This window comes from Entelurus aequoreus, linkage group LG01, assembly GCF_033978785.1.
Source record: "Entelurus aequoreus isolate RoL-2023_Sb linkage group LG01, RoL_Eaeq_v1.1, whole genome shotgun sequence".
NCBI classification, from domain to species: Eukaryota; Metazoa; Chordata; class Actinopteri; order Syngnathiformes; family Syngnathidae; genus Entelurus; species Entelurus aequoreus.
Window position 1 is genome coordinate 68,646,675 of NC_084731.1, and position 72,089 is coordinate 68,718,763.

General features: G+C 40.3%; 1 protein-coding gene across 2 annotated transcripts; it reads left to right on the forward strand.

Annotated features, from left to right (window-relative positions):
- The first annotated feature begins 32,059 nt into the window (after window positions 1–32,059).
- LOC133637984 (SUZ domain-containing protein 1-like) lies at window positions 32,060–58,964 on the forward strand. 2 transcript variants are annotated; one of them, XM_062030535.1, is made up of 4 exons: window positions 32,060–32,186; window positions 35,396–35,445; window positions 40,992–41,264; window positions 57,843–58,964. In XM_062030535.1, the coding sequence occupies exons 1-4, from the start codon at window positions 32,139–32,141 to the stop codon at window positions 57,994–57,996; spliced, it is 525 nt and encodes a 174-aa protein (XP_061886519.1). In that variant the 5' UTR covers window positions 32,060–32,138; the 3' UTR covers window positions 57,997–58,964. The 2 variants fall into 2 exon arrangements, with proteins under 2 accessions (XP_061886519.1, XP_061886530.1); XM_062030546.1 differs by having other exon boundaries at window positions 32,134–32,252.
- The last annotated feature ends 13,125 nt before the right edge of the window (window positions 58,965–72,089 follow it).

Here is a 72,089-nt window from a genome sequence, read left to right on the forward strand (position 1 = left end):
AAGCTCCATGGACTCCCTAACCTAACTACAAGCAATATAAGGAAGAAACAGCCCGGCGGTCCACCGAGAGGCGGGATGAAAGATGGACCAATCAGGACGGATAACACGGAAACGACTGGCACGACAATGACGAACGAACAGAGGATCCTCAGAGAATGTGGCTGTGGGTGGGCCAAGGAAACAACCTACCGGGGCCTGCGAATACACCAGGGAAAGGCAAAATGCGGCGGTGGCCGCAACCAGATGCAAGCTTGCACTGCAGAAGCAGATCAGACAAGGAGGAATCTTAGCCAGGTTGAGCACCACAGTGCTATTGATTCCACCATTGCAACTGGTCAGAGAGAGGAGGACCAGCCTTCCCAGCAGGACGTGCAGCAACAACAGCACAGCCCGCAGCACAGTGAAACACCAAGTAGAGAACCCACAAGAGGAACATCAGAGAAGCTTATCCGGAAAGCCAAAATGAAGTGGCCAAAAGCCAACGACAAAGACTCCTGGAGCAGCTTCGATTTTAACTTATGCACCACCCTCCAAAGTGCGCTAAGAGGCAGTGTAACTTCCAAACTAAACATTATGGGAGACATCATCTACGAAGAAGGGAAAGAGCGTTTTGGATTGATGCCACAGAGGAAGATCGTTCCCAAACAGAGCGGGAGACGGGAGAGGGAAATCCTCCAGCTCGTAAAGGAACGCCGCCTCTTACGCAAGCAGTGGAGGAAAGCCAATGACCAGGAGAAAGTCGGCCTGAAGAACCTGTGGGACCAGATCAAAGTAAGACTCACACAACTGAGGAGAGCTGAAAGGATCAGGAAATGCAGAAGCCGCAGGGAGAAAGCAAGGGCAAGCTTCTTCCGGGACCCCTTCAAGTATGCTTGAAGCCTGCTAGAGGAAAAGAAGAACGGGACACTCCAGACCAGTGAGCAGAAATTGGAGGAACACATCACAGTCCAGCTCAGTGATAGCCAAAAGGACCTCCCCCTTGGATCACCGGGGCACGTACCTCGCCCACCTGAGCCTTCCTCGCAGTTTGACACCAACCCCCCGAGATGGGCTGAGGTTAAGCAAGTGGTTGAGCGTGCAAGAACTGCTTCAGCACCCGGACCGAACGGGGTACCTTACAAGGTTTTCAAAAACTGTCCTGGACTACTGAAGCTGTTGTGGAAGCTGATGGGTGTTGCCTGGAAAACCCAGTCCATACCATCATCGTGGAGCAGAGCAATAACAACTTTTATCCCAAAAGAGAGTAACTCCTGTAACATCGACCAGTTCAGAGGCATTGCCCTACTGAATGTGGAAGGGAAGCTTTTCTTCACCGTGGTGGCGAAGCGGATGACGAACTACCTTCTGGCAAACAATTACATCGACACAAGTTGTCAGAAGGCGGGCGTTCCAGGCTTCCCTGGCTGCGTGGAGCACTCGGCCATGATCTGGGAGCAAATCCAGTCAGCCAAGCGCAACAAAGCGGACCTGCATGTGGTTTGGTTGGATCTGGCCAATGCCTATTGATCGGTTCCACATCAACTCATCAACTTTGCACTCAACTTCTTCCACATTCCATCATGCATCCAAAGCCTGGTGGTAAACTACTTTAACAACTTCAAAGTCTGCTACACGACTCAGGAGATCTCAACTGGTTGGCACCAGTTAGAGAAGGGAATAGTAATGGGTTGCTCTATCTCTCCAATACTGTTCATAACAGCCTTCGAGATCATCCTTATCGGTGGAAGACAGATGGTCCGAGGAGTGAGATCTGAGTTAGGCCAGCGACTCCCGGCGCTGCGGGGCTACATGGATGATGTTACCACCCTCCTCCAGACGGCTGCATGTACCTCCAGACTCCTGAAAAGACTCGGGGAACTCCTAGCATGGGCACGGATGAAAATAAAACCTGCCAAGTCCCGCAGCCTCTCCATCCGGAAAGGAGCCAGGAATGACAACATCTCATTCTCAGTGGATGGTGAATTAATCCCACGTGTGGTCGACCAACCTGTGCGGAGCCTCGGAAGGTGTTACACTGCTGACATGTCTGATAAGCACATGGCTGCCTCTGTCACTTCTCAGCTGAAGGATGGCCTGAACAAAATTGACCAAAGCTATCTTCCAGGGAAATTCAAGGTCTGGTGTTACCAGTTCACCTTATACCATCGCCTGATGTGGCCCTTGAAGTTGTGCGACATCACCTCCACAACAGTCCTCAAGATGGACTCAAAAGCCAACTACTACATTCGCAAGTGGCTGGGCCTTCCCAGATGTTTTTCCAACACGGCGCTGTTTGGAAGAACCATTCTGAAGCTGCCACTGAAATCCATCAGCTTGGGCTACAAACAGGAGAAGGTGAGGCTCGTGTTCGAGCTCAGAGACTCACCTGATCCGTCTGTCCGTAACACCAAGACCCAAGTCTGTACAGGGCGTAAGTGGAATGCGACGCAGACAGTAGACCAGGCCATCGTCCGACTGAAACACCAGGAGATGGTAGGACAGATACAGTCTGGCAGAGCCGGCTTCGGATGGGGAACAGCATCCAAGATGTGGTCGAAAGCCTCAAGGAAGGAAAGAAAAGATCTGGTGATCTCAGAAGTGGTCAAGATGGAAGAGGAGAGCTACATGATCAAGGCTGTGGGCCAACAGCAGCAAGGGAGATGGACCAATTGGGAGGCCGTTGTCAACACAGTTGTTACGTGGGCAGACATGTGGAAGTTTCCTCATCAGGGCCACGTACGATACCCTCCCCAGTCCCGGGAACTTGCATGTGTGGTACGGGGCAGAGGTGACCTGCCAGCTCTGTGACTTCCAGAACCCAAGCTTGCATCATATTCTTTCTGGCTGCAAGGTGGCTTTGTCGCAGGGCCGGTATAGATGGCGGCACAACCGCGTCCTGCGGAAGCTAGCTGAAATCCTGGAGGCACGCAGAGTGGAAGCAAATGGGGCCAGTCCGGTAACAGTTCAGCGGTTGATTAAGTTTGTCAAGCAAGGTGGCCAGCCTCAGAGCAGCAGCAAGAGCATCCAGTCCCTCCTGTCTGCTGGCGGAGAATGGAACATGAGGGCCGATCTAGATGGTCAGTTGAAGTTCCCTCAAGAGACCACAACAACCTTGTTACGCCCAGACATTGTCCTGTGGTCCACATCTACTAAAACTGTCATCATTGTAGAATTAACGGTACCATGGGAAGATGGAATGGAGGCTGCCTTTGAAAGAAAGAGGGACAAGTACTCAGAGCTGGCAAGCGAGTGTGCACAAGCAGGATGGAGGCCCTTCACCTATCCAGTAGAAGTTGGCTGTAGAGGCTACATTGGAGCGTCCACCCAGCGGCTCCTAAAGTCCCTCGGGATCAAAGGCTCCAATCTAAAGAAGGCCCTCAAATCCCTGGCAGAGGAGGCAGAACAAGGGAGCTTCTGGTTGTGGCTCAGAAGAAATGACAAGGCGTGGGGAAAGCAAGGCGCGTAGACAGGGGGCTGTAGGGAGGCTTCCCTGCTGCCATGTTATGGTATGCGGTCAGGCCCACGCTTGACTCAGGGAGATGGACGTCCCTGCCATGCATAGTCCCTTGGGACTCATTCCATATACACAACAGCAATAACACCGGGGTTAGAATGTGGGTACAGTATGGATCCTCTAGCTGGCTGCAGGGGGCGGCAGGGAGACGTCCCTGTCGCTGCTCCACCACCCAGAGATGTTCCGGGATTAAAGGAGCGAAACATCCGTGAAGGGTGGCTCCCGGCTGATGACCCTACAGCCAGCACCACATGGCACTGTCGGAAGTGCGTCAGGCAGTAATGCCCTGCAAGTGATAACTTGTGCTTACATCTATCTGATAAAATGTGTGAAATTACTAAAATATTATTTTTAAATTATGGCATAAAAACATGCACTTATTTATGAATAAAGTCGGAAAAATCTAATAAAAATTATAAAAAGCAATATACTTTAAAAAATATTAACTACAAATAATCAAATATAAAAAACAACTAAAAATAAATTATTTAAAAAAATAATAGTAATAACACAAAAGAAAAAAATAATTTATACTAACAAATACTAAAAAAAACCAAAAAAAATACAAATACAAATTATGAATAGTAATACAGAATATAATTAAAAATGTAATAATATAAATCAAAATAAAATATAATTTTTTTAAAATGTATTTACAAATAAATCATGTATAAAACATTTAAGAAAAACAATGATACAAAAATGTCCAACTAAAAATAATAATACAAACGAAGAAATTAAAATTAAAAAAAACAATTAAATTATATATTCTTTTAAATACCAAAAAATAATAAAAAACTAAACATTGTTTACAAATCATTTGTCGCTCACCGAACCAGGTGGCAGCTTCAGACGCGTTGAGGCTAAACTGTGCCTCCAAGAACTTGGGACCAAAGGTGGACATGCCGCTGATGAGGGTGGCCTCTGTGGCCCCCGCCAAGCACAGAAACAAGAAGGTGGGATTCTTCAGGAGGAGGAGCACAGACCTGCACGAGAAGGGCTCCATGAATCAACCCACACATTTCATGGCAGAACGGTAGACCCACCTGGGTATGTTTTTGATCGACTTGCCAAACTGAGGGTCAGAAGCTGTGGTGTGACTGCCGTCTTTGAGCTGGTGGGCCTCGGACACGCGCACCGTCTTGTGCCCTGCAGGACGCGATCTTGTCTCATCCAGAAAAAAAGCTGTTTTGCAGCATCAACATACCTGGCAGCTGTCTCTGGTAGCCCAGGATGGGAAACGCCACCAGCAGAGCGGCGGCCCTGTCCACCAGGAAGCCGATCCACCACGCACCGACCCACAGGGGGTTCTCTGGGGTCATCTCTGTCCTGTCGCCACCAAGCAGAGGGAGAAAATATATTCAATGACCACAATTGTTGCAAAATGTAGCTCATGTAATGTTCTATATGTTCAATAGATAGATAGATAGATAGATAAATAGTACTTTATTGATTCCTTCAGGAGAGTTCCCTCAGGAAAATTAAAATTCCAGCAGCAGTGTACAGAATTGAGATCGAATTTAAAAAAGTAAATAATGGGGGTATAAATGGAAACAAAATAGAAACATATTACAATAGAATAAAAACAAAAAGCATCAATGAGAATACAAATATAAGAGTAAAATAAGAATATAACAAGAGAAACTAGGCATTAGTGACCATGTTATGAAAAACGTATTACACTGTTATTGTTTTGCATCCCCCGTCATTCTAATACCCCCCCCCCCTCCCTCCCAGAGAGGAGTTGTACAGTCTAATGGCGTGTGGGACAAAGGAGTTTTTTAGTCTATTAGTCCTGCACTTGGGATGAAGCAGTCTAGCACTGAACAGGCTCCTCTGGCTACTGACAACGGTATGCAGAGGGTGACTGGCATCATCCAGGATGCTCACTAGTTTTTCCACAGTCCTCTTCTCTGCCACCGTCACCAGTGAGTCCAGTTTTAGTCCGATCGTAGAACCGGCCCGCCTGATCAGTTTCTCCAGTCTGGAGCTGTCCTTCTTAGATATACTGCCCCCCCCCCCCGCACACTACGATGTAGTACAGAACACTGGCAACCACAGACTGGTAGTACATCCACAATAGTTTTTTACAGACGTTGAAGGAGTGCAGCCTCCTCAGGAAGTACAGCCTGCTCTGTCCTTTCCTGTACAAGTGGTCCGTGTTAACAGTCCAGTCCAGCTTGTTGTCCACCCACACCCCGAGGTACTTGAATGAGTCCACGGTCTGTACCTCGACTCCCTCGATCACAATAGGTTGTGACCTTGGACTCGACCTCCCAAAGTCAATGACCAGCTCCTTGGTCTTTGAAGGGTTGAGCTGCAAGAGGTTCCTGTGGCACCAGACAACAAAGTCCCTCACCAGCCTCCGAAACTCCTCCTCTCTGCCGTCCCTGATGCACCCGACGATGGCTGTGTCATCCGCGTACTTCTGGATGTGACACAGCTCTGAGTTGTAGCAGAAGTCAGTGGTGTACAGGGTGAAGAGAAGAGGGAACAGCACCGTTCCCTAGGGTGCTCCGGTGCTGCTGATCACAGTGTCAGATGTGATGTCCTTCAGTCTGACGTACTGTGGGTAATGGGTGAGGTAGTCTGAAATCCAGGCAACCAGGCAGGGATCCACTCGCATTCCGTCCAGCTTGTCCTGGAGTAGGCGGGGCTGGATAGTATTAAAGGCACTCGAGAAGTTCAGGAACAGGATCCGCACAGCGCCATTTCCCTTATCCAGGTGTGAGTGGGCTCGGTGCAGCAGGTAAAGGATAGCATCCTCCACACCAACGCCTGCCTGGTACGCAAACTGCAGGCTGTCCTGGGCATGTTGCACCTGTGGTCTGAGGAGGCTGAGAAAGAGCCGCTCCATTGTCTTCATTATATGAGAGGTGAGCGCCACTGGTCTGTAGTCGTTCAACTCACTGGGGCAGTTCTTTTTGGGAACTGGAACGATGCACGACGTCTTCCAGAGGGTGGGCACTCTCCCCAGCTGCAGGCTGAGGTTGAAGATCCACTGGAGTGGTTCACCCAGTTCTGCAGCACAGGTCTTCAAGAGTCGGGGGCACACCTTGTCTGGGCCTGCTGCTTTCCTAGGCTGTAGCTTCCTCAGTTGACCTCTGACCTGGTCTGCAGAGATGACTAATGTCTGCGTAGAGGTGGTGGAGGGGGGTGTTGCCATGGCTGGGGGGGAGGTGCGTTGAGGGGAAAGCGGGTGGCTGCGATGGGGATTGAGGGGTGGAGAGGACACGGGCTGGTTGAACCGGTTGAAGAAGTTATTCATCTCATTGGCCCTCTCTATTGTCCCCCCAACAGCTCTGGTCTTTGCCTTGTGGCCTGTGATGGTTTTCACACCTTCCCAGACCTCCCTCATGTTGTTCTGCTGCAGCTTCTGCTCCAGCTTCTTCCTGTAGCTGTCCTTAGCTTCCCTCACGCGTTGTTTCACCTCCCGCTGTGCTGCTCTCATTGCCTCCCTGTCTCCACTCCTGAAGGCAGCTTTCTTCTTGTTGAGGACAGCTTTAACCTCTTGTGTTACCCAGGGTTTGTTATTAGGGTAGCACCGAACAGTCTTAGCAGGGCAGATCACGTCCACACAGAAGTTGAGGTAATCCGTGAGACAGTGAGTCAGCCCATCAATGTCCTCACCCTGTGGGAGCAGCACGTCCCAGTCTGTGGTGTTGTAGCAGTCCCTGAGGGCATCTTCCATTTCAGGGGACCATCTCCTCACAGAGCAAGTGTTAACAGGCTGCCTTTGGACCAGGGGGGTGTATTTTGGCTGCAAATGGACAAGATTGTGGTCAGACTTCCCTAGTGGGGGGAGGAGTGTGACCTTGTATGCATCCTTGACATTAGCATACAGTAGGTCAATTGTCCTGTTGTTTCTCGTGGGACAATCCACAGCCTGGTAAAAAGCAGCTAACGTTGAGTCCAAAGTAGCATGATTGAAGTCCCCAGAAATGATGAAAAAAGCCTCAGGATGTTTTGTCTGTAGCCTTGATGTGATGGCGTGGATCATCTCACATGCACTGGCTGCATCTGCCCTCGGGGGAATGTAAACACAGAGGGAGATCACGTGACTGAACTCCCTCGGCAGATAGTATGGCCGGAGGCTAACAGCTAGTAGCTCCAGGTCCGGGCAACACAAGACTTTCTTCACGGAGATGTGTCCCGGGTTACACCAGCGGTTGTTAACGTATATGATGAGCCCCCCACCTTTGCTTTTCCCACATGCTTTAGTGTCTCTGTCAGCTCTCACTGCGGTGAATCCCTGCAGGTCCACGTTAGCATCCGGTACCAGATGGTTTAGCCACGTTTCCGTGAAGATAAACAGGCTGCTCTCTCGATATGCACTCTGGCTTTTTAGTCCATGAAGCTCGTCGATCTTGTTTGGCAGCGAGTTCACATTCCTCATGATGACGGAAGGAATGGATGGTTTGTAGCGCCGTCGATTTTCCTCTCGCTTAGCCTTTAGCTTAGCCCCCGCTTTGCAGCCCCGAGGATTCTTCCTCAGCTCCACTGGAATGGAGTGTCGGATACCAGTACGCCCCGATGTTTTCAGAGAAACATATAAAGTGTTGGTTTTGTTTACTTGAGTCATATTGCAGTCTACACGTATCTCTTATGTTTGACTGCCATCTACTGGTCACACTTATCATTACACCATGTACGAAATAAAATAGCTTCGAGGTGAGTAAGCGCCACCAAACTTATTCCTTACATTAGGTGCACCGGGTTATAAGGCGCATTGTCAAGTTTTGAGGAAAAAAAAGAAAGGCTGACCCGGACAGCGGCGTGGTGAAGTGTGGCAAGGCGAAGACCAGTGAGCCCAGCCCCATGAGGAGCACGCCCCAGCCCAGCCAGCGGGGCTTGTGGCCCGTGCCGCCGAAGTAGCTGACGAAGGCGAGGCAGACGCAGGCGGCGATGTCGTATGAGCTGACGATGACGCCCGACTGGTGCAGGTCGAATTTGATTGATTGATTGATTGAAGCTTTTATTAGTAGATTGCACAGTACAGTACATATTCCGTACAATTGACCACCAAATGGTAACACCCGAATACGTTGTTCAACTTGTTTAAGTCGGGGTCCACGTTAATCAATTCATGGTAAGCGCCTCTCGATGGACGTCACCACCGTGTTGACGAAGCCGTGGATGATCATGCCCTGCAGGAAGGAGGCCACGCAGAGGAAGAACAGCCCCCAGAGCGGCGTGTTGAACACCTGGATGGCTTTGGGGGTCAGAGCCCCCCTTTCGTCCGTTCTGGGCCGGGGAGAACGCCCCTGTGAAAACGTACGCGTGACTCGCATCGTTATTGTCCGTGTCAGAATCCACTGGGCCGCTCGGGGGCAGTTGGTGGAAGTCCAGGAGCTCTTGGCCGGAGCTCATAAGGAGTTGTCGGCGTGTGGCATTGATGCGCCCGGGAAGACCAGCAGGTGGGCAGGAAGACCAGCAGGTGGGCAGGCAGGCCAACAGGTAGGCAGAAAGACCAGCAGGTGGGCAGGAAGACCAGCAGGTAGGCAGAAAGACCAGCAGGTGGGCAGGAAGACCAGCAAGTGGGTGCAAAGATAAGATCAGCTGTGGAGTGTGGAGCAGACCTTGGTGCACTTTTTATAGGGCCAGCATCACGGATTCCTGTAGGCACAAAAGGAGGTCTGGTCTGTGGTATTGCTGTTGGAAATTGGAAATTATTTTTTTTTAATATTATTAATTTGTAGAAACCAAAACTGTACAGACACATTTGGACCTTCATAGTAAAAATACAATTACTTTTTGGAATTTTAATAATTTGGAACACATAAAAATATATATTTTTTCTTATTGTGCATTCAATATTTATGCAATATTTACCAGATTTGATTTAGATTAAAAAATAATACAATTATATCATTATTTACATCATCATTATTATAATTATAATTATTTATTAATATTATTTATTTGTAGAAACCAAAACGGACGGTACAGACACATCTGGACCTCCATTGTAAAAATACAGTTACTTTTTGGAATTTTAATAATAATTTGGAATGCATGAAAATTCTATTTTTCTTATTGTGTATTCAATATTTACAAGATTTGATTTAGATTCAAAAAATAAATACTACCATTTCATTTTCTACATTGTTATTATTTATTTATTTATTAATTTATTTATTTATTTATTATTTATTACTATTATCAATTTTTTAAAAACAAAACTGTACAGACACATTTGGACCACCATAGTAAAAATACAATTACTTTTTGGAGTTGTAATAATTTTGAATACATAAATAAATGATAAATGGGTTATACTTGTATAGCGCTTTTCTACCTTCAAGGTACTCAAAGCGCTTTGACAGTATTTCCACATTTACCCATTCACACACACATTCACACATACATAAAAAATTAAAAATCTCACTGTGGATTCAATATTTATGCAATATTTACCAGATTTGATTTAGATTAAAAAATAAACAACAATTTAATTTCTTACATCATTATTACAGTAATTATTATTTATTAATTTTAATTTTTCCATCATTATTATTTTAACTTTTGTTCACAAAACAAAACAAAATAAAAAATAATTATTACAGTAATTATTATTTATTATTTTTAATGTTTCCATCATTATTAATTTTAACTTTTGTCAAAAAAATAAAAATAAAACATAATTATTACAGTAAATATTATTTATTATGTTTCCATCATTATTCATTTGAACTTTTGTCAAAAAACAAAACGAAACAAAACAAAACAAAAAACTGACAATGAAAACCCAAAACTGCATAGACGCATCTGGACCTCCATAGCAAAAGTACAATTATTTTATGAAAATGTTGAAATTATTTGGAGGGCATAACATGTTTTTTATTAAAAAAAATATTTACCAGATTTGATTTAGATTAAAAAAATACAACAATTATTATTTTTTGTACATCATTATGATTATAAGAAGTACTATTTTTTATTATTAGTATTCATTTCATCAGCATTATTCATTTTCAAATTTGTCACAAAAAAACAAACAAAAAAAAAAGTCATAAAGAACCCAAAACTGCACGGACACGTTTGGACCTCTACAATAAAAATATAATAACTTTTTGGAATTTTAATAATAATTTGTGCATTCAATATGTATGCAATATTTACCAGATTTAATTTAGATAAATAAATACAACTGTTTCATTTTTTACTTGATTATTATTATTATAATAATAATATTTTTGTATTATTTATTATTATTATTAATTTCTAGAAAACACAAAACTGTGTAGACGCATCTGGACCTCCATAGTAAAATACAATTATTTTAGAAAATGTTATTATTTGGACGGCATAAAAAGTTATTTATTTTACAAAAATATTTACCAGATTTGATTTGGATAAAAAAAAATACAACAATTTCATTTTTTACATCATTATGATTATAAAAAATTTATTTTTTTATTATTATTATTCATTTTTCGGCATTATTAATTTTCACACTTGTCAAAAAAAATTAAAATAAACACAAACAACCCTTCCTCAAAATGAATTATAATGAACCCAAAAATGTGTAATAATGATTTGGAAGGCATGTAAAGTTATTTCTTTTACTGTGCATTTAATATTTATGCAATATTCACCAGACTTGAATTGGGTAAAAATTGAAATAGAACTCTATTTTTACATTATTATTAAAACAATTATTATGTTTATTATTTATTATTATTATTAATATTCATAATTTTGTCATGTTCACTCTTGTGAAAAAACAAACGAACAAACAAAAAACAACTCAAATTATATAATAATCATAATGAAACCAAAACTGTGTAGACACATCTGGACCACCAAAGTAAAAATACAATTACTTTTTTAACATTTTTAATAAGGATTTAGAATGCATAAAAGTTATTTATTTCTACTGTGCATTTCATATTTATGCAATATTCACCATATTTGTTCATCATTATTCACTTGCACTTATGTAAAAAACCACGTCAATGACCACACTTCTGGAAAACCACAAGCGTCTCTCCTCACTAGAACTGTTTGCCGACACGACCAGCCAGGATATGCTGGCTATGAACACCAAGCTAACGTTCGTAACCGAGGAGAACGCGAGGCTAAAAGCTAAGCTAATAGACTTGGAGAGCAGAAGTCGTCGGAACAACATAAGAATTGTCGGCGTACCCGAAAACATCGAAGGTCCAAACCCAACAACGTTCTTCTCTCAACTGGTGGTCGAAGTCTTGGGTGAACAAACGCTGTCGTTGACCCCGGAGCTGGACCGTGACCACCGCTCGCTAACAGCAAAGCCAGGCCCCGGTGAGAGACCGCATGCTATCGTGATATGCCTCCACCGGTTCCAGACGAGGGAGCTGGTGGTGCGGGAAGCTCGGAAACGCAGGGGCAAACTAAAGTACAAGGACTCACCGATACACATCTTCGAAGACTACTGCCCTGAAATACTGGAACAGCGGGCCGTGTACCGGGGCGTCATGAGGGATCTCTACAATCTGGGCCTCAAACCAGCACTCCACTATCCGGCTAAGCTGATGGTTTCAACCGAGGATGGAAGGAGATGACGACTCGCATCTCTCAAAGATGCCCAAGATTTTGTCAAATCCCACAATCAACGCAGCCAAGAACATGCAAAAGAGTAATCTCAGTTGGTATGACTTTATTGAAACTTTGTTTGATACGATGTGACTACCCCACAGTGCATGGCAGGACGGCGCTAGCTTGGCTAACTGCAGCCATGTCCGGAGGCCACACTGCCGGCACCAACCTTAACAATCAATGCCTGCTTTATCACGGTTAACCATCCTAACATATCGCTAACTCCAGGCCTGACCGTGAATATTACATCTGTGTGGTCGCTCATTGGATCCACTTTCATTCACTCTTTGTTTAACCTTTCAGCTAATATATTATACTGACATTCTAGAGCTAACCTGGTTAATATACAATTATCATTATTGTTTAAACAACCCGCAATATTTGTAATTCTGTTTTATTTTGCTACATCGACACGCAAATTATTTTGTCTCCTTTTTACATTCATTTAACATGTTCTAATAGATATATATTCTTACACTGTGGTTTACTTTTTCTGTTGTTATTTGACCTAACTGCTGACCTACTTATCTCTTGGTTGGTTACTGTTATTCCTTACCCACACATCCATGATGGTATGCACGTTCATGCATGGGTGTGTGTGTATTTATGTATACATATATATATAGGTGTGTGTATGTATGTATATGTACATGGCACCACTTGTACTTTATGTTACTATATGCTTTTTGAGTTGTTTATACTTTATAACCTATTTTTCTCGCTTTCTGAAGTTATCTTAGTACTGGGTACTATGTTTCCTGAGGGAATATATTGCAGTTTTGATGCACTTTAAAATGTTCTGACTCAGTTGGAGCCAATCTGTTGTTCTCGGGAGGTGGAAAAAACCGGAAGCCGATATGGATACGTCTACGCAGGCGCAAGGACAGCGCACTGCTGTGAAAAGGACACTTAAGGTTCAGTTTCGACAATGGGGTTCTCAGGTCCTGGGACGATGGCCCTGTAGGTGGTTCCCAGGTTTAACCCACCTGGCATTGTTGTATGTTGTTGTGTCTGCGAGTATGTATGTGAGTCTGTTGTGTTTTCTATATGTATGTGTTTTTATTGGTTTGTTTATCTCCTCATTCCTTCCTCTCATGCTTCTGTTTCATCCCCTCCTCTTACCAGTACTCTCTGCAGTTCCCAGTTATCATGCATCAGCCCCCCTCCTGACCTGCTTGTATACATCAGCCCGTTCTGCTCTCCTAGTTGGACATGGTGAGGTATGACAAGCACCAGTAATACACTTAGATTTGTTTCATGGAACGTGAGGGGAGTGGGGAGCGCCACTAAAATAGGGAGGGTCTTGACCCATTTGCAACACCTCAAAGGAGATATATTTTTCATTCAGGAGACCCACCTTCGCAACAGAGAGATTTCACGACTTAAAAGAGGCTGGATCAGCCATATTTTCCATTCAAAATTCAACGAAAGGGCCAGGGGCACAGCTATCCTCATTCGTAAAAATATTTCATTCGAACTCAATCAAATTGTAGCAGACCCGGCTGGTCGTTATATTATTGTGTCCGGAAAGCTGCAAGGCACCCCAGTCATACTCGCTAGCGTTTATGGACCCAACTGGGATGACAATTCTTATGTGACTAAATTGTTTACATCATTTCCGAACATTGGAAACCATTTTATCATTATGGGCGGGGACTTTAACCTGGTGCAGGATCCTGTACTGGATCTATCATCTAACAAACTGGCTCCCTTATCTAATTCAGCTAAAACGCTGGATACTTTCGCTAAACAGTTAGGTCTTACAGACCCGTGGAGACATGCCTCCCCTACAATTAAACAATTTTCCTATTTCACACTTACACTCGGATAGACTTCTTTCTTCTCGACAATAGACTACTTTCCAAAACCAAAACATGTAATTACCATAGTATTGTAATCTCGGATCATGCCCCCACCTCAGTCGACATCAATATGGACACTCAACCTAGACCCCTTAAACAATGGCGATTCAACTCAACCTTATTAGCAGAAGACCGTTATGGGAATTTCCTACAAGATCAAATTAAGTGTTTTTTCGAACTGAACGACTCACCAGAAATCGGAAGAGGTATACTATGGGAGGCATCTAAAGCCTATATTAGAGGTCAACTTATATCTTTTGTTTCAAACCTAAATAAGACAGAGACCATTCAAATCACTGGGCTGCTCCGCAAGATTAAGGATCTTGACGATAAATACGCTTCAAACCCAGACCCGACACTATATAAAGAACGCCTTCGCCTACAAACTCACTTTGACCTTATGTCTGTCAATAGAGCGAAACTACAACTGCTCAAATCCAGACAACGATTTTTTGAATCTGGGTAAAAAGCTGGCAGGCTCTTAGCCCACCGGGTCAGGGAGGAAGCATCTTCGAGACTAATCACGTCTATTCGCTCTAACACAGGAGAACTACATACGGATCCAGCTAAGATTAATGAAACATTTGCTGCATTTTATACAACATTATATACCTCAGACTGCCCCCCTACCTCAGATGAACTGTTTAGCGATAAAACATTCCCCCAGACAGAATGTGGGGCTGCGAGGGGCCTGGGCCAGCCCATTAGTGTCATTGAGATTACAGAAGCCATCAAATCATTACAGAGCAATAAGTCACCCGGCCCGGATGACTTTAGTGCAGAATAGTACAAAACTTTCTCCAGTGTTCTTGCTCCGGCTCTAAGAGACATGTATAATGAAGCTTTTCTGCAGCATCGCCTTCCAGAAACCTTATCGAGGGCCACCATTTCTCTCATCCTAAAAAAAGAGAAAGACCCCCTGCTTTGAAGCAGCTATAGACCAATTTCGCTCTTAAATGTAGATCTAAAAATTCTATCCAAGGTTCTCGCTCTCCGGCTCCAAAGGGTGATGCCTTCCATCATCTCGTTGGATCAAACAGGTTTTATGCTAGGCCGACAATCCTCACACAACACTCGGCGCCTCCTAAACATTATCCATTCGCCAAACCCCTTGACGCTGGAGGTGGTAGTATCCCTCGATGCGGAGAAAGCCTTTGACAGGGTTGAATGGGAATATCTATTTGAAGTGATGGGTCGGTTTGGTTTTAATGAGGATTTCATTCTCTGGGTTAAACTTTTGTACTCGTCCCCAGTAGCTTCGGTACGTACAAATAATACACTATCCGCCCCAATTTTTCTTAAAAGAGGCACTAGACAAGGTTGCCCGTTGTCTCCATTACTGTTTGCTATTGCGATAGAACCCCTTGCTCTTTGGCTGCGCGCGGAGGCAGGCTTTAAAGGTATCACCCGGTCGGACACGGTGCACAAAGTCTCGCTTTATGCGGATGACCTGCTCTCGTACATCTCGGACCCTGCTAGCTCACTCCCGGTAATATTTGACATTCTGGAGCGGTTTGGCACACACTCGGGTTACAAACTTAACTACCAAAAAAGTGAGCTGTTTCCGATTAATTCCTTAGCTAAACAGTTACCACGATCTTTAGCGGCATTCAAATGGGCACATGACGGGATTCATTAGTTGGGAATCCTTATTACTCCGGCTATGTCTGATATGCTCCGGGCAAATTTTTTACCTCTAATTGAAAAGATGGAGAAGAACTTTGCCCGCTGGTCTGTTTTACCATTATCTCTCGCTGGCCGGATCAATCTGATCAAGATGATCACTCCGCCTAAATTCCTCTACCTTTTTCAACACATCCCCATATTTATTACTAAATCATTTTTCGATAAATTAGACAAATCAATATCCAAATTTTTATGGGGGGCCGGATCGGCCCGAACCCGCAAGTCGGTCCTACAATCCCCCAAAGCTGGAGGAGGGCTTGCACTCCCCAATTTTAGACAATACTATTGGGCGGCTAACGTACAGAAACTCCTATACTGGATGGATGGAGGCTCTCAGACCCTCCCGGCCTGGGTATCCCTTGAAACGGCGATCCCACACTCCTCATTGCATTCTTGCTTATGCTCATCACTCCCTTTCCCATTTAAACTTGAAGGCGCAAACACCATTGTATCGATCTCCATTAAAATATGGAACCAGCTACGTAAACACTTGGGTTTTCAGGGCCCATCTATATTGACTCCGCTACTTAAAAAACAATTATTTAAACCTTCCCGTACTGACCCCGCATTCATGACTTGGCACGATCATGGTATCACCACTGTGAAAGACCTCTATGCAGATGGAGTGTTCTCATCCTTCACTGAACTCTCTTCCAAATACGATTTGCCGAACTCCCACCTTTTTCGTTTTTTTCAGGCGAGGGACTTCGTAAAGAAACAGTTCCCACACTTTCCGAATCGTCCTCCGGAAACTCTTATAGATACGTTGTTGTCTTTGAGCCCTAATCATAAAAAATGTATCTCTGTGTTATATACCTCTTTAAGTTCAGTTGCTCCAAACTCTCTATCAGTGATAAGAGCCTCGTGGGAGAGCGATCTTAATACCAACATATCTGATCAACACTGGGACTCTGCCCTGAAACTGGTTCACTCCTCCTCAATATGTGCCCGCCATAGTCTCATCCAATGCAAAGTAATCCATAAAATTCATTACACTAACTCAAAACTATCCAAAATCTACCCCACTGTTAGCAATACCTGCAATAGATGCAAACAATCTCCGGCCGATCATGTCCATATTTTCTGGTCCTGCTCTAAACTATGTTCCTTTTGGGAGGATATTTTTGACACGATCGGAAAAGCATACGGTCAAAACTTTCCCCCCAACCCATTATCAGCCATTTTTGGCGTATGCCCCGATAACATGTGCCCGGTATCATTAAAACGCGCTGTTGCTTTTACGACCTTGCTGGTCAGGCGATTGATCTTGTTTAATTGGAAGCTGGCTCGCCCCCCATTACACGGCCGTTGGATTAGAGAGGTTCTCTACAATCTAAAACTGGAAAAACTTAGGTTTTCGCTAAAAGGCTCGGCTCAAGCGTTTGAAAGCTCATGGAGTCCTTTCTTGCTGTATGTCAACTCTCTTGATTTATCCCCAGATGCAGATGAGGAATAATCTCCCTTTTATTTATTATTATTATTTTATTTTAATTTAATTTAATTTTAATTTTATTTTTTCCCTTTCTCTCCTTTCAGCCTGTTTGTCTGTCTCCGGCCTCGTATGTGTGTGTGTGTGTGTGAGAATGCCTGTCTTTGTCGTCTTACTTGTTATATGATTGTGCCATATGTCCCTTGTTGGTGTGACCTGAGTGGGGTGGGAGGGTGGGTGGGGGATTTGGGTTTTAAGGGAAAGGGTGTGAAGAATTGTCTGACTTTAAAATTGTACTGTTTCGACTTGCACTTTTTTCTGTATTTGAAAATGCCAATAAAAAAAGTTGGATTAAAAACCACGTCAATTAAAACTGACACATCTGAACATCGATAGTAAATTTACATATTTATAATTATAATAATGATTTGGTGTGCATATTTATTATTTTTACTACGCATTTGAATAGTAACTCGCTGGAATATAAAGACAATATCAATCCAATCCAATCCACTTTATTTATATAGCACATTTACACAACAAGAATGTTTCCAAAGTGCTGCACAGCCATGTTAAAAACAATATTAAAAACAATATTAAAAACTATATTAAAAACAATATTATGCTACACCAATGACTGAATAAAAACAAAGAATAAATGAATAGAAAACCAATACAGAGACAATATAAAAAATAAATATGATTAAAAACGATTTTAAAGGGTGAAACCAATTAAAACAGTAAAATAGACATCAAAATTTATAACCCTAACCCTAACCACACAGGACAACAGAGGACAGAAGACCACACAACTCACGTAGTGTTAAAAGCCAAAGAATAAAAGTGGGTCTTTAGACGAGACTTAAAACACTCCACTGTGGGAGCAGTTTGAACATGAAGGGGCAGAGTGTTCCAGAGTTTAGGGCCGACCACAGAGAAGGCCCTGTCTCCCCTGGTTTTAAGTCTCGTCCTGGGCACCACGAGCTGGAGCTGGCTCTCGGACCTCAGAGCGCGCGCAAGAGTGTAAATTTGGATGAGGTCCGAGATATACTGAGGTGCCAGTCCATGTAAAGCTTTAAAAACAAACAGCAAGGATTTAAAATCAATTCTAAAATGAACAGGGAGCCAGTGCAAACTCCGAAGAATTGGGGTTATATGCTCACGTTTCCTGGCCCCTGTTAAAAGTCGTGCTGCCGCGTTCTGGACTAACTGCAACCGGGAGAGAGCTTTTTGGCTAATGCCAGCATAAAGTGCATTGCAGTAGTCTAGGCGACTTGAAATAAAAGCATGCACGACTTGTTCAAAAAGGTTAAAAGATAAAAATGGTTTTACCTTTGCTAAAAGACGAAGATGATAAAAACACGATTTTAAAACGCCATTGACTTGTTTGTCGAATTTAAAATCGCTGTCTATAGTGACGCCAAGGCTGGTGACTTTGGGACGCACATGATTTTGCAATGGTCCCAAGTCAGTGAGGGCCGGACCAAAAACTGAAATTTCCGTTTTTCCCTCATTCATTATTAAAAAATTCTGGGCTAACCAAGCCTTGACATCACATAGACAGTTGAGAAGGGGTGTCAGGGGGCCGTGGCCTTTTGAAATTGGCATATACATTTGGCAGTCATCTGCATAAAAGTGATAAGACACTCCATGTTTCTTAAAAATCTCTCCAAGAGGGAGAATGTACAAGGAAAACAGGATGGGGCCTAGAATGGATCCCTGGGGGACACCACAGTAAAGCGGAGCAGAAGAAGAGGTGGCGTCCCCCAGCCTGACAGAGAAGGACCTCTCTGACAGGTAGGATCTGAACCACTCTAATGCAGTCCCCCTGACACCCACACAGTCTCTCAGGCGGTCTAAAAGAATTGTGTGGTCGACTGTGTCAAAGGCAGCTGTAAGATCTAAAAGCACTAAAATGGCAGAGCTACCAGAATCAGACATTAAAAGCAAGTCATTAAAAACCTTTAAAAGTGCAGATTCAGTACTGTGCAAAGCCTTGTATCCAGACTGAAATGGATCTAAAGTGCTATTTTCATCTAAAAAAGGCTGCAGCTGCGCTAAAACACATTTCTCCAGAATTTTTGACACAAAAGGTAATTTGGAAATGGGCCGATAATTTGACAAACATGTCGGATCTAGACCTGTTTTTTTAATCAAAGGCTCGACAACAGCTCTTTTACAAAAAGAGGGGACCCAGCCAGAAATCAAGCTGCTGTTGATGATGTCCCTAACAGACAAGTCAATAGTGCCCCAGATTTCTTTAAAAAAGCGAGGGGGGACTGGGTCTGTGGGACAGGACGAGGGTTTCAGTTTGTGGACTATTCCTGTAAGCTCAGGCATGGACACAGGCTCAAAGTGACTAAACACAGCCAAGCACTGAGTGGCCACATTAAAACTCAATGGAGAGCGAGAAAGATTTGCCCGAATAAAAGCAACTTTATCGTTAAAAAAGGAGAGAAATTTTTCACAAGTTTCACTTGTCATCTCCAGTAAAGTGGCTGGATTCGGATTAAGAACATAACTAATAGTATTAAAAAGAACACGTGGCTTGCTGATACTATTTAAAATTAAGTCTGACAGATATTTTGTTTTCTCAGCTTTAACCACACTTTGATAGTTCTGACAGTTTTCTTTTAAAATTTGATAAGAAACCTCCAAGTGATCCCCTTTCCACTTGCGCTCCGCCCTTCGCCACTCACGCCGAGCTGTGCGTGTGGTTTCATTGAGCCAAGGCTCCTGTTTTGGCTTTGGACGTATAGCTTTGAGGGGCGCTATACTATCCAGAACCTCAGAACATGTAGAAAGAAAAGAGCACATCAATTGTTCAGTGTCTGCAGAGTGTGATATACTCTGCATGGAAACAGTGAATAAAGGGGAGAAGGTGGCTGCGGTGTCAGACCTAATAACACGCCCATGACGCACGGCAAGCGGTTTCACATCAGGGTCCAAACTTAAATTAAACATAACAGGACTGTGATCAGAAAACACAGCATCACCAACAACGACATTGTCAACATTAAAACCATGAGACAATACGAGATCTAGTGTATGCCCACGTTCATGTGTGGAACCAGATACAGACTGTATAAAATGAAAAGAGTCAATGACATCCAGGAAGCTCCTGGATAGAGGTTCGTCTGGGCAGCAGGTGTGAATATTAAAGTCACCAACAATAAGAACACGATCATATTTGGGCAGAATTTCGGCCAGAAATTCAGAAAAGTCATTTATGAAGTCTTTGTGGTACTTAGGTGGTCGATAAACTACAGCACACAGGACGACATCAGAAAGACCCAGCTCAAACATGCATAGTTCGAAGCTTGAAAAGGAGGATTGCAGGCGGATCTGACGGCATTTAAAGTCATTTTTAAAAACGACTGCTAATCCTCCTCCTTTTCGGCCAGACGGCCGCGGAGAATTAAAATACGAGCACTCCGGTGATAAAAGTTCATTTAGAGGAGCGAACTCACCAGTTCTCAGCCAAGTCTCCGTCACACAGAGGAAGTCCAGTCCGCGGGAGACGAATAAATCCTTCAGGATAAAAGTTTTGTTTGTCAAGGATCTTGCGTTAACAAGACCGAACTTAACGGGGGCCGGCGCGTCCAAGGCCGGTGCTGATCCGGGTGGGGCCCGACACAGAGCCCGCAGGTGGCGGGAATTCACTTCGCACCTCCGGGGGCGGGGACAGCAGGAGCGCGGCGGGCGAGCTTCCCCCTGCAGGCCGACGACAGGAACAATCCAGGACCCGGCGGGATCCAGCAAACGTGGGTGCAGGAAGAAACCAGGTACCGGTCCATACCTCCTTCGGGAAGTCACGGAAAGCCGGGCCAGGAGTGCCCTAACTTTCACCAGCTGGCCGCCACGTTTACCGCGGCGCCGATGACGCTTTCGAGGGCGAAAAAGGAAGGCAGGAATCCGGCCAGGTGAGAAAGCTGACTGGGACGTCGTAAAACTAACGTCGAAGTTGATCATATCCGTGTGAGAGGGACAAAGATCCAACAGCGTTTGGCGGTCATACACAAACAGTGAGTTGACAGGTACAACAAAAGACGCGAACAGCACAAAAACAAGCAAAGCTGACAGCGAGAGACGGCAAGCCTTAGCACATACTGGCGCCATCTTGGAAGAGTGAACCAGGCCTACTGATGAACCAGGCCTACTGATGTGAAGCTTGGAGGGATTCCCAGCCATTTTCTGAGGTACTTATTGATCTTTCTCTCCACTCCTTCTACACGTCATAGGGACTTCATACACCGTCAACAGCCACATGAGTCTTGGTAACAGTCCATGTTGGTAGAGCCATGTTTTAAATTTACCAGGGAGTCCTGATTTTTAAATCCTCCTCAGCCACTCCTCTGTCTGCTTCTCTGTACTGGTGATATTGTTCCTGTCAGTAAGTGAGCTGTCAAACAACTTTCCAAGGCACTTCATAGGGTTCTCCTCAATCGATGGAATCACTTCTCCTTGCACTTGCAGCTTGAACCTGTTCGTCAGTTTACCTTTCCGGATCACCATGCTCCTAGATTTTTTGGGCTTAAACTTCATTCTGGACCATGTTGCCATGTGGTCCAGAACTGTTAGCACCCATCTCGCCTCCACATGGGTTGTGGTCGTCACGGTGAGATTGTCCATGTAACCTCTTATTGGGGGTTGTCGAATGCGTGATTCCCTTGCTGGTCCTCTGGCTTCTTTCCCAGCAGCTGTTATGAAGAGGTTCATACCCATGATGAAGAGGATGGGGGAGATTGTGCATCCAGTTACGATTCCCTTTTCCAGGATTTGCCACTGAGTTGTGAAATTGGCTGTTTTGAACCGTATCTGGATGCCTCCAAAGTAGCTGTTTATCATTCCCTTGATGTGCAGAGGGATGTGGTAATGGTCTAGTGCAGTGTGAATGAGGACGTGAGGGATTGCTCCGTAGGCATTAGCCAGATCGAGCCAGACAACAGTCAGGTTGCCTTTGCTTGCTTTGGCCTACCGGATCATCTGACTGAGAACTCCGGTGTGTTCCAGGCATCCAGAGAAGCTTGAAATTCCACCTTTCTGGATAGAGGTGTCAACATATCCGTTGTCCGTCATGTATAAGGTCATCCTTTTTGCCAGTACAGAAAAGAGGATTTTGCCTTATACGTTTAGAAGTGATATTGTACGGAATTTATTTATGGTTGAGGAGTTATCTTCCTTTGGCACAAAACAGCCTTCTGCCTTCTTCCAGCATGATGGAATGGTGCCCTTTTTCTAGATCATCCGGAACAGCATCCACAGCCTCCGAAGGAGCATTGGGCATTTTTTATACACCTTATAGGGCAGGGTGGGCAATTAATTTTTTACCGGGGATCGCATGAGCAACCCGAGCACTGCTGGAGGGCCACATCAACAATATTTCAATTAAATTTTGCTCAATATTATTTTTGATATACCATAAGATTAAAAAAAAAATTATAATAATAATAATAATAATAATAATAATAATAATAATTTCATTTAACCTAACTTAACTTTATAGAAAAGCAGATTGCTTTGATGGTTTTATTTAAACTCTTAATCCTTAAATATTTATATTAGGATATGTAAAATTTAAATAAGAAAACAAAGACAATCATTGAATCACTGCAATTTATTTTTAACTTGTTCACACTTTAACTTTATTCTACAAACAAGGAAAAACAACAAACAACTTAACAAGTTTATAGAAATACTGCAATACAACGAACAAAAGTCCAACATTTTTCCCCATCAGATTTGGACAACCATCTGTTGTCTTATCTGCCAGCTTGTCCCATTTCAGTCCTAACATGTCCTAACATGCATTTACCTCTGCGAACAAGTCATTACCTGTGGTTGTCCCTTTAATTGACTGCATGGCTGCCAGCTCCTCCGTTATTTGAAAGTCTGCAGTTATCCCATGGAAAAAGATGAGCAGCTGGGCGGTGTCACGTACATTGCAGCTCTCATCCAAAGCCAGCTAAAAACAGTCAAAGTCGGCCGTTCTGTTCTTCAGCTGAAGCTCCAAGTTTCCAGCGATGGTGTCAACCCGCCTCGTTACAGTGCGTTGGGAGAGTGACACGTTGTCAAATGCGCCCCTCTTCTCCGGGCATATCAGCGCAACAGAGTCAAATAAGCACTCCTTAATAAACTGTCCGTCAGAAAACGCCTTACTTTTTCTGGCGATTTTGTGAGAAATTACGAAACTTGTCCTGACGGCTGCATCTCTGGGGGTGTGAAATTTGGCAAAAAGTCCTAGTTGGGTTTGCAGTTTTACCATCAACGCATCAGCCTCCCTTGCACGCTCCTCATCAGACAGATTCCGGTATTTTTCCTCGTGCTTCGTCGTGAAGTGGCGATTCAAATTATATTCTTTAAACACAGCAACCTGTGTACCACAAATTAAGCACACAGCTTTACCTTTAATTTCTGTAAAGAAATACTTGGCAGTCCATGTCTTGTTGTGCGCCATGTCATCAACTTTTCTTTTTTTAGCGTCTCGGGGGTAACCGGACATCACTTGTCGCTGTGCACCTTCACTCACAGGTTACACACGGACATACGTCCATAAATAACACTTTTCAAAATAAAAGCAGCACAGTTGTATTGCACGCACGACATAGATGTTTTTTAAAATTGATTTTGTAATTTGTGATTGCCACTGTTCACATTCACTCACAATCACGCACGGGCATACGTCCACACTGAAGTAATACAAATAACGCTTTTCAAAACAAAAGCACCACCGTTGTTTTGTACACTTGACATAGATACTTTTTAAAATTTATTTTGTAATTTATGATTGGCCTAACGGGGCCGGACCGCAAAATGCCCAGGTCTGTTATAGGGTATACCACTGGGGCCAGGGGCAGTTATTACTTTTTAATGCAAAATGGTGACATTTGTCATAAAATTCTGACTTTTGTCACCATATTGACAACGTTTTTGTTGTTCTTGTAAAATAGTGACATTTATGACTTTGGCCTTAATTTTGCCAAGTAAAATTCCGATTATTATTATAATATTGCCAAAATTTTAAAGTTTTCTTATAAAATTGGGAACAATTTCTCATATTCGTTCTGTTTCTGTAATACTGCAATATTTTCTCGCATAATTATTACTTTTTTATGTAAAATGATTACTTCTTAATGCAAAATGGTGACATTTGTCATATAAAATTTTGACTTTTATCCCAATATTGCCAACTGTTTTGTTGTTCTTGTAAAATAGTGACATTTTTTGATTGAAATTATGACTCTTGTCACTATTTTGCCAAGTAAAATTCCGATTATTATTATTACAATATTACCCAAAAAATTTTTACATTTTCTTATAAAATTGTGACTTTTGTCGGGTAAAATTAGGACTTTTTTAATAAAATTGCCAACATTTTAAGCTTTTCTTGTAAAATTGCGACTGTTATCGAGTACAATTCCAACTTGTATCATCATATGTTCAGTTTTTCTTGTAAAATTCTGACTGCCGTTGAGTAAAATTACGACTTTTATTATAGTACTGCCAAAATTCCAAGTTTTTCTTGTGAGATTGTGACCTTTTTCTTGTGAAATTCCAAATCTTTTTTCACAACAAGCTTTTTTTATATTTACATAGTATGTATATATCATTAAAGGCGTACTGAAACCCACTACTACCGACCACGGAGTCTGATAGTTTATATATCAATGATGAAATCTTAACATTGCAACACATGCCAATACGGCCGGGTTAACTTATAAAGTACAATTTTAAATTTCCCACTAAACTTCCGGTTGAAAACGTCTTTGGATGATGACGTATGCGCGTGACGTAACCAGTGAAACAGAAGTATCGGTACCCCATTGAATACAATACAAAATAGCTCTGTTTTCATCTCATAATTCCACAGTATTCTGGACATCTGTGTTGGTGAATCTTTTGCAATTTGTTTAATGAACAATGAAGACTGCAAAGAAGAAAGTTGTAGGTGGGATCGGTGTATTAGCGGCGGACTACAGCAACACAACCAGGAAGACTTTGACTCGGATAGCAGACGCGCTAGCCGACGCTAGCCGACGCTAGCCGACGCTAGCCGACGCTAGCCGACGCTAGCCGACGCTAGCCGACGCTAGCCACCGACCACACGGATGATCGTGGTGAAGTCCTTCGTCCTTCCATCAATCGCTGGAACGCAGGTGAGCACGGGTGTTGATGAGCAGATGAGGGCTGGCTGGCGTAGGTGGAGCGCTAATGTTTTCATCATAGCTCTGTGAGGTCCCGTTACTAAGTTAGCTTCAATGGCGTCGTTAGCAACAGCATTTTTAAGCTTTGCCAAGCTGGAAAGCATTAACCGTGTATTTACATGTCCCTGGTTTAATAGTATTGTTGATCTTCTGTCTATCCTTCCAGTCAGGGATTTATTTATTTAGTTTCTATATGCAGTTAAGCACGATGCTATCACGTTAGCTCCGTAGCTAAAGTGTTTCGTCGATGTATTGTCGTGGAGATAAAAGTGACTGTGAATGTCCATTTCCCGTTCTCGACTCTCATTTTCAAGAGGATATAGTATCGGAGGTGGTTTAAAATACAAATCCGTGATCCACAATAGAAAAAGGAGAGAGTGTGGAATCCAATGAGCCAGCTTGTACCTAAGTTACGGTCAGAGCGAAAAAAGATATGTCTTGCACTGCATTCTAGTCCTTCACTCTAACGTTCCTCATCCACGAATCTTTCATCCTCGCTCAAATTATTGGGGTAATCGTCGCTTTCTCGGTCAGAATCTCTCTCGCTGCTGGTGTAAACAATAGGAAAATATGAGCAGTCCTTCCTCCGGTGTCGTCACACTACTTCCGGTAGGGGCAAGGCTTTTTTTTATCAGAGACCAAAAGTTGCGAACTTTATCGTCGTTGTTCTATACTAAATCCTTTCAGCAAAAATATGGCAATATCGCGAAATGATCAAGTATGACACATAGAATGGATCTGCTTTCCCCGTTTAAATAAAACAAATTCATTTCAGTAGGCCTTTAATGTTGTAAATACAAAGTACCACGCTACGACGAAGCCCAGGGTCGAGAGAGACGGCTGATGGTGCAGGGAGAGATCCGTGCAGAGGTTGAGGAGGAACGCCGGAGCAAGACAGTGGTCATGCGCCAGCAAGGAGCCTGGACAAATTGGGACCACGCATCTACCCGGAAGATCACCTGGACAGAACTTTGGAAGTCAGAACCAGCAAGACTAAAGTTCCTGATCCAGTCAGTGTATGATGTCCTCCCAAGTCCATCTAATCTTCATTGCTGGGGGCTAGTAGAAACACCTGAATGTCCACTGTGCAAGGCACATCCTGAGCTGCTGCCCTAAAGCCCTGGGAGAGGGGAGGTACACATGGCGCCACGACCAGGTGCTGAAGTCAGTAGCAGACACCATTGGCACTGGAATCCAGCAGAGCAAACACCAGCTCCCAGTCAGGCATAACATCTCCTTCGTCAAGGCAGGGGACAAACCACAGGCTGGACGTAAGGCCCCAACCGGACTGCTAGCCACAGCCCGTGACTGGCAGTTCGGGTGGATCTCGGCAGACAGCTGAAGTTTCCAGAGCGCATAGCAAGGACATCGTTGAGGCCAGACCTTGTCTAACCTTCTGACTCAACGAGGCATGTTGTGCTGCTGGAACTTACAGTCCCCTGGGAAGACCGGATGGAGGAGGCCCATGAGCGAAAGAAGGCCATATACCTTGAACTGGTCAAGACATGCAGAGAGAGCGGCTGGAGGGCCCGCTGTGAGCCTATAGAAGTGGGCTGCAGGGGCTTTCTAGGGCAATCGGTGCATCAAGCATTCAGACTTCTTGGAATCAGAGGGTTGCTGGAGAGAAAAGCCACCAGAAATATCAGTGAGGCTGCTGAGAAATCCTCAAGGTGGTTGTGGATCCAGAGGGGAGACGGATGGAGTAGTTTGCTGCTTGGACACAAGCCGGGGTCTGATCAGCCCCGGTTGGGTCGCCCAGGCGAGGGTGTATAGCAGAGGTGTGGACTCGAGTCACATGACTTGGACTCGAGTCAGACTCGAGTCATGAATTTGATGACTTTAGACTCGACTTGACAAAATGTAAAGAGACTTGCAACTTGACTTAGACTTTAACATCAATGACTTGTGACTTCACTTGGACTTGAGCCTTTTGACTTGACATGACTTGCTACTTTCCCCAAAACCCAAAGCTTAAAAAGTTATTTGGGAGCGCTCCGTAGCTTTCATTTTGTACGTGTCTGTCTATCTATCAGCGTGTGTGCTGCCTGTCAGCGTGTGTGCTCTCAGTACAACAGCCAATCTGATTAGATCTACGTTGTTTTCATCACACAGCATTCATCCAATCAAATTGCAGGACAACCAATGAAGAAGAGTTGTCAAACAACGCAGCAGTGAGAAACAATTATGCCAAAGTTGGTTTTCCTTCGGGTATAAAAACTACGACTTGGTCAACAAAAAACGAATTGCCGTATGCAAATCACGCAGGTGGAATATTACAGACGGAGATGCAACAACTTCCAACTTCGTTCGACATTTGAAGTTGCACAAAGTAGGGTAAGTTTTGAATGTAAGATAACGTTTATTGGCTAAGTAACGTGACTTTTATTTGCTGTGTAGTTAAATCAGTGAGGCTGTAAACTCACTGCTAACGTTATAACCATAGACATCTTATAAGTAGACGCAGCATCGAGGGCTACTGCCTACGCGGGGCCGCCATCTTGGAGTGGTGATCCGCTCCACTCAGTGCAATTCATTTGGCAGGAGCAATGAACTGTCAGCGCATTTAATTCATTTTACCTCACTGAATACCACTGATTTTCACGCGGTTTTTTGTCATACGTGTAGCTATGATAACGGACACATGTTTTGGCGTGTTTTATTATTCATAGTTTGCTAAACATTCATAGAATATTCTTATATGCTATAAGTGACCAGACGTCCGAGATCAAAACTGGAAATATAATCCCAGAGAAGGTGAAAAAAACGGTCAGCTATTTTTAAGTTGAAGAAACAATATGATTAGGTTATATATACATGCTACATAAACAATGTATGAATACATTAGATATCTATATATCTTATAGACTGTATCTCTGTTGCTGCAGCAGCAGAGAGTTTATTCTGTCTTGACACTTTGTATTGATATTTTGTATTACATTCTTCCCTTAAATTATCATGTTTACAGTGATTGTTATATATGTATTTTTTATGTATGTCGCTTTGGATAAAAGCGTCTGCCAAATACTTAAACATAGACATACCGGTATATAAACACCTGAAAGTCTTTATATCAGCTAAAACCACCAATCTGTTTCATTGGATTCAGAATAAAACCAAATTCTGTTTTACCCAGCAATGTTAGTATTTGAATATTGTTACTTGAAGACTTATTCCTGGTTACAATTATACTGTTAAGAAAGTATTGTCTTATATTTTGCCTAAAATGAGAATGCATCATCATCAGTGGCGGCTGGTGAATTTAGTTTTAGGTGGGGCTGAAAGTTTGTAAACCAAACCCCTGTAGGGGCGTCATCCTCCCCCAGAAGATTTATTTGTGATTTTCACATACAAATATTGAAGATCTTTGCTCCTTCTCAACTCTGTGGTAATATTCTTTTCATAAAATACAACTTGTGAAAAGTAATCCCCCGATTCCTATTTTCAACAGTCCGCTCATTTGAGTAGAAAAACGCTGAACACCAGCTCGGCATCTTTGTTTCCTACCTGTCAACTGTTAGTTTAGGCTGCTCGCCGGCTCCTCATCACCACTTCAAGATGGCAGACGAATTTCTCGCATCACAGCAGCCAATGCTGCGTCTACTTATAAGATGTCTATGGTTATAACGTCATTGCAAACACGGCAATCTGTTGCGTCCACTGCAGTTTGCTACCTCATTCATACTTTTTGTCAAGTGATTTGTTTTAAGCAGGGTTGCATGAGGTACCTATTAATAACGTTACGTTAGTCAATGTATCACACACAGTAACTTAACGTTAGACAGCGGTCAGCAGCACCGCGTATTTTAGCCACCTACAAAAAGACAAACATAGTCAAATAAAGGTCAGTTAAAATGTATACTATATTAAGAATATGTGTACATATTGCATAGGGCCCTGACATCTAAAAAGTACAACTCTGTTCATTGTTTTGTTCATGTATTTGTTATGTTTTTCATGTGTACGCACACATAAACACACATACAGTATGAGATGAGATCAATGAGATAAGGTAAGAACAGGATAGAAACTGCTGTGGAACTAGTTACAATACAATATGCCATGGAAATACAATGTTAACACTTTTGTACAAATAAGTACAGTTGCACTTGTTTTTTCAAATGTGTTTATTCTGTAAAGGAATGAGTTAAATGTTTAAAATGACTGGTTAATAGTGCTATTATGAAGTGCAATGTCAGCACTATTTTTTTCCTGCAATTTCAAATGCACTTGTTTTAATAAATAAATACAGCGTTTTAAAAGCATACACAATATGTGTAAATATATTGGTCTGTGGTTAAAAGGACTTGAAAGGACTCGAAACTCAAAATGCAGGACTTGGGACTTGACTTGAGACTTTCCAGTCTTGACTTTGGACTTGACTCGGGACTTGCCTGTCTTGACTCGGGACTTGACTCGAGACTTGAGGGCAAAGACTTGAGACTTACTTGTGACTTGCAAAGCAATGACTTGGTCCCACCTCTGGTGTATAGAGATCAAAGACCCAAAACACCCAATGAACCTCGGTTCTTTACTGATGATGTGTTCAAGCTGCACCGCAAGGTGTTTCTCAAATCTATATATCTAGAAAGGGTGGTCCTAAAGAGGGAGGCATTTTTCGGAGGTCTCAATAAGGTAACAAATACAAGAACGTGTGTGTGTCATGGTCCCAATAACATTGCATCTAATAGAGAATGTCTCATTTGCACCCCTGCTGGTGAAATCTATCAAAATTAGGGTGGTCCCAAAAAGGAGGCTGTTTTCTGTGTGTCGGTTTTAAAAGTGCTCCCCCTTTGGCCAACATATGAAATAACAAGTGTGTGTAAGAAATTGAAATGTGCCCCCCGTTGGTCAAAATTAATTAAAAATAAATAAGTATATATGTATAGACTTAGACTTAGACTTAGACAAACTTTAATGATCCACAAGGGAAATTGTTCAACACAGTAGCTCAGTTACAATGATGGAAAGGACAATGCAGGTATAAATAGACTAATATAGCTATAAAAAATCTAACATATATACGAATATATACATAATATGTGTACAGAGTAATTTATATACAGATATATTATATTATGTCTATAACATATATACAATATAAACCAATCACCATGTACAATATTACAGTATATACAGTCTATATGACAGCAGCAGCATAAAATGGAGAGTAGGTCCAGCAGGAAATAGAAAATAGACATTATAAACAAAGAGAAGTAGCTAACATGTCAGGTGTCAGGTAATAGGCAGATGTCATCTATTGCTGTATGGCGAGTGATTATACAGCTGGATGGAGTGTGGAATGAAGGAGTTCTTGAATCGCACAGTGCGGGAAGGAAGTTGATAGAGTATATAGTATATAGAGACATACTGTGATAACTTGAAATGGTGACAGCTCAGCTTTCCCAGAGCTGTCACCATATTGAACTCAAACTTATAATAAATTATTCGCCCCTATACAATATCCTACCCCAATACCCTACTGTGCAATATTACCCTTTGAGTGCAATACGTCCGACACTGATTGTCATTACTTTATTACGCCGGTACTCTTGTTTTGTTCTGTACATTGTACAGTTTTTTGTATATTGTTTTGTATATTGTACAGGATTGTTTATTGTTTTTATTGGATAGTAGTCTGTTTATTTCAATTCTTATTTTTTATCTTTATTACTTATGTGATTTATTTTTATTCCATATTTGTTTCCACTATTGCACCTTAAATTGGAATCCTTAATCTCGTTATATGCAAATATAATGACAATAAAGTCCATCCCATTCTTCTATTCTGAAGTAAATAATGAAGATTAAAAACCAATTACAAACCAAAAATAAATAAATAAATAAATAAAAGCTTACCTTTTTTATATTTGCATAGTATGTATATATTATTAATGTTGTAAATACAACTCTTTATATATCTAGAAAGGGTGGTCCTAAAGAGGGAGGCATTTTTCGCAGGTCTCAAGAAGGTCATAAATACAAGAGTGTGTGCGTGTGTGTGTGTGTTCTTGTATCTCTACCCTTCTTGAGACATCAACATGGAAAAGTAGCTTCCATATGAGGAGGTGTGAACAAGTTAGGACATAAGTCATGGTCCCATTACGCAAAACCATTGCATCTAATAGAGATTGTCTCATTTGCACCCCTGGTGGTGAAATCTATCAAAATAAGGGTGGTCCCAAAAAGGAGGGATTTATCAAATTGACTGTGTGTCGGTTTTAAAAGTGCTCCCCCTCTGGTCAACATATGAAATAACAAGTGTGTGTAAGAAATTGAAATGTGCCCCCTTTGACCAAAATTAATTAAAAAAATAAAATAAATATGTATATAGAGACATACTGTAATAACAAAGTAAATAATGAAGATTAAAAACCAATTACAAACCAAAAAATAAATAAAAGCTTATCTTTTTTATATTTGCATAGTATGTATATATTATCCATCCATCCATTTTCTACTGCTTGTCCCTTTTTAGGATTGCGGGGGTCGCTGGAGCCTATCTTTAATGTTGTAAATACCCATCTTTATATATCTAGAAAGGGTGGTCCTAAAGAGGGAGGCATTTTTCGCAGGTCTCAGGAATGTCACAAATACAAGAGTGTGTGTGTGCGCATGTGCATGTGAGGTCTCAAGAAGGTCACAAATACAAGAGTGTGTGTGTGTGAGTGTGTGCGTGCGTGCGTGTGAGTTCTCAAGAAGGTCACAAATAAAAGTGTGTGTGCGTGTGAGGTCTCAAGAAGGTCACAAATACAAGAGTGTGTGTGTGTGTGTGTGTGCGCGTGTTCGTGGGGGCGTCTCACGCCTTGGGGGAAGCCGTCACAATGACGTCACTGTGAGGCGGTGGGAGGAGTCAAGAGAACAGCAGCGTGTCTCCAGAAACATGAAACATGGATGAGGAGGTGGCGGAAAGTTGGGAGGAAGCTGCTGAAAACGGGGTAAAAAACTACCCTAAACACTACGCCTCAACATCATTGTCTTCGTCAGTTTGCTAACACGCTCGAGTAAGAAATACTTAATTGTGCTCCCAAGTCCTGTTGGGCAACAATGCGGCTCATGCTAACATGCTAATGCTAACGTCAGACGGAGAGTGAACTCGACGACAAGCCGCGTGCCAGCTATTTGTAACTCCCCACACTCGCTTAAGTCAAACTTATCGCCGAGTGGTAACGGCGCCGGCATTTATGACGTGAAGCTACGTAGGTGGCCACAAAGTTTTTTTTAGCTTCGCTTAAGCTAATGTTGCTAAAGCTAACGCGACAGAACGGGACAAACGCCGGCTCACTATTTGGCAAAAGGCTTCTAAACATCGGCTCGCTATTTGGCAAGGCGTGTCTAAATATCTTCTTTGTTTAATTCATCGCGATAAAGCACACGAACACAACTTTTACTCCGAATCTGTAGTTGGCCGTTTAGCTCATTTTTTATTCCAACTTTTCTTCAAGTCAATGAATGAGCGTCTGTCTTGTTGAACAGTGTCGGGGAACAGCCTTATCACACCCCTGAGTTGCAGAAATGTCTATTTAACGACACTTTCTCCCCATTCAATAGAGTTTTAAGGCTACAGCTGCGTGCTAGTTGATGACGTCATCGACGCGACCCTGTTAAAAGCCGGAAGTAGCAGTAGAACCCACCATAGACGTCTTATAAGTAGACGCAGCATTGGCTGCTGTGACGCGAGAAATTGGGCCGCCATCTTGAAGTGGTGATGAGCAGCCTAAACTGACAGTTGACAGGTAGAAAACGAAGATGGTGTTCAGCGTTTTCCTGCTCAAATGAGCCGACTGTTGAAAATAGGAATCGGGATTACTTTTCGCAAGTAAGATTTAACATTAACGTACTATTGGTTGTATTTTGTGAAAATAATATTACCACTGAGTTGAGAAGGAGCAAAGATCTTCAATAGTACTGAAATCGTAGCTGCTAGCAAACAAGAGTGTGACCATAATAGAATTACTTGTCAATGAAATTAATTACATTTAAAAATGTCATACTTGAATAACATAAAGTTGAAACCTATGGTGGCATCATGCCTTCAGTGTGCATACTGTATATAGTTCTCTGCAAACCTATGAAATGTTATATTTTGTCTTCATTATGTTGTCAAATGCACCAGAATGTTTCATTTGTATGTGAAAATCACAAAGAAATCTTCTGGGGGAGGATGACCCCTGTCACGCCAATTTTCTTCCCATTACAAAAACCTTCCTATCCCCTATTTACTTCCGGGGTCATTTCCTCTTACGTCATTTCCTCTTACTTACGTCATTTCCTCTTACGTCATTGACAGCGATCGATAGCACTTCGGCTTTGACTGCCCGTCGCTGGTTTTTTTTATTTTTTATAATATAGCGTTAACAAAACGTCTGTATTTATCGGACAAATTAACTTGAGGATATTCCTGACTGCACATTTGACTCATGGACATATGTGGAAATGAATAGCAGTGTACAATAAGTTTATTCATTATCAATCAACATTATCAAACTTTATTAAAACTAAATTTATTCGTTTTTCAGTTTCAGTTTTTTTTAGTTCTCTGTGTAAGTGAACTAAATTAAAATGACATTTATGTGCACATATGTACCTCAGTGAAGTCAGATGACATTTAACATTATTATATATTAATTAATATTAGTGAAATGGTTTCAACAATAATGTTGATTTAAAGTACAGACATTTAACAGTATTATATATTAATTAATATTTTTTGCACGTTACCACGAAGACAGAAGTTCCCAGCAGCGGCCCTAACACTCCGCTTGAAATGTTTCGAAGCCTGCTGGTGTTTGACATAAGTCCCCTGGGAAAGATAAAGACAAATATCATTCAGTGACACCACCATTTTCAGGAGATTTGGATTCTATCTCAGTGACACCACCATTTTCAGGAGATTTGGATTCTATCGATTGCTGTCAATGACGTAAGAGGAAATGACGTAAGAGGAAATGACCCCGGAAGTAAATGGGGGATAGGAAGGTTTTTGAAATGGGAAGAAAATTGGCGTGACACCCCCCTACAGGGGTTTGGTTTGCAAACTTTCAGCCCCACCTAAAACAAAATTCACCAGTTGCCACTGATTATGATGCATTCTCATTTTAGGCAAAGTATAAGACAATACTTTCTTAACAGTATAAATGTAACCAGGAATAAGTCTTCAATAACAATATTAAAATACTAACATTGTTGGGTAAGACAGAATTTGGTTTTATTCTGAATCCAGTGAAACAGATTGGTGGTTTCAGCTGATATAAAGACTTTCAGGTGTTTATATATGTTTATGTTTAAGTATTTGGCAGACGCTTTTATCCAAAGCGACATACATAAAAAATACATATTAAACAATCACTGTAAACATTATCTTTTAAGGGAAGAATGTAATACAAAATATCAATACAAAGTGTCAAGACAGAGTAAACTCTCTGCTGCTGCAGCAACAGAGATACAGTCTATAGGTCCCTAAGATATATAGATATCTAATGTATTCATACATTGTTTATGTAGGATATACGCATGTATATATAACCTAATCATATTGTTTCTTGAACTTAAAAATAGCTGACCGTTTTTCCCCCTTCTCTGGGATTATATTCCCAGTTTTGATCTCGGACGTCTGGTCATTTATAGCATATAAGAATATTCTATTACAAACTATGAATAATAAAACATGCCAAAACATGTGTCCTTTATCATAGCTACACGTATGACAAAAAAACGCGTGAAAATGAGTGGTATTCAGTGAGGTAAAATGAATTAAATGCGCTGACAGTTCAATGCTCCTGCCAAATGAATTGCACTGAGTGGAACGGATCACCACTCCAAGATGGCAGCGTCAACGCCAGTAGGCAGTAGCGGTCGATGCTGCGTCTACTTATAAGATGTCTGTGGAACCCACTGATGTTACATGTAATTTGTTTGTTTCAGGTTGATTTTTTTATGTAGCGTGACGGACGTTAGATAGCAAAGACTTGTGGTGACTTGACAGCTGCTCTCACCATGTAAGCGTTTAAAAATAGCACGTAACTCAACCCTGCTTTCCATCCGCTGCAAGACTTGCTCATTACGTCTGGACAACTTTTAATTCTTTCTCCCCATTAAATCATTCGTTTACATTCATTCATGTTTGCACTTCTCTCTCCCTCGCCAGGAAATGGAAAAGCGGTTAGCGGAGAAGCTAAGGATCAGCCAGAGAGAAAAGTAAGGACTTTTGGTTTATTAAAGGTCTGAAAGTAAAATGCTGTATTTTGAAAAGTGTACTTTCAAATGCTGCGCTAGGGCTGGGCGATATGGCCTTTTATTAATATCTCAATATTTTTAGGCCACATCACGATACACGATATATATCTCGATATTTTGCCTTAGCCTTGAATTAACACTTGATGCATATAATCACACCTGTATGATGATTCTATGAGTCTACATTAAAACATGCTTGTTCATACTTCATTAATATATGCTCATTTTAAACTTTCATGCAGAGAGGGAAATCACAACTAAGTCAATTTACCAAAACTGTATTTATTAAACAGTTATTAAGCAGTGGCACAAACATTCAGGTCATTTCAAAACAGAAAGTGCAAGATTGTCAGAGACATTTTAAAACAAGCTATTAGTGCACTTTTGTGCATGATGTCACTAAGATGACATATCAAAACAACACTAAATTAAAGTGCACTTTTTGTACAGAACGCCACTACAATATCTTAAAACAAATAAAGTGCACTTTTGTGCATGATGACACACAAGATATTTCCATACCTGTCAAATAAAAATGAGCTGCATAATAGGAAATCAAATAGTGTATGTTCTTCGCTATGTGGTAGGTTACTGCGGACGTTATCTCCTTCTGTTTTAGACTATTTGTTTCATACGGTGTTGATCTGGAAATGGTTGCTTGGGCATTTTGTTGGTGTGGCACCGGCCGGAGATGTTGACATGCAGAGTTTGAAGCACTCTTCATTCTCTAGCGGGTGACTTTTGAAATTATGCTACATTAGTAGAGCTGATACTTTTTGTAGCAACGCTTTTGCCGCATACTTGACATATTACAGTTGTCTGTTTAACATTCCCGTTTGAAGCCAAGCCACCGCCAGACGATGGACCCCCTGCTGTTTTTCTTGGGAATTAATTCTTCTTCCTTCATTTGTTACCAGATTCGCACTTTCTTTCTTTCGTATTACCACTCACACCTCTCCGCTAGCATCACAGCTAGCGTTACCATGTCGCTACCTCTCTGCTACGCGAGAGCGTATGACGTTGCATGCGCTTATGCGTATCATAACATATGATACACATATCATAACATACGTCACATACGCGTATGTGACGTATGTAAGAAGGTGCGCTTGTTTTACGTCTCTGTGAGAAGGAGAGACAGGAAAGAGTGAGACGAGCCTGTAGTGTAATGCCCGCAGCTAAAAGCAACTGCGTGAGATCACGATATAGTCATTTTCTATATCGCACAGAGACAAACCCTCGATATATCAAGTATATTCGATATATCGCCCAGCCCTAGGCTCAAGTATTTTTCAACATATTAGTTGCACCGGACTCTAACCCGCAGTTGTATACATTGTGAAATGAGTTATTTACACAAAAAGATTATGTAAATGTTTATTTACATACCTTTTATTGTTTCCAAACGGTGTCTATAACACGACAGTAAAATGGTCGATCTAACAAAACAGAAGTAATCGTCATGGAGACTTAAAACTGTTAACACTTTTTACAGAATAATAGTAGTTTTACACGCACATAACAATGCAAAATGTATATAAATAAATATATTATTTCTTCATGATCATTATAGTCTAGAGCGCCACGCACATAGGGTCTGACGGGGTATTCATATGGATTTTAAAATCCTCCATTATAATTATATTATCTGCGTGCGTCACTAGATCAGCAACAAACTGAACATTTGCTAATGAAGTCCAAATAGGGCCCAGGGTGGCGATAGTTAACAGCCAGATAGAGAGGTAACATTAACAAAAAAAAAAGATTAAAAAAACTATTTTTGTAGTATTTTTAATATGTGAAATAAAAGTCATCTTTGATTAAAAAAAATCACACAAAGATTTTTTATAGATTTGTGTTGGTTTGAAATCTTGTAATTTTGGTACAAGTTTCTCCCTCAGGCCTTCAAGGTCAAGGATTAGTGTTATTTACAGATCTGCATACTTTTCTTGGATTCAGTCGTTTATGGAGGTTAATTTGTCTTTTTTTAACAAAAGCTTCTTCTTCTTTTTTCCTTACACAATTTATGTGAGGTAAATTTTTTACGTTTGATTTTTGTGAACTGAATTTTTATTCATCGAATTATGCTGACAATTTCCTTGAAAAAAAAATTGTTACCCAACACCCACTTCCGGTAACTTAAGACTGAAGCAATCGATCCTGTCTCAGAGGCAGCCAATGAGGTGTCAAGTTTGAAGTCACGTGACACGGGTGTTACGAAGAGGCAGGCAACGCAGCACTACATGCTCCAGGCCATGTAATCTGCTGTACGTGCTTTGACCCCTTTTTATGAACACGTTAAACAGTGGCGGTTTCTACGTCCCAGACCACCTCCTTGATCGGCATCTTTTATAGTCGAGCTAGAACAACAAAGATGCAACGAACACGGCAAAACATAAACGCAAAGGGTAAAAAAACATCCACATATTGGATATAATACACTGTTCGGCAGAACTTTGTTGTAGAAATCTGCCTGTCTGACACTCGCTCTTTGTTGTAGAAATCTGCCTGGCTGACACTCGCTATCAGGCTTGTTGCTGTCAAAACAAGCCTCGCAGACTCTGCGTAAAGCAGAGCTTCCTACGGTTACCGTAGTAACCCGTATGTCACTTGAAAGTGCAGATTCTAACCCTTGGAATAATTTCTATGGTTTAAAAATATTCAGGGGGCCGCATTGAAATGTTTATGTTGTGTTATGCCCAGGTAACCCAGTTAACTGCCTTTTTTAGGCTGTTTTGCAAGACCCTTGTCACGTGGCTTCAAACTTGACATCTTATTGGCTGGTTCTGAGACGGGATTGATTGCTTTAGTCTTAATTTACCGGAAGTGAGTCTTGCTTTTTGAAGCAGCAAATTTTTCTACACTGAATTTTTGATCAATGAATTTTTATACACTGAATTTTTTGACACTGATTTTTTCATATTCTAAATTTTAGTACACTAAATTTTGAAACACGCATTTTGTTAACACATTTTTTTCAATGTAATTTTAGTATTATTTCATGCTAAAAAAAAATTCCAAAATTCAAACGCAATACAATACAGTGTTTAAAAAAAGCTTTTGTAATAAAGACACAAATTAACCTCCATATTTCCAACCTCATTTATCAAAGTTCTGGCACCTGCAAGGTTTGCATGCTCACATGACGACTGATGCAATCCCAGACATGTGCTGGTAATCTTTGGGGCACAACACGTCACGACTCTGCAGTAGGGTTGTACGGCATACTGGTATTGGTATAGTACCGCGATACTAATGAATCATATTCAGTACTATACCGCCTCTAAAAAGTACCGGTCCCCCAAACCCCCGCCCCTCCGTCGTCATCACGTCGTGACATTGCTGGTTTACGAGCAGTGGAGCGTGTTCGCCGGCGCACAATCACAGAGTACTTACAAGCAGACTGCGTGTAGACAGGAAAGGGAGAACGGATGCATTTTGGCTTAAAAACTAACGATAAAGGTGAAGCTATAACACTGAAAATCCCTCAGGAAGAGGTGCTTTAAGACATGGTTAGTTAGCGGCTATAGTCCAGCCGCAGTTGGCAGTGTTTTAGCTACTTCTAAATCACTAATCCTGGCCTCCATGGCGACAAATAAAGCAAGTTACTTACAAGTATCATCCCTGCAGGATGAGGAATAGCTAAACATGCTTCACTACACACCGTAGCTCACCGGCGTGACCACTAATGATGCCGTTTCTGAATGTAAACAAACGCCATTGGTGGATCTACACCTGACGTCCACTTTAATGATACCAAGTACAGGAGCGTATCTAGTCGATACTACTATGATTCAGGTTTTTTTAAAAATTTATATGATGTTTATAAACTCAGGAAATACGTCCCTGGACACATGAGGACTTTAAATATGACCAATATATGATCCTGTAACTCCTTGGTATCAGCTTGATACCTAAATTTTTGGTATCATCCAAGACTAATGTGAAGCATCCAAACAACTGAAAAATCAGTGATTATTACATGTTAACAGAAGTGTAAATAGAACATGTTAAAAGAGAAAGTAAGTAGATATTAACAGTAAATGAACAAGTAGATTAATAATTCAGTTTCTACCACTTGTCCTTAATAATTTTGACAAAATAATAGGTAGATAAATGACACAGTATGTTACTGCATACGTCAGCAGACTAATTAGGAGTCTTTGTTTGTTTACTTACTACTAAAAGACAAGTTGTCTTGTATGTTCACCATTTTATTTAAGGACAAAATTGCAATAATAAACATATGTTTAATGTACCGAAATATTTTTTGTTAAAATAAAGCCATTAATGCAATTGTTTGTGGCCCCCTTTATTTAGAAAAGTATCGAAATACATTGTGGTACTGGTACCAAAATATTGGTATCAGGACAACACTACTCTGCAGACTTAAGTCTCAGTCACAAATCACAGCATTTGTTGCTCTTATTAGCAAAACATTTTACTATATTATCATCCTATTTATATCAGTACATTCAGGACAGGCTATCTTACTGGGTGCCAGCATGGGAACTATTTGCATTTTGACATTTTAGCTATTTTACCTGTATAAAAATACAAATATATACCAGACATGGTGTACTAATATAGAACTGCCTCTTAGGGGCAAAACACGTGTTTTAATAAATTTGATAAAGTAATACAAAACAACTTTTCACATTGTCATTATGGGGTATTGTGTGTAGAATGTTGAGGACAAAAATGAATGTATTCCAGTTCAGAAAAAGGCTGTAACATAACAAAATGTGGAAAAAGTGAAGCGCTGTGAACACTTTCCGGATGCACTGTATGTCATCATGATAACGTTTAATGCTTGTATTTTAGCTAATTGTATTTGTTTAAACCTAAATATCATGAATTTTGATACTTGAAACCATCTTAGAAGCATGCTCACGTTTTTTTCCCCATATATGTATATGCGAAATATATATATATATATATATATATATATATATATATATATATATATATATATATATATATATATATATATATATATATATATATATATATATATATATATATATATATATATATATATATATATATATATATATAATACAAATACAAAGTAGGGATTGAATCATCTATATGTTTATTTGCATTAAAAACAAGACAATTTATGAAAACCAAAACATATTTTCAGCTAAAACTAAATCTATGGAAAAACTGCACCACTGTAATGTGGTGCTATATTGTGTTTTGAAATGTTCTTTTTCCAGCATATTCATTATTTGATAATATATTTGTGTGCATAACACATGTATGATTAATTTTGTGTAATAATAAAATTACAGAGAAATATTGTAGCCTCAATTTGGAAAAAACAAAAAATATTGTTTGTCGAAGGCTTGAATAAACTGCTGAGTTACACTCGCTCGCTTCTAGAAAAAACATGACACAAAAGACGCCCAGTGGGTTACATTGTGGTGGCCTGCAGGCAGAGGAGAGATAATAAACATCACTAGTTGTTCAGTACATAACTTTTGCGACTGTGCGGTTTTCAGAGAGTCCAGTAACCATCTTTGTCCCCGCTCCCCACTGAGCATGGCCATGGTCATCCAGGACGATGCTCTGCCCTCAGCGCCGCCGCCTCAGATCCGCATCTTGAAACGGCCGACCAACAACGGCTCGCTGGCCTCGTCTCTGAGTCACAACCGACCCACGCCGCAGGTCAAGTCCTTGGCTCAGCGGGAGGCTGAGTACGCAGAGGCCAGGAAGAGGATTTTAGGGAGCGCCTGCCCGGAAGAAACCGCTCAGGACAAGAACAGCACAGACAGGTAAAGGTGCTCTCTTTACACCTGGAGACACCAATGATCTGTTCCAGGGTCAACCTGTCGCCATACAGGATTTATGAATGAGACTTTGCAAAATTTAAGTGTTGCAAGTGTTCTTTTATACACACAATAGCTTTGTGTGTTGTTAGCTAATAGCGATTTATCAAAGCTTAGTGACTGTTAGCTATCATTGAATGTACCGTATTTTCCAGACTGTAGAGCGCACTGGTATATAAGATACACCTACAAAATTTTAGAAGTAAAAAAATATGTCCATAGATTAGCCGCACCGGACTATAAACCGCAGATATATATGTTGTGAAATGAGTTATTTACACAGAAATATTCTGTAAATGTTTATTCACATACTTTAATTGTTTCCAAAAGGTGTCTGTAACACGGTAGTAAAACGGTCTATCAAACAAAGCAGAAATCATCGTCATGGACCCACTAGCTCTCCAATCAGCTAAACAGACTCAATAACTCCACGGTGACGTTTTGGTGAATTCACTGAGGAAATTGTGAAACTGAAACAATACAAAAAAATGCCGTTCTAAGTTAATACTAACACAGACACTCGTAAACATGTTAGCATATTAGCTCATGCTAACGACGCTCGCTTGATTCCTAGCAGAGGTGGGTAGAGTAGCCAGAAATTGTACTCAAGTAAGAGTACTGTTACTTTAGAGATTTATTACTCAAGTAAAAGTAAGGAGTAGTCACCCAAATATTTACTTGAGTAAAAGTAAAAAGTATGTGGTGAAAAAACTACTCAAGTACTGAGTAACCTGTTCGTTTAATGATGACGGCAACAAATAATGCACAAAAACATAAAAATAGCAATGAGCAAATTCAGATCAAGGAATATCTCTTAAGCAACTAAAACAATAATATATATTAAATAATAATACATTAAAATAAAAAAAAATTAAGGCAAATTGAGCCACAATAACTTAACAGCCCCAGAGGCTCAGTAGGCATTCATTGATTGATTGATTGAAACTTGTATTAGTAGATTGCACAGTACAGTACATATTCCGTACAATTGACCAATAAATGGTAGCACCCCAATAAGTTTTTCAACGTTAATCAATTACTTAATAAATGACCAAGTCGAGGTGATCTACCTCATATATACATATACATACACACACACATCACATATATATATATATATATATATATATATATATATATATATATATATATATATATATATATATATATATATATATATATATATATATATATATATATATATATATATACACATACATACATACATACATACACTACCGTTCAAAAGTTTGGGGTCACATAACTGTCGAGTTTCAGATGAAAGTTCTCTTTTTCTGGCCATTTTGAGCGTTTAATTGACCCCACAAATGTGATGCTCCAGAAACTCAATCTGCTCAAACGAAGGTCAGTTTTGTAGCTTCTGTAACGAGCTAAACTGTTTTCAGATGTGTGAACATGATTGCACAAGGGTTTTCTAATCATCAATTAGCCTTCTGAGCCAATGAGGAAACACATTGTACCATTAGAACACTGGAGTGATAGTTTCTGGAAATGGGCCTCTATACACCTATGTAGATATTGCACCAAAAACCAGACATTTGCAGCTAGAATAGTCATTTACCACATTAGCAATGTATAGAGTGTATTTCTTTAAAGTTAAGACTAGTTTAAAGTTATCTTCATTGAAAAGTACAGTGCTTTTCCTTAAAAAATAATGACATTTCAATGTGACCCCAAACTTTTGAACGGTAGTGTGTGTATATATATATATATATATATATATATATATATATATATATATATATATATATATATATATATATATATATATATATATATATATATGTGTGTGTGTGTGTGTGTATATACATACATTTATATATACAGTATATCATTTTTATTTATTTATTTTGCCGTTTTTGTTCACATGTTAAAGGTGTTTTAATGAATATACATGCATGTTTAACATATAGATTCCTTTCTTTCATGAAGACAAGAATATAAGTTGGTGTATTACCTGATTCTGATGACTTGCATTGATTGGAATCAGACAGTAGTGCTGATAACGTCCACGTTTTCAAATGGAGGATAAAAAAAGTTCCTCCTTTCTGTCTAATACCACATGAAAGTGGTTGGTTTTTGGCATCTTATTTGTCCAGCTTCCATATTCGTTTTTATACACTTTACAAGAAATACATTGGCGGCAAACTCCGTAGCTTGCTAGCTTGTTTGCGCTGGCTTTCGGAGACTCTTATTTTGTTAGCGCAGGCGCGATGGAGCGGCACTTTTATTGTGAAGACAGGAACTATGCGGTCAGTCTTTAGGCTTTTGAGAGAGGTACGGTTGAAATAAAAAAAGTGTATTTTTTCCTTCACACTTTTGATTGATTGATTGAAACTTTTATTAGTAGATTGCACAGTACAGTACATAGTCCATACAATTGACCACTAAATGGTAACACCCGAATAAGTTTTTCCACTTGTTTAAGTCGGGGTCCACGTGTGACGGTCATGTGACCACCTGGCTCTGTTTGATTGGTCCTACGTCACCAGTGACTGCATCTGATTGGTGAAACGGAGTCAAACGTCACCAGTGACTGCATCTGATTGGTGAAATGCAGGCATGCATAGATCCTACTTTGATGGTCTGTCTGACAAACCAAACCAAAACAAAGTGTGCATTAACAGATCGATAAAAATCAGTAGCGAGCTGAATGTAGATAAATGGAGTGGAGTAAAAGTAGCATTTCTTCTCTATAAATATACTCAAGTAAAAGTATGTTGCATTAAAACTACTCTTAGAAGTACAATTTATCCCAAAAGTTACTCAAGTAGATGTAACGGAGTAAATGTAGCGCGTTACTACCCACCTCTGATTACTAGGGATGTAAAAATATCAAAATCTCAGGATACGGTAGGATTTCGATATTGATCTCACACTACGATATTTATTACGATATTGTGAAAAGGCTCACGGTATAGTGTTTGTGATAATAATAGCGAGAAAATACTGACATTTACCAGGTAATTTATTGTTACATTTACGAATCATGACAACACAAAACACTGATCAAGTTAAGAAGGAACAAGCACAATTGTAACAATAGGGAATCCTTTTAAAGTGCAAACAAAGATCAAGGTAAGTCGGTTTAAATGTGCTAGGAAAATAAAAGCAGCCTTTTGAAACGAGTACCGTATATTACCAAATAGTAGCCCGGGCGTTTATTTCACAAAATGGGGTCAGCGGTTATTTGCACAAGGCTTTGATTTATTTTTGCACCAGGCCATTATTTGGTTACAATGGTTACTGTCCAGTATTTTTTTTTCGTAAAAAAACTTTAAATGTAAAAGCTATTGTAAACATACAAACAAAAAAACAAGAGATCAACATGAAGTAGGCTATCAAAAGACAAGAGATCAACAAGGCCTCAACATGGCAGTAGTGCAACAATTGTCAAATAGAATACCAATACTAAAAATAAATAAACTTTTTAAATAAAGCAGCCTACCGGGAAAAATAAAATGATGTTACCAAGTACTCAAGTATAAAACCCACCATCAAAACTGAACAATAATACTGTCACTTAAATAAAATAAAGGCTACAGTACTTCAAGTTTTAAATAAAGCAGCATACGTGATGTATCCACTGACACAAATTAGCATCATGCTTGTCGCTCACTTTCTTCCTAGCTCCACCAGATAAGCGAGCCCATTTTCCATCGATTGCCGACTGAGATAGTAGTTCTCCCTTTTTCTGTTTCCATTCTCGTACACATTTTGGGTCAACGTTAAACTGCCTGGCCGCTGTCAAACCAGAATTCTGCTCCGCATACTTCACAACCGCTAGCTTGAACTTTAAGTCAAACTTTATTTTCTTCTTCCCCCTTAAAGTATTCCCGTCCATCAGTTGTGGTATACCGATATCCTGTTCATTCAACTCACTGCTACTGTTGCTTGCCATGTTGAAACTTTTCCTCGTGGGTTTGTTGTTGTCGTTGAGTGTGTGTTACGCTATATGCGGTGACCCATTGCAATATGTTGATTGCCCAGAATCCCCACGTAACGTCTGCTGTTACCGTAATTACTGCACCTTTGCTTTTCCTTTTAGCTTATAAATTGGGTTTAAAGGCCTACTGAAACCCACTACTACCGACCACGCAGTCTGATAGTTTATATATCAATGATGAAATCTTAACATTATAACACATGCCAATACGGCCGGGTTAACTTATAAAGTGACATTTTAAATTTGCCGCTAAACTTCCGGTTCGAAACGCCTCTGCGGATGACGTATGCGTGTGACGTAGCCCGACGAACACGGGTATGCCTTCCACATTGAAGCCGATACGAAAAAGCTCTGTTTTCATTTCATAATTCCACAGTATTCTGGACATCTGTGTTCGTGAATCTGTTTCAATCATGTTCATTGCATTATGGAGAAGGAAGCCGAGCAAGCAAAGAAGAAAGTTGTCGGTGCGAAATGGACGTATTTTTCGAACGTAGTCAGCCACAACAGTACACAGCCGGCGCTTCTTTGTTTACATTCCCGAAAGATGCAGTCAAGATGGAAGAACTCGGATAACAGAGACTCTAACCAGGAGGACTTTTGATTTGGATACACAGACGCCTGTAGAGAACTGGGACAACACAGACACTTACCAGGATTACTTTGATTTGGATGACAAAGACGCAGACGTGCTACTGTGAGTATGCAGCTTTGGCTTTTTTTTGCGTATGTACGTAACTTTTTTAAAATATATAAGCTTTATGAACCTTGGGTTAGGTGAACGGTCTTTTGGGCTGAGTGATTGTGTGTGTTGATCATGTGTTTGAATTGTATTGGCGTGTTCTATGGAGCTAGGAGCTAGCAGAGGAGCTAGGAGCTAGCATAACACGTACCGTACCGTAAGTGCGCGTCACGTACGTAACTTTTTAAAAATATATAAGCTTTATGAAACTTGGGTTAGGTGAACGGTCTTTTGGGCTGAGTGATTGTGTGTGTTGATCAAGTGTTTGAATTGTATTGGCGTGTTCTATGGAGCTAGGAGCTAGCAGAGGAGCTAGGAGCTAGCATAACAAACACGCAGGTGTTATTATGCAGGATTAATTTGTGGCATATTAAATATAAGCCTGGTTGTGTTGTGGCTAATAGAGTAAATATATGTCTTGTGTTTATTTACTGTTGTAGTCATTCCTAGCTGAATATCAGGTACCGTGAGTATGCAGCCTTGGCTGCTAAACATTCGATAACTTGACCGTATGTGCGCGTCACGTACGTAACTTTTTAAAAATATATAAGCTTTATGAACCTTGGGTTAGGTAAACGGTCTTTTGGGCTGAGTGATTGTGTGTGTTGATCAGGTGTTTGAATTGTATTGGCGTGTTCTATGGAGCTAGGAGCTAGCAGAGGAGCTAGGAGCTAGCATAACAAACACGCAGGTGTTTTTATGCAGGATTAATTTGTGGCATATTAAATATAAGCCTGGTTGTGTTGTGGCTAATAGAGTATATATATGTCTTGTGTTTATTTACTGTTGTAGTCATTCCCAGCTGAATATCAGGTCACCCCCGCCTCTCACAGCATCTTCCCTATCTGAATAGCTTCAACTCCCCACTAGTCCTTCACTTGCACTTTACTCATCCACAAATCTTTCATCCTCGCTCAAATTAATGGGGAAATTGTCGCTTTCTCGGTCCGAATCTCTCTCACTTCATGCGGCCATCATTGTAAACAATAGGGAACTTTGCGTATATGTTCAACTGACTACGTCACGCTACTTCCGGTAGGGGCAAGCCTTTTTTTTATCAGATACCAAAAGTTGCAATCTTTATCGTCGTTGTTCTATACTAAATCCTTTCAGCAAAAATATGGCAATATCGCGAAATGATCAAGTATGACACATAGAATAGATCTGCTATCCCCGTTTAAATAAAAAAAATTCATTTCAGTAGGCCTTTAATGAAATAAATTTTATTTTAATCTAAATTATGCAAATAACAGCCCATGGACGGCTATTTGGACATGGGCGGTTATTAGGAAGAGGCGGTTAATTCACAAAATGGGGTCAGACCCCGGGCAGCTATTAGGACATGGGCGGTTATTTGCACAAGGGACTTTATTTGGTAACATACGGTATCTAGTAACATACCTTAAATTTAAATAAAATAGTCAGGCAAAAAGCCTTTTGAAAAACACTGACCTATCCTTTAGCTTATGTTCAAGATTTTCTTTAGCGAGATAGAAAATATCTGCATTGCATGGAAGAAGAAGAGACCTCTAGGCATTTTTTCAATACCCCCTGCTGTTAAAAATACCATTTCACTGGGCAGAAAGGTAGCGGGTATACACAGGTACAGTAGATCTTAGTTAATGAGGACAGAATAGATAATCGCCCTGCATTGTCTCTCTACCACTTGAGAGGACAAGCAGACTGATAAACCAATAGGCCCTTTTCCACCAAAAGTTCAGGTAAATAAATTATAATATAAATGGGTTATACTTGTATAGCGCTTTTCTACCTTCAAGGTACTCAAAGCGCTTTGACAGTATTTCCACATTCACCCATTCACACACACATTCACACACTGATGGCGGGAGCTGCCATGCAAGGCGCTAACCAGCACCCATCAGGAGCAAGGGTGAAGTGTCTTGCCTAAGGACACAACGGACGTGACTAGGATGGTAGAAGGTGGGGATTGAACCCCAGTAACCAGCAACCCTCCGATTGCTGGCACGGCCACTCTACCAACTTCGCCACGCCGTCCCCGTACCTCTGGTTCCTGGAGCCTTTGGTTCCTGGAACTAGAGGTTCCTATAGCAGTGTGTCGTTTGTGTTTACACCACATTTCACAGTTCAGGTCTTTTATACAAATCAGGCTGATGACGTATGGAGGAGTGGTTTACTATATTTCTACACTGATAGCATGTAAATAGACACTCTAAGGCAGACCTGGGCATTCTGCGGCCCGCGGGCCGCATCCGGCCCTTTGTACGTCCCTGTCCGGCCCGCGTGAGGCCAATTATAAATTACAAAATACATTTTAAAAAGTATCTATTTCGAGTGTGCAATACAACGGTGCTGCTTTTGTTTTGAAAAGCGTTATTTGTATTACTTCCGTGCGGACGTATGCTCGTGCGCGCAGCGGCAATCACAAATACAAAATAAATTTAAAAAAAACATATTTGTCGTGCGTGCAATACAACTGTGCTGCTTTTATTTTGAAAAGTGTTATATGTGCGTATGTCCTGTGAGGGAAGGCGCACAGCGACAAGTGATGCCCGGTTATCCCCGAGACGCTAAAAAGAGAAAAGTTGATGACGAATGGCGTGTTTAAAAAAAGACATAGACTGCCAAGTGCTTATTTGTGGTACACACGTTGCTGTCTTTAAAGAATATAGTGTAACGACCTGCTGAAGTAGATGTTGTCTTCTTGAGTTGCGTAAATGAGAAGTGAGGAGACGTGCGTGTGGAAGGAACGAGATATGTTGAGCTGTGTTAGTATAGCTTGCTCAATAAAAGTTTAAAAAGAGCGTCAGACTTCGTGTGCACTTCTTCTGGACGCTACAATTGGTGTCAGAAGTAAAACTTTGCGCATACTGCACTGTTTGTGTGCTACGTCATCGGGAGGTACGTGCCACGTGAGGAGCTCGCCGCAAAGAGAGAGAGACAGAGAGAGAGACAGAGAGAGAGAGAGAGCGTTTACAGGTGCAGCCACGCTGCTTGCCACGGGGGGAATTCCGTCCTCAATGAAGACTCCCAGGTTTGATGGCAAGGCGAACTGGGAGGCATTTCATCCCACTTGTGACATCAATTGTAGCGTCCAGAAGAAGTGCACACCAAGTCTGACGCTCTTTTTAAACTTTTATTGAGCAACCTATACTAACACAGCTCAACTTATCTTGTTCTTTCCAAAAGGAAAACCAATCCTCACTCCTCATTTCCGCAACAGCAACGCTTCTTCCTTCTTCGCCAATCACCTTACAGGCGTGCTACGTTCACAACAAAGAGGATGCAGGATGAAGTGACAGAAATTGAAATTTTTGTATTGTAATATACATCAGGAAGTGTTGTGTAAGAAAGTGTTAAAAATAAAACCATCAAAAGCCATCTGCTTTTGTATAAAGATAAGTTAGGTTAAATGAAAATATTATTATTATCTATCTTACGGTATATCAAAAATAATTTGAGCAAAATTTAATTGAAATATTGTCGGTGTGGCCCTCCAGCAGTGCTCGGGTTGCTCATGCGGCCCCCGGTAAAAATTAATTGCCCACCCCTGCTCTAAGGTCACAGTTCATTTACTAAAAAGTATAATTGAAATACAAAGCAATAATATACAAAACGAAATATGATTTATAAAATAAAGTGTACCTAATTGTTTATAAAAAGTCAGGCTTTTGTCCGCAATGTCCAACAGTCAGAAAGTCGTCCTCTCCTCAAATAATGAATTCATGACGATCAGGCCGTTCCTTTTGGTCCATTTCAGTTGTAAATAACAATATATAAATAATAAATATCAGTATATGTAAATAACAATATATAAATAATAGAGATGTCCGATAATGGCTTTTTTTGCCGATATCCGATGTTCTGATATTGTCCAACTCTTAATTACAGATTCCGATATCAACTGATACCGATATATACGGTCATGGAATTAACACATTATTATGCCTAATTTTGTTGTGATGCCCCGCTGGATGCATTAAACAATGTAACAATGTTTTCCAAAATAAGAGAACAACTTCAACTCAAGTTATGGATTATTGAAGTCACAAAGTACATTATTTTTTTTAACATGCCTCAAAACAGCAGCTTGGAATTTGGGACATGCTCTCCCTGAGATAATCCTGATACTCACTACAACTATGGGAAATACTATACTTTGACTTTCACAAAGTGCATTATTTTTTAAATTTTTTAAACATGCCTCAAAACAACAGCTACAAAAACAATGAAGGCACACAGCTTCAGTCCAGAGCAGGGGTCACCAACGCGGTGCCCGCGGGCACCAGGTCGCCCGTAAGGACCAGATGAGTCGCCCGCGGGCCTGTTTTTTTTAATTTTTTAAAATTAAATCTACATAGAAAAAACACAAGATACACTTTCAATTAGTGCATCAACCCAAACAACCTCCCCCATGCACACTCATCCACACCCACTCACACAAAAGAGGTTATTTCTTTCTGCTACCAATATTCTGGTTCCCACAACATAGACAACACATCTGCAAGGGACACAGTCCCTGAAGCACACATGATTGTATAGGCTGCTGGTCCACTAACATTTTCATTAATTACTATTTTTTATGTAATTATTTTTATATTGTTTTACTTTCTTTTTTATCCAAGAGTCCAGATAAAGTCCAAGTCGGACTCAGCAACACACACCTTCATTCATGTACACAGAAAAAAATTAGGGAACACAACAGATTGCATATAATTTATAAACAAAATTACATTTTCAAAATAAGCATTTATGTACAGTCCAGATTATGTCCAGGTCACTCAAATTAGGGAACACAACAACAGATATCATATAATCTATAAACATAATTATACTTTCAAAATAAGCCTTTGAGGACTTCTCATCTTTTTTTAAATGTTTTTTGGCATCATTATCGTTTTCAACCATGTAACTTTCTAAAGTTAGAAAATACTGAATAAATGTTTTAAAGAAAGTAATACTAAGTGAATATCTGTTTTTGGCCTTAAAAATAAACATTTTACCGAGTACTATAATTAAATTGACTAAATCATGATTGTCAATGAACTCTCCTAAAATAACAGAAACCACATTAAGCTTCATAAACAAACCAATCCTTAAACACATTTTTTCAACTTCCACCCAAAACAAAGACACAATATGACAATACCAAAACAAATGCAGGGTGATTCAGGCTCCTGACAACAAAATCGGCAATCATCTGACTCTGTCATATTCCATAATTTTAACATTTTCCCTGTGGGTAAGAAGTTATAAATAATTTTAATTTGAAAATAACGATTTTGCACATCGATAGTAGTTTTATAGATTAGTTTGAATATGGCATCCCATGGCAACGGGCAGTCAAAAAAGTCCTCCCATTTTCCATTTGTGTTGTATGAGGCAGCCTTCAAAGATTTCTTTATTAAATAAAAATTATATATTTTTCTATTTATTTTAGTTCCTTTTTGCCAACTAGAATTTCTTATTAGAGGTTTACAAACTAATAATTTAGTAGTTCCATAATTAATTATTTGTTTCCATCTTTTCCCAATTACTCCAGTTAGTTGATAAAATGAAAAGCTTGAGCAAGCATCACCATACATAGCTCTAAATTCATCATACTTCATAATTTTACCATTCTCATTGATAATATCATTGACAAAAATGATTCCTCTTTCAAACATATTTTTCCAAAAGAAAGGCTTTCCATCTATTACAATATTAGAGTTCATCCATATTAACTGCTGCAAAATATCGTCTCTTTTTTCTGGCACATAAAATTGAAAACACCACTATGAGTGGATTGTTTCCTTTATGAACCCCGCCATGTTTCCCAGCAGACTCTCTGGGAGGGGATCACTTGTAAAAAAGGATACAATTTATTTTGATACAGTACATGTTTTTTGTCCAACAGGACATTTGTGTACCACTCAATGTTTAAATACATCTTTGGAACAATTGATGCTTTTAAAGACAGACACATAGCTTCAAGGTTGAGAAGTTTCAGGCCCCCATATTCATACTCTTTGTAAAAAACCTTTCTTTTAATCTTTTCTGGTTTGCCGTTCCAGACAAAATCGAAGACCGTCCGCTCATAAATCTTAAAAAAGTTTTTTGATGGAGCTGGTAATGACAAAAACAAATAAATAAATTGAGGAATAATTAACGAGTTGGCAATAGACATTTTACCATACAAGGTTAGGGATTTCCCTTTCCATAATTGCATAATTTTGTCCAGCTTTCTTAGTCGATTATCATAATTTACTGAGCCTAGATCTTCCAGATTTTCTGGGACAACAACACCAAGTATGTTAACTGGTCCATCTGTCCACAAAACAGGCACTTTGCATTCCATTCGAAAGGACGTTCCCTTTAGATTTCCGATCCTTAACATTTTACATTTATCATAATTAAGCTTTAGGCCAGATTGCTGTGAAAATATGTCCAAAAGATTAAGAAGGTTCCGCAAACAATGAGGAAAAATCTTATCTTTGTGAATCAGCCTTTTCTGACATGAACTTCATCAAGAACAAACACAGAACACGCCTCACTGATGCACATTTGCAAGACTCACTCAGAGTTGCAGTGTCAAGTTACACACCAGAGTACAACACACCAGTTAACAGCATGCAATGCCAGGCTTCCCACTGACAAAGAAACAGATAACAGATTTGGTGTCCAGTTCAAAGTGTGACATGATTTAAAAATTTGAGAGTTTACTTTTGTATTTTACATGAGTTATTATTTGTACAAACATGGTGCAAAGTAATTCATGATTTGTTAAAAAATGTTAGTGGCTAGCTAGTTAAAATGGGATATTGTGATTTCACAAGACTGTCTTAGAAGTGATCATTTGAAAATGTTCAATTTGAAAAATGTGCACTTAGAGAAAATATAAAAATAAAGTGTTGCATATTGATATTTATCTGTTTCTATATATATTTATTGTGAGAAATCATTAAGATGATCAGTGTTTCCACAAAGATAAATATCATTAATTATTAATAATAACAGAGTTAAAGCTAAATTGAGCAAATTGGCTATTTCTGGCAATTTATTTAAGTGTGTATCTAACTGGTAGCCCTTCGCATTAATCAGTACCCAAGAAGTAGCCCTTGGTTTCAAAAAGGTTGGTGACCCCTGGTCCAGAGTATACTAGAGTAATAAAGTAAACAATAACATAGTCCTCCTTTGGTGCAAGACTGCCTGGTATACTATATAACAGGAAATTATAAACTGGGCTCAATCTGCCCTGCTCTAACGTATTTGTATGAGTAACAAAAATGTGCTGCAAGCTAGTGGTGAGTGCTTGAAGTGGTCTAGCAGTCAGTCAGAGCTTCTGAAATGCTGCGTTGAGACAGGGCAGCTCCGCTCACTGCAAGCTGCAAAGTGTGCGCCATGCAGGGCAGACTAGACACACCAAACTCCACCGTAGCTTTTGCCAAACTGCATGCGTTGTCCCTGACCACAACGTGGGCTTTCGCCCTGGGGTGTTTTTTGTTGTATTTTTGTTTTTTCTCGGCGGAGTCTTTAAGCGACAACTGTGTGGTACTACTTTTTCCCGGTGTTTGCTTTTCATCCATCTTCCGCATGTATTCATCGTGTATCTCCTTATGATTCTTGAAGAGGAGAGGGATCAAATTGCTCGTACTAAAGGAAGACGTCTTGGTTCCTCCTCGCATAACCAACTTTTTGCAGTCATTGCAAAATGCCAGTTTTTTATCCGTCAGAGACACTTTAAAATAATCCTAAACCATAGACATGGTGTCGTTAGTCAGTCATCGAGCGAGCTCGCTTGTTAGCCACGGCTACAGCACCGGTAAAAACACACTCTTGTTGTTGTTATGCTCTGCTCGCGGCGGTTTGATGAGGTCATCAAGCGTCGCCAGTAAACCTCTCATGCTGCAGTCGTCAACTCCTGTGTTGTGTGTGGGAGAGGGGAGAGGGGCTGCTGACTGGGAGACGCAACTGCTCTGTACTTCTCCCTACGTCCGTGTTTTACCGTACAGCGACGTTTTTAAAATTAATTAATTTTACTTTTTGAAACCGATACCGATAATTTCCGATATTACATTTTAAAGCATTTATCGGCCGATATCGGCAGGCCGATTTTATCAGACATCTCTAATAAATAATAAATGTCATTATCTATAAAGAACAATATATAAATAACAAATGTCAGTGTTTATCTGTAAATTACTGTCTAAATAATAATGTCAGTGTTTATCTGTAAATAACTGTATATAAATAATACATGTCAGTGTTTATCTGTATATAACAATATATCAATAATAAATGTCAGTGTTTATCTGTAAATACCAATATATAAATGATAAATGTCTGATTATCTGTAAATAACAATATGCAAATAATAAATGTCAGTGTTTATCTGTAAATAACTATATACACTACCGTTCAAAAGTTTGGGGTCACCCAAACAATTTTGTGGAATAGCCTTCTTTTCTAAGAACAAGAATAGACTGTCGAGTTTCAGATGAAAGTTCTCTTTTTCTGGCCATTTTGAGCGTTTAATTGACCCCACAAATGTGATGCTCCAGAAACTCAATCTGCTCAAAGGAAGGTCAGTTTTGTAGCTTCTGTAACGAGCTAAACTGTTTTCAGATGTGTGAACATGATTGCACAAGGGTTTTCTAATCATCAATTAACCTTCTGAGCCAATGAGCAAACACATTGTACCATTAGAACACTGGAGTGATAGTTGCTGGAAATGGGCCTCTATACACCTATGTAGATATTGCAACAAAAACCAGACATTTGCAGCTAGAATAGTCATTTACCACATTAGCAATGTATAGAGTGTATTTCTTTAAAGTTAAGACTAGTTTAAAGTTATCTTCATTGAAAAGTACAGTGCTTTTCCTTCAAAAATAAGGACATTTCAATGTGACCCCAAACTTTTGAACGGTAGTGTATAAATAATGTCAGTGTTTATCTGTAAATAACTATATATAAATAATAAATGTCAGTGTTTATCTGCAAATAACTTTATATAAACAATAAATGTCATTGTTTATCTGTAAATAACAATATATAAATAAAAAATGTCAGTGTTTATCTGTGAATAACTACTGTATTTTCCGGACTATAAGGCGCACTGAAGATCTTTTTTTTTCTCAAAACTGCGCCTAATGTAAGGAATAAGTTTGGTTGAGCTCACCCACCTCGAAGCTATTTTATTTGGTACATGGTGTAATAAGTGTGACCAGTAGATGGCAGTCAAACATAAGAGATAAGTGTAGCCTCTACTATGATGGGTCTCAAGTAAACACCAACATTTTAAATGTTCCATTGAAAATATACAACATTACACACGGCGCTCAAAAATCTTATCAAAATGTTTTAGTACGACTTTGGTAAGCTATGAACCCGCACCGCTTGAAGGATTGCCGGCGCATTAAACATACAAGTATTATTATGGTGTGTGTATAAGGTCAGACATATCTGGTGTTTTGTTTTGCAAAATTATGCAAAATCAACTTTTCATACGTTCTGGTACCTGCTGATCTGTATTTGGGATCGGCGTAAATCCTGGAAAAAAATTGCCCGCGTCCGCGCCGACGGATAAGCTTCTTCATCGGCAGTGCGTCTTATAATAAATGTCAGTGTTTATCTGTAAACAATTATATATAACAATATATAAACAATAAATGTCAGTGTTTCTGTAAATAACTATATATAAATAATAAGTGTCTGTTTATCTGTAAATAGTATATCAAAAATCAATGGCAGTGTTTATCTGTAAATAACAATATGCAAATAATAAATGTCAGTGTTTATCTGTAAATAACTATATATAAACAATAAATGTCTATCTGTAAATAACTATATGTAAACGAATGTCAGTGTTTATCTGTGAATAAATGATAAAAGTCAGTGTTTATCTGTAAATAATATATCAATAATAAATGTCAGTGTTTATCTGTAAATAACAATGTGTAAATAATAAATGTCAGTGTTTATCTGTAAATAACTATATAAATAATAAATGTCAGTGTTTATCTGTAAATAACAAAATATAAAGAATGTCAGTGTTTATCTGTAAATAATATATCAATAATAAATGTCAGTGTTTATCTGTAAATAACAATATATCAATAATAAATGTCAGTGTTTATCTTTAAATAACAATATATAAACTCCCCATGGTATCTGTCAGAGTGATTCTTCAGTACGACTGCCTTTATCGGAGCAATGGCATGGCAGTTATCTGTGGCCATGCTACCTAGAAACTTTTTTTTATTGGTGAAATGAGAAATATTGTTGGTTGCGACGCATCACAGAGAACAGTTGTGGCCTTTTTATTGATAAAAGAAGCTTCACAAGATCCCTCTGCATTTGCAAGGACCTGTGTGAAGTTGGCCCCCCACCCATTGCAAAACTTTGATTGGCCTATAAAATAATCTTTGATAACTCAAAGACATGCACCTGGGGATAGGTTGATTGGCAACACTAAATTGGCCCTAGTGTGTGAATGTGAGTGTGAATGTTGTCTATCTGTGTTGGCCCTGCGATGAGGTGGCGACTTGTGCAGGGTGTACCCCGCCTACCACCCAAATGCAGCCGAGATAGGCTCGACCCCGAAAGGGACAAGCGGTAGAAAATGGATGGATGGAAAGCAGCACAAACAACCATTTCAACTGCACAAACGCAGCACAAACGATTGGAACTGGCTTGGGGAGAAGGACTTGTTTATATGTAACAACAACTGAATTACATGTTAATAACATATTGCAACAACAACAACAACGTTAACTTAAAAACTATAATAGTTAGACCAAAAGTTTTTGCCGCACAAATGCAGCACAAACAAATTACAGTATTTTGGCTTAATTTGGAGAACAAGGGGGTGGGTGACCTTTGATTGATCGAAAAGCAGCACAAACAGCCATTTTAACTGCTTAAACCAGCGCAAACGATTGGGACTAGTTTGGGGAGATTTTGACTTAGACTTTGAAAAGTCTAAGTCAAAATCAAAATGTTATTAAAATTGTTACATATAAACATATGTAACAACTTCTTAATTACATGTTAATAACATTAAAACCATAAAGCGTTAACTTAAAAACTATAATAGTTATAATAATGCTTACTGACCTCAAAGCAATTTTATTTTTTCCAAGATGGCGCCGTCGTGTGTGGCTGGCCGTCTACCGCTCTGTCTGGTTTCAGTTTTTATTGATTTTGTCCTACTGCACTAAACAGTTCGAGTCTCTGCTGGTGTATGATCGCCAAGAATTGTTGACTTAAACGTGTGGACAATGCTGAAGAAACAAGTCCATGTCAGAAAACCAACACATTTAGCTGAACTGCACCAATTTTGTCAAGAGGAGTGGTCAAAAATCCAACCAGAAGCTTGTGGATGGCTACCAAAAGCGCCTTATTGCAGTGAAACTTGCCAAGGGACATGTAAGCAAATATTAATATTGCTGTAGGTATACTTTTGACCCAAAAGACTTGGTCACATTTTCAGTAGACCCATAATAAATTCATAAAAGAAAGAAACTTCATGAATGTATTTGTGACGAACAAGTATGTGCTCCAATCACCCTATCACAAAAAAATGAGTTATACAAATGATTGGAAACTCAAGACAGCCATGACATTATGTCCTTCACAAGTGTATGTAAACTTTTGACCACGACTGTATCTGCGGTTCATAGTCAGGTGCTGCTACTATCTTGGGAAAAAAATATTTTTCTTCTGAAATTTAGCATGTGCAGCTTATATACCGGTGCGCTCTATAGTCCGGAAAGTACAGTAACATTGTCACGGAATTGTATCGGCAACCACAACTTCCAAGTGTTAAAAATACGCTGGTCTTTTCTTCTTCCAGATCCGCTCGCAGCAACAACAACAGCAACAACAACAACAGCAGCAGCAGCAGCAGCACAATGTCGACTTCAGACGAGGACGTGCGCGCCAACAAGCACACCGTGAGACCACCTAGCAGTCCCGATGGCACACGAGGCTTCAGGCAGCACAGATAAGTGCAAAGTGCAGGAAATAACCTGACTCACTGTGACCGCCAACCCTTTAACAGGAAACGCCTCACTCCGCCTCTTCGCCCCGCCCACCAAAGACTAGCAAATAGGAGGAGTGGGGGGCCATAAAAAAACCACACCTCCCCCAGCAATAATAATCAAGACATCACTTTTTTTATTTTATTTTTTATTTGTGCTTTTTAATCTTTTTGGGACTTTTACGAGGAATGCTGTTATTTTTATTGAGATGAACTCCTGACAGCGACTCATAAACCAACAGAACGAACCACTCTTAAATCCGCTTCATGCTTCAGTTCTCTTCCGAGACACTAGGGGCAGCGTTTCCCACTGACCTATCGGACACAACAAAGACGTGATTGGACGCAGGAATAGCACTCCCTCCACTTTAATACGTAAAACATGCATTTTTATCTTTAGCCAAGTTACTATTACATTAGTTTTATTTTCACTGTCACCGACGGTCACTTTTTAGCAGCTTTTCGACACACAAGACAATGTCGGCATTATTTTTTAACCAAACAACAAAAAGTCTACCCATTAAAACTTGATTGATTGTCTGTTTGTATGCAACGCTTTTAGCTCTCCACACGAAAAAGTGATTTTCTTCTTCTCATCTCCTAAACGCCATCGCAGCGACCTAGGATGAACTCTGAGCCAACATGGCCGCCGCTGTCTGAAAATGTTTACGTGACTTTTCGTGCAATTGTCCGCTGCCGGAACCAGGAAAGGACAAGAAGTGAAGTGGTTTAAGGATTATTGTGGATGTTTTTTTTGTTTTGTTTTTTACCATCCCACCTTTTTCTGGGTGTACCTTTTAGAGAAAGCAAGCCATAAAAAGAGAAATAACAAGATGCAGAAATAAAATTCCAACATAAAATATAGCTTGCAAGACTTCTAGTGACTTTGCAGCAGACAACTCAATACAAGATATAATAAAATGTTTGCAGAAAAAATATGGTGTATATTTATATCTTTGCTCCAATTCACTATTCTTTTATTTTCCTAAATTTAAGGTATACAAAATCTTATTGGTCAATTTGTTTTATAAAAGAGTATAGACTTTCCAATAGTGCAGCTGGTAACCAGAACGATCGTGCATTTTGTGATAAAAGCATGACATTTGGTACACTCATAGCCAAAGGCATTCTCAGAAGATTTGAATATGGAGCCACCATAAATTTTCAAAATGGCGCCCATGGCAGCCATCTTTCAAAATGGCTGTCAGTAACAACTGTTCGCTTATGAATGATGGATATAACATGATGTTTCAGACTTATTTACCATACATAGTACTTGGTAAATGTCTTTTGGATAATCTAAATGTGTCATTAAATATTCAAGATGGCTGACATCTTCAAGATTGCAGCCATCAGTTTTATGATATGTCTGTCTGATATGGGTGATCTCAGTGTCAAACCAGTATTATTTTTTATTTCCTTTTCTTTGTGCAGAATACAAATTTAGAACTTTACAATTGGCCAGAAGCTTCCTTCTAACTCAGAAATGGTGACCACAATAGTCACACTTGGTGACCATTGGTCACCTACAACAAGATGGCAGCCATATTTCTGAAATTAAATCTATAATTTCAAGTACACTATCATCTATTTTATTGTAATTGAAATGTTACCCAATGGAAAAAGAAAAAAAAAGTAATAGAGTGGATGTTGAAGCACAACCAGGGCACACTGGTGACACCACTGCTGTGAAACTCAACATGGGGTTCACTGCCAGCTAAACACACTCCTCTTATGGGTTTCCCAAAGGAAAAAAGCATGTACTTAGCCTACGCACGTGCCCATGCATCACAATGGGCACAAAGCACGTGCGTAGGCTAAGAACGTGCTTTTTTCCTTTGGGAAACCCATCCATTGCGCTTTTCTGTATTTAATGTGCTAGTTGTGATGTAAGTTAAGTGATAGTGTAGTTTAGTTTCCTAAATGCTATCTAATTCTAGCCCCACATCTGCTTAGCTTACAGAGTTAGATGTAGTTAGATAGCCGCACCTGAATTGACAGGATGTGCCAGCGCGGGAGAGCGGAGCCAAGGGTAACGGAGCTTTATATGATTTTCATATAGTTACCCGGATGGTGTACAGATCGCACAGGAATTAAATGGTACTGGATGAACGATCGGGCTAGGTGTAGGATAATGTTATCCAAACCTAGTTGTATCCCATACTTGAATGTGTTTCCCTGTAGTAAAAGGTGGTAAAAGGATAACCCCTCGGCCTTTACTGCAGACATTGTTTTTCTTACCTGACAAAATGTCGAAGAAGTTCCAGCTTGGGAATTTTCATGGTCAAGGACCATCAACATCTTGCACAGCCAAGACTGACTGGAATCTCTGCATTATATGCCAAGAGCACACGGCAGAGGCATTGAGATGTCCTTTGCAGTCCATGCGAGCAGACAAGGGGAGTGGATACACTTCACTTGCGGAGCAGTTTATCCAGTTTAATGAACTTGGTCAGCTCCCTTCAACGTTGTCATCAATTGGAAGACTGGATGAGGGCCATGGTATTGAAGCTGCCATGATTGCAAACAAAGCACAATACCATCACATGCAGGCTGAAGTACAACGAAACCAAGTTGCAAAGAGAAAAAAAGCGAGCTTCGGGTGAATGTCCTGATCAACAGTCAGAATCGAAACTTAGAACGTCCCAACCGAGCCGGACTCCTGAAATGAGACAGGAAGACATCTGTTTTTTTTGTAAGCAGCCTGCTGGCAATGAAGGCCTTCATGAGGCTGCAACTTTCAAATTGGACAATCTGGTGCGCGCTGCTGCAACCCTACTCCAAGACACATAATTGCTTGGACGACTTAGTGCTGGGGACCTGGTGGCTATAGAAGCCAAGTATCATACCAGATGCCTAATAGGTCTCTATAATCGTGCCAGAGGGGCAAACTTAGAAGGTCTTCAAGGTTATGGCCAGGGACATGCAGCGTCAACTTCTAGTGTTGTGTTTGCCCAGTTGGTGCTTTATATAGAAGAGACCAGACAGCAAGATGGGTCGGCACCTATATTTAAACTAGCTGAACTTGCCCAGCTCTACAAGTCACAGATGGAACAGCTAGAATTATGATTCAAACAGTTGATACTGATGTTGTGGTGCTGGCTGTGGCAGTGGCTCAGACTCTACAACCAGAGGATGAGCTTTGGTTTGCTTTCGGTACTGGTAAGAATTTTCGATATTTGGCAGCCCATGAAATTGCAGCAGGGCTCGGGCCCGAGAAAGCATGTGCACTACCAGTGTTCCATGCATTGACGGTTTGTGACACTGTGTCAAGCTTTGTTGGCCATGGGAAAAAGACTGCATGGGTTGTATGGTCTGTGCTTCCAGAACTGACACATGCCCTGTTGAAAGTGTTTTCAGCCCCAGATGACATACCACAGGAGGTAATGACCACAATTGAGAGGTTTGTTATCTTAGTCTATGACCGAACCAGCACATGTACAGAAATCAATACGGCAAGGAGGAAGTTATTTGCAAAGAGGCACAATGTGCAAACAATCCCCCCTACCAAGGCTGCCCTAGAAGAGCATGTTAAGAGAGCTGTATACCAAGGAGGGCACGTGTGGTGTACAGTCCTGGTGCCAACACCAGAACTACCTTCACCGTGCGAATGGGGCTGGTCAAAGTCACCTGAGGGGTACTATGAACCCTTCTGGACATGCCTACCAGATGCAGGCCAGTCAAGTTATGAACTTGTCTCATGCAAATGCAATAAGGGTTGTGTTGGGCAGTGTAAGTGCAAAAAATCCCACTTACAGTGCACAGCCCTTTGTGTCTGTGAAGGCGAGTGTGACTAGTCTTCCCTGTGATAGACCCTAGGTTTCCCTTGCTTAACATGAGTATTTTGAGATAGAAAGACGATTCTTAAAAATTCCAAAGTTCCCAATTCAAATTCTGCATCAAGATAAATCAATCAATCAATCAATCAATGTTTATTTATATAGCCCTAAATCACAAGTGTCTCAAAGGGCTGTACAAGCCACAACGACATCCTCGGTGTCGAGTGGGTCTGACATAATATTGTGAAAGTCCAACACATCAGCGAAAGTCCAGTCCATGGTGGGGCCAGCGGGAACCATCCCGAGCGGAGACGGGTCAGCAGCGTAGAGATGTCCCCATCCGATGCACAGGCTAGCGGTCCACCCCGGAGCAGAGTAGAAAAGAAAAGAAAAGAAACGGCAGATCAACTGGTCTAAAAAGGGAGTCTATTTAAAGGCTAGAGTATACAAATGAGTTTTAAGATGAGACTTAAATGCTTCTACTGAGGTAGCATCTCTAACTTTTACCGGGAGGGCATTCCATAGTATTGGAGCCCGAATAGAAAACGCTCTATAGCCCGCAGACTTTTTTTGGGCTCTGGGAATCACTAATAAACCGGAGTTCTTTGAACGCAGATTTCTTGCCGGGACATATGGTACAATACAATCGGCAAGATAGGCTGGAGCTAAACCGTGTAGTATTTTATACGTAAGTAGTAAAACCTTAAAGTCGCATCTTAGGTGCACAGGAAGCCAGTGCAAGTGAGCCAGTATAGGCGTAATATGATCAAACTTTCTTGTTTTTGTCAAAAGTCTAGCAGCCGCATTTTGTACCATCTGTAATCTTTTAATGCTAGACATAGGGAGGCCCGAAAATAAAACGTTACAGTAATCGAGACGAGATGTAACGAACGCATGAATAATGATCTCAGCATCGCTTGTGGACAAAATGGAACGAATTTTAGCGATATTATGGAGATGAAAGAAGGCCGTTTTAGTAACGCTCTTAATGTGTGACTCAAACGAGAGAGTTGGGTCGAAGATAATACCCAGATTCTTTACCGAGTCGCCTTGTTTAATTGTTTGGTTGTCAAATGTTAAGGTGGTATTATTAAATAGATGTCGGTGTTGAGCAGGACCGATAATCAGCATTTCCGTTTTCTTAGCGTTGAGTTGCAAAAAGTTAGCGGACATCCATTGTTTAATTTCATTAAGACACGCCTCCAGCTGACTACAATCCGGCGTGTTGGTCAGCTTTAGGGGCATGTAGAGTTGGGTGTCATCAGCATAACAGTGAAAGCTAACACCGTATTTGCGTATAATGTCACCTAGCGGCAGCATGTAAATACTAAAGAGTGCAGGGCCAAGAACCGAACCCTTGGGAACTCCGCACGTTACCTTAACATAGTCCGAGGTCACATTGTTATGGGAGACACACTGCATCCTGTCAGTAAGATAAGAGTTAAACCAAGACAAGGCTAAGTCTGACATCCCAATACGCGTTTTGATACGCTCTAATAAAATATTATGATCAACGGTATCGAAAGCGGCGCTAAGATCAAGAAGCAGCAACATAGATGACGCATCAGAATCCATCGTTAGCAATAGATCATTAGTCATTTTTGCGAGGGCTGTCTCCGTAGAGTGATTTGCCCTGAAACCGGATTGAAAAGGTTCACAGAGATTGTTAGACGCTAAGTGTTCATTTAGCTGTGTATAATTAAACATAGAGATCATCCATATCTAACCAGTTGGCGGCCATTTAGAATTTTCAATGAAAATGTTCCACTATCCAAGAGACATTTACCAAGAAGAATGAATGGTAAATAAGTCTGAAATATCATATTAAATTCATCATTCATAAGAAAACAGTTGTTGCTGGCGGACATTTTGAAAAATGGCTGCCATGGGTGCCATGTTGAAAATTCATGATGGCTCCACATCCAAATCTTTTGAGAATGCCTTTGGCTATAAGTGTACCAAATGTCATGCTTTTATCACAAAATGCACAATTCCGTTATATTTTGGAACTAACCTCTTGTACTACAAGGGTTTCTGCAGGTATCAGCAAATCTAATTGAATGCTTTTTAATGCAACTTCAATCAAATGTAATGGTCACATCCTACTGATTGTTAGCAACACTTGCCTAGCACGTTTCTAACATTTTATGCTAGCTTTAAGCTAATTTTGTGTGTTTAAACCTAAAAATCATGATTTTTGATACTTGGCACCATTTTGGAAGCATGCTAACATGTTATGCTAGCTTTTTAGCTACATTTGTATGGTTACACCCATAGACATCTTATAAGGGTACGCAGCATCGAGCGCTACTGCCTACTGGCGCTGACGAGACGCGGGGCCGCCATCTTGGAGTGGTGATCCGCTCCAGTCAGTGCAATTCATTTGGCAGGAGCATTGAACTGTCAGCTCATTTAATTCATTTTACCTCACTGAATACCACTGATTTTCACACGTTTTTTTGTCATACGTGTAGCTATGATAAAGGACACATGTTTTGGCGTGTTTTATTATTCATAGTTTGCTTAACAGTAATAGAATATTCTTATATGCTATAAATTACCAGACGTCCGAGATCAAAACTGGGAATATACCGTAATTTCCGGACTATAAGCCGCACCTGACTATAAGCCGCACCAGCTAAATTTAGGGGAAAATAGAGATTGCTCCATATATAAGCCGCACCCGACTATAAGCCGCAGGGTTTTGATGTGTAATTAGCGTAGTATATAGGGGTTCCTGCTACCACGGAGGGGATTGTCGGGACAGAGATGACTGTTTGGGAACACAAAGCGTCCCATTTATTAACAATAAATCTTTCAATCATTCAATCAAACTTTCACATCTTTGACATGGCGAACAGCATTCATGCAGAGTACAAATAATACAACGGTGCAAAGTAATACAAAGTGCTCGCCTGTACGTTATCAAAATAACCAGCGTACCGGTATATGAAAAGTCAGTCTTTAATCATTGTGTCATCGTCTTCCTCCTGCGTACTAAAACCACCAAAATCCTCTTCGTCGGTGTCGGAGAAGAACAGGCCGTAAATAAGCCGCACCCTTGTATAAGCCGCCGGGACCAGAACGAGGGGGAAAAGTAGCGGCTTATAGTCCGGAAATTACGGTAATCCCAGAGAAGGGGGAATAAACGGTCAGCTATTTTTAAGTTCAAGAAACAATATGATTAGGTTATATATACATGCGTATATCCTACATAAACAATGTATGAATACATTAGATATCTATATATCTTAGGGACTTATAGACTGTATCTCTGCTGCTGCAGCAGAGAGTTTACTCTGTCACTTTGTATTGATATTTTGTATTACATTCTTCCCTTAAATGATCATGTTTACAGTGATTAAAGTTTAAAGATTAAAGTACAAATGATTGTCACACACACACTAGATGTGGTGAAATTTGTCCTCTGCATTTGACCCATCCCCTTGGGGAGCAGTGGGCAGCAGCGGCGCCGCGCCCGGGAATCATTTTGGTGATTTAACCCCCAACTCCAACCCTTGATGCTGAGTGCAAAGGGAGGTAATGGGTCCCATTTTTATAGTCTTTGGTATGACTCGGCTGGGATTTGAACCTACCGATCTCAGGGCGGACACTCTAACCACTAGGCCACTGAGATGTTTTATATGTATTTTTTATGTATGTCGCTTTGGATAAAAGCGTCTGCCAAATACTTAAACATAAACATATATAAACACCTGAAAGTCTTTATATCAGCTAAAACCACCAATCTGTTTCACTGGATTCAGAATAAAACCAAATTCTGTGTTACCCAACAATGTTAGTATTTGAATATTATTACTTGAAGACTTATTCTTGGTTACAATTATACTGTTAAGAAAGTATTGCCTTATACTTTGCCTTTATTTTATTTAATTGACAAGCAATTCTATTATGGTCATACTCTTATTTGCTAGCGGCTACAATTTCAGTACTATTGAAGATCTTTGCTCCTTCTCAACTCTGTGGTAATATTATTTTCACAAAATACAACCAATAGTACGTTAATGTTAAATCTTACTTGTGAAAAGTATTCCCCCGATTCCTATTTTCAACAGTCCGCTCATTTGAGCAAGAAAACGCTGAACACCAGCCCGGCATCGTTGTTTTTTACCTGTCAACTGTCAGTTTAGGCTGCTCGCCGGCTCCTCATCACCACTTCAAGATGGCGGCCCAATTTCTCGCGTCACAGCAGCCAATGCTGCGTCTACTTATAAGATGTCTATGGTTACACCTACAAACTGCATTTTGGTAATGCCTTTTATCTGGTCACGTGCTACAATGCTAGCATGCTAAAGCTTTAGGCTGTCTTTTTAACTAATTTTGTATGTTTAAACCTAAAAATCATTATTGTTGATACTTTTTGAATTTGTTTAGGTTAGGTAGCTACCCCAAATACTTCACTTAAAGAATTTGCTTCAGTCTTTTTGCCAGTGAACAGAGACACATTTCTGTCCAATAGCTGTTCAGGGATGGGCAGAGCCAAAACAGATGTACCAAAAAAGCTGGAGCCTGTTGACACCGATCACAACACAGATATGCCATCATACATCTTCGCCAATCGGAGCTTGGCGTAATAAGTATGATGTATTGGCTTGCATTGAATAAGCTGTCTGGCAAAAATTGATGATTTGTGAACTCTACTTAAGATCTCTCTCCAGCTATCCTCAGACAGACTCCTACCCAATCCCCCCTCCTCAAAATTACTTAAACTCAGAGATTCAGGGCGTAAAAGAAAACAATTGTAATGAATAATCAATTCTTTTAAAGTTGGAAGTGGTGTCAAAAATACATCTGCACATCAGTCGATAAATCTGGAAACCTAGGGAGGGGATTACAAAACAAAACTGGATCTGTACATATCTATTAAAAAAAAGAAGTGTTGTTTAGGGCATGTCAATTTATTACCAAGTTGCTGAATGTGTTGTCAATGTATAAATCTTTAATGTTATTGATCACTAGACTTGACCACTTTAAAAAGGCACTGCCGACAAGTGAGGGAGGGAAGGCATGGTTAGCAGTGATGGGTTCAAGACTAGAAATAGTCTGTAGACAAAAACAGCGCTTGAACTGAACCCAAATCCTAAATGAAGTCTTATCAATTGGATTTTTCGTAAAAGCAGATGTACAAGAGTGAATGTGAGAGTGAACTAGAGCTCTTGGTGATACTGGTTTAGTTGCGTTTGCCTCCATAACCAGCCATAACAGAGGAAGATCAAATGCTTCATATTGCAGCCAATATTTAAGAATTCTAATGTTGGTGACCCAGTAGTGAAACCTAAAGTTTGGTAGTGCTAATCCTTCCAACGATTTGGGTCTGTGGGTCTTTTTATTCCAAATGAGGTCTAAAATCTGTATCTAATTTACAAAAGAAGGACTGATAGAGGAAAAAGTGCTATGCACTGAAACAGATGGGAAAATCGCAAAAGTACATTCATTTTAACAAAGTTCACAAGAGCCACTGTAGATTAATTAAATATGGACCAGCGATCAAAATCTCCCTGGATTCTGGACAACAATGGAGCAAAGTTGGCTGCATAAAGTCCTGCAGGCGTATGTGTGGCCTCCGCTTGGCGACCTTCTGAGATAGTGGCATAATATCTCCGTTTTGTACGCTATATGGTAGCATGGATGTTTTGGACGCGTCTGAGCAAGTTGGTGTAAGCTCCTTTCAATTTGTAACCGGATACATGTCCAAAAGCTTGGAGAGTACTTAAGACAGCTGGGACTGAGATGGAGATGTCTGACATATATAGAAGGTCATCTGCATAGAGAGAGACTTTCACTTGCACATTGTGTCTACATAGGCTCCGTGGCCAGAGCAAAAAGCAATGAGCTCAGGTGGCAGCCCTGCCACGTGGAAAGGTAGAGGTGAAAGTATTGGGATTGAATATTATTTGTTCTGACCGAGGCCTTGGGAGATGACTATAGGAACCTAATCCATGAGATAAATCTGTTACAAAAGCCCAATCTCTCCAGGGCATAAATACATAATTCCACTACACTCTGTCAAATGCCTTCTCAGCATCCATAGATATGACTGCTTCTTCAGTGTTAAGAGAAGGCACTTTGTACAATATATTGCAAAGAAGTCCAAGATTAGAAAAGGAGTGCCTATTCCGAATGAACCCCGTTTGATTCGCATTAATAATAGAAGGGAAAATAGAATCCAGATGTAAAGCCAGCAGTTTGGATAAAGTCCACATTTAACAGGCTATTATGACTTGAAATTGAAGCTTGGATGAGCGTTTGCGGGAGGCGGCCCAATTCAATTAATTCATTGTACCTGTCCAATAGAAAGAGGGCGAGATTATGCCAAAATCTTCTGAAAAATTCAAAAGGATAACCATCTTTTCCCAGGGATTTACCATTTTGTAGTGATAACGCTGCAACATTCAATTCCACAAAAGTAATTGGTCTCTCTAACATTACTGCAGGGACTGATCAACCGTGGAGATGTCCAATTTGGCAAAAAAGCTATCAAGCTCAGGAGTAGAACATTGAGCAGATGAGTAGAGGGACGCGTACAAATTCTTAAATACATGATTAATCTAAAGATCATCCGCAACTAATCGGATTGAATCTGCAAAATTTAATGGGATGCTGATATCTGGCCTAGTTGATGAGCTGATAAACTATTATCAGCTCTATTGCCATGTTCGTTGAACTGGGATCTTGAATGAAACAAATAGTAGTAATTGTGTATTTAGACGCCTGGATCAGGTTTTTAAAGAGTAAATCCATTGGAATTTGAGCATAGTCGGCGATAACAATTGCAACATATTTGCATAAAGGTATAGATGAGAGTAACTTGTTATCAACTAGAATGTAGTCAATGCAGGTGGAAGTGTGATGAATGTTGGAGAAGGAGTATGGACATTTGGAGAGATTTAAAAAATACCAGACATCTAAAAAAGAAAATTCTTCTGGATTACTGGATTAATTTAGAGGATTTTGATGGTGAGCAAGTTTTGGGTGTTGGGCGACCAACCTGGGGATCGAGCCGACAGTTAAAGTCTCCTCCTAGTATTAAATAGTACATTGACAAGTCAGGGAGGTTCAGAAAAAGATGTTTGAAAAAGGTGTCATTGTCAAAATTGGGAGCATAAACATTTCAAGAGCTCCTGGGGTGTTTCACATCTGGCCAGTGACAATTACAAATCAGAAATACCATTCCAATGTACTAAAGGAACATATTTATGTAGCAAGATAGCTACTCTCCTCCATTTGGCGGTCGCCAGCTAGCATGCTAGCATGCCTCCTCCATGGAATCTGGGGCAACTATTATTTGCCCGAGATGCCTTTGTTGGCTCATCGCACCTGTGGGTCTGGGTGACCCGTAGCGTCGCTGGGTAGAGAAGCCCAGACCTAACGTTGGGGTTGGAGTGCAACCTCTTCTTCACCCGTTTCCAAGCTACGGTCGGAGTAAAGTTGGAAGAGATCGAGGTGAAAGTCTGAAGAGATTGAGGTCCTGGCGCCCATGTAGGAGAGTGGGGAAGCTTCGCCAGCCCGGCGTAGAATCTGGTTACGAGTTTGGAATAAATACACCCGAACAACAAGTGGCCACGGAGGCCTGCCATCTTTCGGCCCGCTCCCAAAGTCCAAAAGGGGCCTGTCGTCGGGTTTAAGCAAATCCTGCAGGAGATGGGACGTAATCTCAGTGGGACGAGGGCCTTCAGAGCCCTCAGGAAGACCCACCACACAAATATCGTTAGCAGCGTGCGCCATGCTAGCAACCGCCCCTCGTTGTAGGACGAAAGTTTGCCATTGAGTGCTTCCAAAGCAGCTGCTATCTCTCCTCTCACCTTGCCCAAGACCACGGACCTCGTATGCCCAGCAGCAGAGAAGAATCAGCAACCGACTTACCGGGAGAGTCAAGTTCTAGCGAGGCCCATGGTCTGTGGCCTGGTTTAGCGAAGTCAGGCTTTCCTCTGTTCAACATGGCAGACCTTCAGGTAAGAGACAAACAAGTTGAGCAAAAAAGACGACCATAATAAACATGCCTGACTCCTTCACTGCTCAGCAGCGCTCCCGGAGTCTATGCCAGCTTTTTAGATCATTTGGTATGTTTATACCTAAAAAATCAGATTTTGATACTTGGCGCCCTCTTAGAAGTATGGTAACGTCTCTTATATTCATTAGCATGCTAATGTTTTATGCTAGCGTTTAATTATGTTTACACCTACAAATCATAGCCTTTGATACTTGGCGCCCTCTTAGAAGTATATTAACGTCCTGTATATTAGTATGCTAATTATTGAGCTAATTTTACATGTTTACACCTACAAATAGTGAATTTTGGTATTTCCTCTTATCTGGTCACGTGCTAGCATGTTAACGTTTTCAGTCTGCTTTTTAGCTCATTTTGTATGTTTATACCTAAAAAAATCATAGATTTTGATACTTTGCGCCCTTTTAGAAGTATGCTAACGATTTAGTTCATTTTGTATGTTCACACCTACAAAAAGTGAATTTTGGTATTTGTTCTTATCTGGTCACGTGCTAGCATGATTACGTTTGATGTCTGCGTTTTAGCAAAATTATTTCTGTAAAAAAATTAAAATGATGTTTTTTGATACTTGGCGCCATCTACTGCAGGTAGTATGCTAACGTCTATTATATGTTAATGTTAGCATGATAATGTTTTACGCAAAAAAATGTATTAATTTATTAAAAATCAGATTTTGATACTTTGCGCTAGGGCTGCAATTAACAACTAATTTGATAATCGATTAATCTGTCGATTATTACTTCGATTAATCGATTAATAATCGGATAAAAGAGACAAACTACATTTCTATCCTTTCCAGTATTTCATTGAAAAAAAACAGCATACTGGCACCATACTTATTTTGATTATTGTTTCTCAGCTGTTTGTAAATGTTGCAGTTTATAAATAAAGGTTTATAAAAATAAATAAATAAAAGTAGCCTCTGCGCATGCGCATAGCATAGATCCAACGAATCGATGACTAAATTAATCGCCAACTATTTTTATAATCGATTTAATCGATTAGTAATTGTAGCCCTACTTTGCGCCATCTTAGAAGTGTGCTAATGTCTCTTATATTAGCATGCTCATGTTTTATGTTAGCGTTTTAGCTAATTTTGTATGTTTACACCTACAAATACTACACTTCAATATTTCCTCTCACCTGGTCACGTGCTAGCATGCTAATTTTTTATGCTAGCTTTTTAGCTAATTTTGTATGTTTATACCTAAGAATAATATTTTAATGCTTGGCGCTGTCACGCCAAATTTCTTCCCCCTACAACCCCCCCCCCCCCCCATTTACTTCCGGGGTCATTTCCTCTCGCGTCATTTCCTCTTACTTACGTCATTTCCTTTTCTCCTGAAAATGGTGGTGTCACTGAATGACATTTGTCTTTATCTTTCCCAGGGGACTTATGTCAAACACCAGCAGGCTTCGAAAAATTCCAGGCGGAGTGTAGGGCCGCTGCTAGGAACTTCTGTCTTCGTGGTAACGTGCAAAAAATATTAATTAATATATAATACTGTTGAATGTCTGTACTTTAAATCAAACTGAATTTAACGAATGAATGTAGTTTTAATAAAGTTTGATAATGTTGATTGATAATGAAATAACTTATTGTACACTGTTATTCATTTCCGCATATGTCCACGAGTCAAATGTGCAGTCAGGAATATCCTCAAGTTAATTTGTCCGATTAATACAGACGTTTTGTTAACGCTATATTATAAAAAAATTAAAAAAAACAAGAATCCTTCCAGCGACGGGCAGTCAAAGCCGAAGTGCTATCGATCGCTGTCAATGACGTAAGAGGAAATGACCCCGGAAGTAAATGGGGGGGGGGGGGGGGTGTTGTAGGGGGAAGAAATTTGGCGTGACAGCGCTATCTTAGAAGTATGCTAACGTCTCTTTTATTAGCATGGTAATGTTTTAGCTAATTTTGTATGTTTACGCCTACAAATAGGGATTTTTTGCTATTCCTCTTATCTGGTCACTTGTTAGCATGCTAACGTTTCAAATTATACACATGATAATGTTTTATGCTAGCTTTTTAACTAATTGGTATGTTTATATCTGATGAAGTTTGCATTGTAATACTCGGCATCATCTTAGAAGAATGTCATCATGATAAAATTAGCATGCTAACATTTGATGCCAGCTTTTTAGTTAAATGTATATGTTTAAACCTAAAAATCATAGATATTTTCATACTTGGCGCCCTCTTTGAAGTGTGCTAACATCTCTTGTATTAGCATGTTAATGTTTTATGCT

What these genes read in the sequence shown, in the direction of transcription:
- LOC133637984 (XM_062030535.1), top strand. Translation starts at nt 32,139, where the DNA reads ATGGATGAGGAGGTGGCGGAAAGTTGGGAGGAAGCTGCTGAAAACGGG. An exon ending in AGGAAGCTGCTGAAAACGGG is followed by an intron (nt 32,187 to 35,395) that starts GTAAAAAACTAC and finishes CTCCCTCGCCAG; the next exon opens with GAAATGGAAAAGCGGTTAGC. An exon ending in GACAAGAACAGCACAGACAG is followed by an intron (nt 41,265 to 57,842) that starts GTAAAGGTGCTC and finishes TTCTTCTTCCAG; the next exon opens with ATCCGCTCGCAGCAACAACA.